Below are 72089 nucleotides of genomic sequence, written 5' to 3' on the forward strand. Positions count from 1 at the left end.
GACGAAAACAAACAAAAAGCTGGTTTATCTTGACTAGATTTGACTTTCCAACATGGCATTTGTTGTGTTTTTACAAAAACTGTTCAACACTTTTCTCATCTATTAGCATGAATTGTCACTCACACACAACAAAGAGGCTGGAGTTACCATATTTGGACTTTGCGGAGTGGTAGTGTCAGCTGTGAAAACCAGGGGCAGTGACGGAAACTGAGCCACCGAAAGCAACACTGTGAAGCATTAGGGATTAAAGTGCCCACCAACGGCGAGATGTTCAAATGTTAACCGTGATTGAAAATTAAACTGCTAACGCTTGCTACTGAGGCATCCACATGGATTAGCAATTTTCACACTGAGAGGCATAGCATTTTTAAGAGGTTTATCTGAGTTATGTAATGTGGATGAAAAATTATTGGCCATCAACGTGACAGGAGGAGATAGGGAGAGTGTCTGCATGTATATGGGCTTTGAAATGAAGAGCACAGAGGAATGGAGCAGTGTGGGCTGAGGCTTAAACCCTGTATGATATGTTGTACATTGCCAATATGGAAACAGGGGAGGGGATGGGATTGCAGAGGGCGGTGAGAGCGTATGGAGCTGGGAGTTTACTGAACATGAGTGGGTTAACGGGCCTTTTCATGAGGAGATGGTGGAAATGAAAATCCAAAGGGCAGAGTGAAGTTGGTTCTGTTCTTGAAACCAGTTCTGAGGACCATAAACGGAACCAGTCACGTTTATGGAACCAGTTATGGGAGGTCACTCGGGCATCTGAGGAATTTTGTCGCGACGTGCATTGTGGGAAACGGAGGCTCTGACAGTTGCAGCTGGAACAGACACGACGTGGAAACGGCAGGAACTCCCTTCCCTCTATGCATATTCCTCCAGCCGTTTCTGTGTTTCAGACGTTTCTGTGTTTCAGACGTTTCCGCATTCTGTTTGTTTCATCCATATAATATATGGTTGTGCTGCTGCTGTCAGGCGGCTGCGTGAACCTCCCTTTCCCATGATGCACGTCACAACAAAATTCCTCAGATGCTCGAGTTCCCTCCCAGCTCAGAATGTAAACACATGGTTTGTTTGTGGTGGATGGAACTAAGAAACTGTTCACCGTAATGTAAGAGATTCAACTGAGGAATGACAGACAGACGACAGATTCATGAAACTGAGGATATGACTGAGGATGGACAGATCTGAGGAAAAATTGGTCACGAAAGTCTCCAGCACCTTTAGGGACATTGTACACTTTTATATAATGGCTGAGTTAGAAAAGCCAGACGGGTTATTATATCAAACTGAGAGGTCAGAGCTGAACCAAAATGTCCTTCACACCTTCATGTCCTTCTCCCAGACCACATAAATAGTTTTGCTTCTACCTCCACCCGAGTGTAATAAATGAATAGTATGTTGTCTGTAGTGGTCATGACATGGGACGATGGTATTTAAGAAACTTCAATAAACTGTGAAACTACAGAACAACCTGTCACTGGTTTATATTTATCTAATTATTCAATCTCCAAACTTAATTTGGTTTTTCTTTCATTGTTTTAAACAGTGTGATAGTCCAAAGCAGCTGCACACTGATGTACAGTGATGTATTATTTGGACACCAAGCATTATTCTGCTCTAATTTGTGTTTGTGATATGCATTAAAAAATACCCCTGTTCCCATTGTTTTGATTTTCTTGTCATGTCTCATCTATCCTCTTTGTGTCCTCTGTAAATTTATCTTCTTTAGCGACCATCTGGTCCAATCACCTGCCCAGCCAAGTGCATCTCATCAGCATTATGTCCCATCACATCCTGTACCATATACACACTGTATGCAGATGCCAGTGTGCAGACAGTCCAGATCTGTTTCTATATGTTACTAAATAGCTGCAGCGCTCCAGTATTCCCTGAAAATGCCTGATTTAACCGAAAAAAACAAAAAAACAGATTGACCAGCGATTCTAAGCACCTGCTGATCTAAACTGTTTAATAACTGTTGATCCATGAGTCCTATCAATCCATGTAAATAATTAGTTTAAAATGCCCTTGGTCGTCTTTTCATGGTCATCAGATATGACCCATTTGGACATTCAGAGGCTCTGTAGTTACCATGGAGACACCATCATCTTCTAAAACCCATAGAGTTGGATCACTGACAGTGGACGGAGGTACGTATTTTTAAGTTCAGTTATTGACATTTTTGCTAAAAACGACACTTTCTTCAGTTTTCTCAGTTTTGAAATAATAACCATTGAATTTAATCTGATTTTTCATGAGCATCTAAATTAAATAATAAGAAATGAAATATAGGAAAATGCATGATTTACAGAGGAAAATGCAAAATACAGGGAATAATCACATCCATCGTCTCCAAATGGATCCTTTACCCTGATCATGTCTGTAAAACTAACTCTGTTGGATTCATAGGGACATGGTCGACTCAACTGGACACAAGTTCCATTAAAGACACTAATCCTTCTGATCAGAAGAACCACAAACAGGAGTAAATCAGACATGTTTAGGTGATCAGGTGGATGTTCACTTCACTTCTGCATGGAATGGATCTTTTTTAAACCTTCTTAGTCGTCCTTCAAATTGAACATCTGTCCCTCCTTGTAGATTCTACAGCTGATATATCTGATGTATAAATATAGTGTGTTTAACATATTTACACCAATAGAATTTACAAGGAGGACAAGAATGTTCTTTTAGATTTGAAAAGTCCAACCTAATGATTTTACTGTGTTTTTAACATGATATTCAAATGAGTTCAGGTCAAAGGTCATGTTTGGTCATTCTATGGAACTGGATACGTATTAAAGGCACTATTTCAGTATTACATGCATGAATGATATACTAGCGCGTTGACCCGTGGGGAACCAGAGGCCATATTAATATGATATCTAGGGACTGAAGTTAATAAATGGGTTGTTCCTGTTTTTAACTTCATTTCCTGTTATGCAGCATGGGACTGCGCTTCCCATCAACCGTCATGCACACAGCAACATGATTGTAAGGTTATTGTATTCCAAAATTACTAATATTTCCCAAAATATTGGTCCTGAGTTCAACTGCTGCTGTAGCAACATCTGAAGGTTTAGATGGTTGGAGAAGATCAATATATGGCATCAGAACATGGATCCTTCTAGGTAGTGTTGTAGTACCTGAGATCGGTCTTGGTCTCGAGACCGCTTCTTTAATGTCTCGGGTGCATTTTTACTCGGTCTCGCCACTGATTAGAGTGGAAGGGATCTATTTTAAAGCAACCAGTTATTGGTTGCTTGATTTGTTTCTCATGGTTCACCTGCAACGGCTGCATCCAGACACACCACATGAGTGATGACCCCCCACACACATACATGCGGTGAGAGTGAAGGATGACCAGGAGAAGGTGTTTACGTGTCCAGCAGCAGTGATATCTGCAAAACGTGCTAGTAATGAAGTTTGGTTTCCAAAACCACAAAGAATACATCTGTAAACTGACATGTAAAACCAAACTGAAGCAAAAACTGTGACAGAAAATATGGCATATATTCATGGGTTTGTTCAGGATGGTGAAGACATTTGGGTGTTTTGTCATTGGTATGTCATCATTTTAACACTGTAATTCTGTGAATGAAACTGCTGCAGTTTGGTTGACAGATGCTGATTGTGATTTTAAGGATACACTAGAATCTTTTAATCTCACACAGATTATACAAGCACCCACACACTCAGAAGGTCACACACTTGACCTTGTCATTCATCTCGGTCTCAATCCTGACAACCTCAAGTTTAAGGATATCTGTGTGTCGGACCATAAAGCAATTTTATTTAATGTCATCTTATGCAAACCACCTTTTAGCCACTATTTACCCCTTCGTCGTCGTGCTTTTAACTCTGTGTCCGCTAGTCAGTTTTCTGAACTTTTTAATACTGCTTTTTTAACTGCTTTTAATCCTAATTTTAACATTGAGGAGCTGGTATCCCATTTTAACCAAACCTGCCAAACTGTTCTGGACTCTGTCGCTCCATTCAAAGTTAAAAAATCCCAGAGTTCACCACAGCCCTGGCTAAATGAGACCACTGCTGAACTGAAAAGAGACTGTAGGAGAAACGAAAGGCAATGGAAGAAAACAGGCCTACATGTCTGTTTAGAAATTTGGAAAGTTGCAATAAAAAATTATCAAAAAGCAGTTAAGGAAGCAAGAGCGCGTTTTTACTCAAATTTAATTTTAGCAAATCGTTCTAACCCCAGAATTTTATTTACGGTTATAGATTCTATCATTACCCCTTCCCCCTGCCATTTTACTGACGCCTCACAAAACATGTGTGAGGAGTTTTTAAAATTCTTTTTTAACAAAATTAAAAACATACAGCAACAGATCACCCCCCAGATCATGTTTTAGATACAGGTAGGGAAATTTTTAGTTATTATAAAAATTTTGAACCAGTTTCACTGTCATTTTTAACTGAAATAATTTTACATATGAAATCAGCTACGTGCAGTCTTGATACCATTCCCACTAAATTTCTTAAAGAGGTTTTAGACACAGTTGGACCCAGTATTTTATCAATCATTAACAAGTCTTTATTACAAGGCACTGCCCCCCCTTCTTTTAAACATGCTGTGGTCCAACCCCTTTTAAAGAAACCAAACCTTGATCCTTCTGATCTTAATAATTTTAGACCAATTTCTAAACTCCCATTTTTATCTAAAGTTTTAGAGAAAGTGGTTTCAACCCAGCTTTTAGTTTTTATGTCCCATGACAATCTCTGGAAAATTTCAGTCTGGTTTTAGACCTTTTCACAGTACAGAAACTGCCCTCCTCAAGGTCACCAATGACCTTTTAGCAGCTGACAGAGGAGAGAGCGCTATTTTAATTCTTTTAGATCTCAGTGCCGCCTTCGACACTGTGGATCATAATATTTTAATTGAACGTCTTAGAACCTGGGTTGGCATCAGAGATAATGCATTTAGCTGGTTTTATTCTTATATTTTAGATAGAACCTTTGCGGTCACCATAGGCAACCACACATCCTCCAAAACCCAGATTGCTTGTGGTGTACTGCAGGGTTCAGTTTTAGGCCCGATTTTATTTTCTATTTATATGCTCCCACTTGGTGAGATTTTTAAATGCCACAACATTTCTTTCCATTGCTATGCGGACGACACACAGATATACCTGCCCCTGAGACCGGATGACCCAGAAGCCTAGCTGCTGTGTCTGACTGCCTCAATGATGTAAGCCGTTGGATGGCCCAAAACTTCCTTCAATTAAACAACTCCAAATCAGAAGTTATACTGTTCGGTCCACTAAATTCCACCATTGCAATAAAGAATAGCCTCAGTCCCCTCTCCTCAAACATTACTCCCACCGCAAGAAATCTTGAGGTAATATTTGACTCAGACCTCTCCTTCCAAGTACACATAAATAAAGTTATCCAGTCCTGTTTTTTCCAGCTATGAACTATTTCCAAAATCAAACCAACAGTCCCACACTCCGACCTAGAAACAGTCATCCATTCATTCATATTCACCCGACTCGACTACTGCAACTCACTTCTGTCCGGCATCAGCCAAAAATCATTGTCGCATCTCCAACTGGTCCAGAACGCAGCAGCTAGGCTTCTCACTGGTTTTAACAGACGACATCATATCACTCCTATCCTGGCATCACTTCATTGGCTCCTGTGTTTTAGAATTGATTTTAAGATTTTACTGATCACTTTTAAAGCCCGAATGGGTCTGGCCCCAAGTTATATAGCTGAGATGCTAGTTGACTACGAGCCAGCACGCAGCCTTAGATCCTCGGGGGGGCAGAGGGCTCCAGGCTGTTCCAAAGTCCAGGCTTAAATCTAAGGGTGACCGGGCCTTTTCCATCAGGACCCCTGGACTTTGGATCGACCTGCCCCAGGAGATAAGGTTGAGGAATCAGTGACATCTTTTAAATCACTTCTTAAAACACATTTTCATAGACTTGCTTTTATGTGCTGTCTGTCCCTTTTTAACTTTTAGTTTTTAATTTTAATTTTTAAATTTGATCCTGTTTGATTATTAATTTGTTCATACATCTCTCTAATTGCGTTGCTTCTGTTTTAGTGTTTTTACTTGCTTCGTGTATCCTCCTGTTGTGCCCTCTGTCAAAGCACTTTGTAAACTTTGCTTTTAAAGGTGCTATACAAATAAAGTTATTATTATTATTATTATTATTATTATTATTATTAGATGCTGGAGTTTTGACTGAAAAATAAACTATGAATTGAGATTTCCTGCATTGTGCTGTTTTGAAAAAAGTGCAGACAGTTTGTCACCGTTACTGTAAATTAATCTGAAGATAAAGAATCCTTACTTTGTTCACTTTTCATTTTTTCAGATGTCTGTTAATTTTAAATTTAGAACACTAAAAAACACAGAGGAAAAGAAAGAGAAAAAAGAGGGGGAAAAAAAACAAACAAGAAACCCCAAAACAAAAATAAATAAATAAAAACCCTGCCCCCCACCCATACCCTGACTCGATCATGTAAACGCATTATTCAACAAAATATTCGACAATCTTAACAAAAGCACTTAGTCGAGCAGGACTCTAAAATCAGCTAAAAAATCCAAAAATGAATGTCACTTATGAAAAAAAACTTGTCAGTACATCCCCTCATTGTTTATTAGATTTTTTCCAGTTTAAAAAAAATATATTGTATCCTAAATCCACTGAGATACTGAAAGAGGTTTAGAAGATTTGTACTGTTCACACTTCTAATAATTATGTTTTGTTTTCATCTGGATTTGTCTGTCTGTGTGCAAGATAACTCAAAAAAGTTATAAATGGATTTGGATGAAATTTTCAGGAAATGCTGATACTGGCACAAGGAACAAATGATTGCATTTTGGTGGTGATGGGGGGGGGTGATCTGCATTGGCGGAGGTCTGCGCTCTCCGAGTGCTTTTCTAGTTTTTCATTGTATGTACGGCCTTGGTCTTGTCTCGATCTGGACCTGACTTGGTCTTGACCCTTAAAAGTCTTGGTCTTGTCTTGGTTTTGTGCCATCAGCTAAAACTGCTCGAGAAAAATAAATAAATTTCATATCAACCTGACGTTGACAAAGACAAAAATGAAGGGAATTTTACCTGTAATTTTTATACGTTTTAGTTTTGTAAGCACACCATACAGTTTAGTTAATTGCCGTTTTTTCTTTTAATTGTAGTTTTTATTTATTTCAGTTAACAAAAATGTTTTCAATCCTAGTTTTCGTTAATGATAATAACCTTGCCATGTACATACCCCCTTCCTGGTCCGAAAGATTGAGAAGATAGTCAATTTCTGTAGGGTCCACAACGATTATGCTTTGATGGGGCCCATAATCGGTAATAGTACCTCTGCCCTCTGGTCTCGGAAATGTCTTGGTCTCAGATAGTGTGGTCTTGACAACACTACTACTAGGAATAAAAAATTTCATTCTTTGACAGTACGTCTATGAAAGTGGGACAGGTAGGGACAGAAAGCAGACAAACCCTTACAGAAATTACCAAAAATAGTCACTTGACCAATAAAGGATTAATGGCGCATGTAGAGGATAGTGAGGCTCAAATGTTAGCAGCTGTTTGTCCTTCCTCGTTTCTATTCAGGTACCACCCGCTGTACTTGGTCTTTAGGGCTGTTAGAAAATATTGGTTCTGCAATATATCATGATATTTCATTTCACAATACTGTATCAATATTTTTAGGTATTTATTCATATGCAGATATGGTGGATTTTCATTTTTGGTTTTCTTTATTGTTTATATCTTATTTATTATTATTTAACCCTGTTTTATTAAATAATTGTTATTTAAAGCATCCTAAAAGCATTTTTTTTTTTTTACTGTTTTTACTGAAAGTGGCAGATGTTAGTTCCTTTGGAAACTAGGAGAATTAGAAACATTTTGTGATATAGTAATAGATCCTGTTCAGATCAAATACAAATGTGTTTAGTATTTGTGCAGATTTCTGGTGCAATTCAATTCTTCCAGGAAATAATATTAAAAAAAAAAAAAAAAAAAAGAAAGAAAACAAAAAATTGCCTTTTTTAACAGTATCATGATACATGATGATATATTGTATTGTGATTTGTATCGTATCACCAGATTCTTGCCAATACACAGCCCTTCTCGTCTTTGGGCTTCAGATGGAGATCAAAGTGAGCAGTAAACCCAAACCCAGCGTTAAAAAGGCTTCCTGTGACACTGGGAGAAATGTGGCAGTATTTACTGGTGTTTCTTATTTAAACCACTGTCATGTGTGAAATGAATGTTCATGTATGGAGTGTATCTGGCTGAATGTTCTACTATATGTGGAGGCACTTCTTTCCTCCCTATAGGCTCTGCTGTGAACCCAACTCTTGGCCTGATCCTGAAGCGTTCGGCAGCTTAAGCTTTCCAACTAACGTGATGTCATGGACGCTCAGAAACACAGCTAGAAGAGAAATGTGGATTTACTTTGACTGGAGCTTCAACGGACGCTGTTTTTCCCACTCTCCCTTTAGCCTTCTCCTGCGCCCACACATAAATTAATTGACTTGACCAAATGAGGACAATTTGTCAGTATTTCTCAAAACAGCATCAAAAATGACCTTTGGTTTGATGATTCAGTGCAAATTTTAGCAGCTTTCTCAGAGGGTTTATCCTCTTCCTCACCCTAAAAACGATGAATCAACACAAATGGATCAAATGGAAATTGAATTAAAAGCACTAAAAACATGGTTTGATTCAAGTAAATTAACTTTAAATAAAACCAATGTAGATGACAAACAGGAAGAAAACTCCAAGGCACGCTCCTTAAGCATTAAAATGTCTTTATTCTCATGACAGGGTCATATATAGACCTTAACCCTATGACGCCAAATGTATCATATTTGATATTTGAGTTTTGAAGCTCTCTACATGATCAGTGTGATATTTTTTCTTGAAAAACCTGATGTATACAATTAAATACATGCAATTGTAGCATATATGATGGAGATGCTTATAGTAATAAATGTGTAATAGAGAGTAATAGGCTAGTGACAGAAGAACTATGATTCAACTCAGAGAGGGAAGTGGATGTGGATCTATACTATTAATTACTTTTACTTTTATTATACCATTATTTAGCCATATTATACTACATGTGAACTTTGGACACACTCATACTCTGTATAAAGTTCATACAAGCTGTGAGAAATAATCTTAGTGTGTCAAGGCCTTCTAGAATACAGTGGTGCCAAATGAGCCATGGACGTATCTACAATTTACGTAAACACATACGTGTAACAATTCCGAGGAAACCATAAAAACACCAGTCACTAGATGCAACTTGTATTCGGACGCCGACACACTGTCAGTACCCGTTTATCCTGTGTGCCAAATAAATCCTTCTTTTCTGAGACGACCCCATGTCTCTCGCTGTTTCTGTGAATGAACGACGACATGGATTGTTTGAGTCACCGGACAGAAACAGAAATATGATGCAAAATATAATTTGGATTGAAGATATATAGACAGAATTATACACAATATTTTCAATATGCACAAAAGATAAAGATAACAAAGAAATCCAAAGTTCAAGGTGAAGTCCAACAGGTCCAGGTCGTAGTAGCCACACAAAGAACAAAGTTCAAGGGTAAACAATCCCCCCAAGGTTGATTATTGTTCAGACAGGATATAGCAGTCTGTAGAGGGCAGTAATAGTATGGATGGGTCAGGTGAGTGTGTGTGGGGGGGCAGCAGGCTACAGCGCCTCTTACCGCACAGGAGGAACTGGGGGTAACACAGCAGCTCAGACTCTTGGCCTTGGACAGCTGGTCATCCAGTCAATCCACAGGAAGGACTGGACCATCCGATCACTCACAGTGGAGTCACAGATTGTGGAACCTCAAAGGGTGGACCCTGGCCTGTGTAGAACAGGGCCAACATTAAACCACATTGTTCCAACCATGGCTTAAGACAAAATCTCTTAAATCAAAATCAGTACATTTAATAACTAGAAGCACTCGGAGAGCGCAGACCTCCGCCAAGGCTGATCAGTGGCCCCCCCGTGGGGCCCCCCCACCCCCGATCACCACCTAAATTTAATCATTTCTTCCTTATCCCATTTCCAACAAACCCTGAAAATTTCATCCAAATCTGTCCATAACTTTTTGAGTTATGTTGCACACTAACAATCAGTGCCCCCCCCCCCATGGGCCCCCCCACCCCCGATCACCACCAAAATTTAATCATTTCTTCCTTATCCCATTTCCAACAAACCCTGAAAATTTCATCCATATCTGTCCATAACTTTTTGAGTTATGTTGCACACTAACGGACAGACAAAGAAACAAACAAACCCTGGCAAAAACATAACCTCCTTGGCGGAGGTAATTAATACTGCAGCAATGTCAGCTTAGTATAAATACATTTGAGTCAGAAATCTCAATTCCATGGTCACAGGTTCGCACACAAAACATTTTTTTGTTTTTACTTTTTTTATTTTATACACTGTATATATCTTTTTCAACATCTGTGATTGTACGTTGTCATTTTATGCAACCTTAAAAGTTTTTTTTTTTTTTTTTTTTAACTTCTCTCTCTTTCCTTCTTTCTTTTTCTCTGCTAAAATCCTGACTAGGGACTGGAGATAGAAACTAGCAACAGCTATAATCTCCTTATGTGAATCAGTTACTACAGCTTGTTTGTAACAGGTAAAAGTTTTACGATGTAATTTGCATTGTCTCCATAAAACAAAGTTAAATAAAATAAATAGCATTTAACTGTTTCAGAGCATGTTCAATACAAATGCTCAGTTAGCACAGTCCATGAGCCAGTAATCCAATAAATAAGGCTCACTTGGATTAAATGTCTTAGTATAAATGGATTCAAATCAAGGCAACCCAAATCATTCATTTACAGAAAAGCACTAAACCAATAAGATCGGTTTGCTGCAATATTAGGTACTTTAATTTGGATGGACAAGTGTAGTTAGCGCCAGCACCAACTAACATTGTCAAGGCCTACCACAATTAAACCAGAGGCTAACGCTAGCATGCAAGCTCCGGACAAACGACAATTGAAAATGACTCACCAGTTCCCTCTTTAAAACACTCATAGCACGTTCACACAATGTTCACAAAGCAAACGGTACAGGTGTCTAAAAGTTGAGAGGCACACCAGTCAGTTGAAACCTTTGATGCACAGTGGTCACTACAATGAACAGCTGTTCAAAACTCTTCTCTTATAAACTGGAAGTCCCGCTGCAAATGTCACAGAACGTTATGTAATCTCGCAGTATGCTACATAATCTCACGATACGTTAGACTTAAGGTATACAGTGCAAAAACAGAAAAAGGCACTTTTAATCAAAAAATGAGACTTTTGGCAAAATTGTCATTTTCAGTTCAGTAAATTTTTATGCACAAGTTATATTCACACAATTTGAGGGTCAATGGAAAAGTGACTAGTGTTTGGAGATGAGGTTCACATCAAGGTTCTAATAGTTTTAGATTTTTCATTCTAGTTTAGTTTTATTTAGTTTTGACTTTTTCTCTAATTCAGTTCGTTTTAATTCATTTTTAGAGCAGTTTTGCTAGTTTTTACTAGTTTTAATTTTTTTCTAAATGCTTAGTTGTAGTTCAGTTGTAGTTCAGTGGTCTCTTTTCTCTTCTTCTCTGTCGTCGTATTCAAATAAATCCCAGACAGGACTCTGCTGCTTTCTCCCAACTTTAGTCTCCATGTTTCCAGGCAGAGTGGGGACCAGAAGATGACTGGAAACCACAAGTGACGGACCGTTAAATACCATATGGTGCCAGCAGCTAAAATTGCTTGAGTGAAATAAATCGATTTCGTATCAATCCGACATTGACGAAGATGAAAACGAAGAGAATTTTATCCATAATTTTTATTGGTTTTAGTTAGTTTTATAAGGACACAATACAGTTTCAGTTAGCTATGTTTTTTTCTTTTAATTATAGTTTTTATTTATTTCAGTTAATGAAAATGTTTTTTCAATTCTAGTTTTGGTCATTTCGTTAGTTTTCGTTAACGATAATAACCTTGGTTCACATCCTCAGACGAGGCTGGTTTTAGACTCAGATACAGATTAAACTAAAATGTCACTTCAAAAACATCGTGTACATCTGACAAAAATGTCCATGTGACCTTGGAGCAGACCGAGGGGCCAGGTGACCTGTCGTCCACGAGTCAATAAACTGATATTACACTCTAAGATAGGGTGGGGGGGGGTGGGAGGGTGGAGTCATGGTTCAGTGATCTGATTGGTTCACAGACAGAGGCTGTCCACTCTCATCCAACAGCACCAGGGTTCACTGGTCTGTGAGCATTAACAGCCGATAAAGCTGGGGTCGCGCCCCCCCCCCCCCCAGGTTCTCTCCTGTTTTCCATTCTTTGTCCACGTTCATGCTCAGCCGAGCCGTTTGCCAGCTTGGCTTCGTCTGACGGGAAAATCGATGCTTATGTGGTCAGGGTGTGCCTACTATGATGACGGCCACAGTTCCATGAACACATTCGAATGGATCATTAGCTTTGAACAGTGAAACTGAACAGCACAGGATACAGACCATCAGAAAACAGCTGATGTCACATTCTGCACTGACATGAAAGTCAGGATGAGTTTATCACTACGCTATTGAAATGACAATAGGACATTAATAGTCACTCAATAACTATTGTATTTTTATGTAAAACAGTTTTTTTCCAGGAAGGTCCTTTTGAGCTACAAGAGTCCTGGTTAAACAAAGGAAATTAAAAAATACAAAAATACAACCTTTACTTGATAAGATGCACTAATTATTATGCTCAATTAAACTCATTTGAAGCATAATAAACGACTTATTCATTTACTACTTTGCCTCTTTTTTGTGCTAGTACTTTAATTCTGTGAAAATTACATTTATATTATGAAAGGGAAGTGGACTCTGTGTGTGTGTGTGTGTGTGTGTGTGTGTGTGCGTGCGTGCGTGCGTGCGTGCGTGCGTGTGTGTGTTCACACTAAATCTGTTCAGAGCCGACTGCTGTAGTTTGTTATACTTATGGATTTTTGGTCAATGGACAGACTAATGAAAACAGCAAGTTGATAGGATCAATATATATGTTCTGTATATATGTTCTGTATATGTTCTGTATATGTTCTGTATGCTCTGCCTCTGTTTTTTTCTCTCTCCACTGGTTAATGCTGTGGTTCTCCAGTCCAGCTCTGTGGGTTCATTCCCACTCTCTCCTCTGCAGATCCACACTCTTCACCCTCTCCTCCAAAGCCAGCAGATGTTTGCTGTTCATGAACCAGCTGATGTAGCAGATGTACAGGTCGAGAGCTCGGCAGCGTTGGCGTCTGCCACGTCACTGTTTACCAGGCCACAGGGTTCTGTGAGTGGACAGGGGTGGGTGGAGGGTCTGCCAGGGGGCCACAGGTAGAACATTACAGACAGTTAGAGGGTAAGAGGCACAGAAGTGTGTTCAGTGGGGTGAAGGTCTGTGGAAGAGCAGGAAACCACAGCACTATACAGAGTTACCACACACTTAGCATGGTAACACCGACGCTAAACTCATTAAAAACTCAACATGAGCAAACTCAAAACTCAACAGAATTCTTATAGGATGAGTCAGATCTTACAAATGCCAAGTTACAGAAGTTTTGCTTCCTTTAACTCATGAATAATAACTTGAATGAACTTTTATTGGCAGAGCTAAGCTCTACAGCAACTCTCCTCCTAATGATCACATTGCCTCAGCTGACAAACTGAACCAACCAACAGCAGGTTCAGCAAAACAACTAAAATCAAAGCCACTGGGAACAACATTTGTGCTAACGTTACCTTATCTTCAAAACTCCATAATCTGTAGTTATAGTGGTTCAGTCTCAACAGCTGGACAAGTCAAGCTAACCAACTATAGGACCAAGGTTATTATCGTTAACGAAAACTAACGAAACGACCAAAACTAGAATTGAAAAAACATTTTCATTAACTGAAATAAATAAAAACTATAATTAAAAGAAAAAAAACATAACTAACTGAAACTGTATTGTGTGTTTATAAAACTAACAAACGGATAAAAATTATGGATGAAATTCCCTTTGTTTTCGTCTTTGTCAATGTTGGATTGATACGAAAGCAATTTATTTCACTCTAGCAATTTTAGCCGTTGTCACCATACGACACTTTTTGCTCCGTCACTTGTGTTCACTTGTGGTTTCCAGTCGTCTTCTGGTCCCCACTCTACCTGGAAACATGGAGACTAAAGCAGCAGAGTCCTGTCTGGGATTGATTTGAATACGACCACAGAGAAGAAGAGAAAAGAGACCACTGAACTACAACTAAACTAAAATTAATACTAAAACTAAGCATTTAGAATAACGAAAACTGATAAAAACTAGCAAACCTGCTCTAAAAACTAATTAAAACGAACTGAATTAGAGAAAAAAAAAGTCCAAACTAAATAAAATTTAACTAGAATGAAAAATCTAAAACTATTAGATCCTTGTATAGGACTACAGCTGAAAATCCAACCGAACAGTTGTTTAAAATATAAATGTATACAAACCCTAACCAAAGAAAACAGAATTTACAACATAAATGTCGCTAATACACGAAATACACTTGATAATTTCAAAGATGACGATATTGTATTAACTTAGTGCTGGAATTGCTAGATCAACTGCAATAGAAATGAATGTGTTCCGACAGCGTTACATTCAACATAGGAACTATCAGCCCCTCAAAACCTGGAAGTAGGTCCATGTTTTGTCCGCCATTTTTTACAGCGGGAGTCTACAGAAGTGTCGCTACTCTGTATCGAAGACTCTGCAGGAAACAAATGAATAAGGGGATGGGAGGAGTCCAGGACAGAGGGCGGATCACAAATTCAACCACTTTCCCTCAGTTTAACCTTCAAAACCAAAATTAATGAGTTGTGAAAAACAACATGAATAGTACATGTTATTCTTCAGTATAGAAATAATATATGACCTTAGATTATCCTTGTGTTTAAGTCAATATTTGAACATTTTAATCCCTTATGTCAGCGATTTTCAAACACTCCCTGGTGTAAAAGAGGCTCACTGCAGAAACTCATACTGTTAAAATATACATCTTTGTTACAAAAAATATGTTTTTGTTTTAATTTTTATACTTTATTGTTATAGTTATAACAAGATAAAAATATTAAATTATTTGGAAGTTGTTTTAACTTAGGACAAGAAATTATTCAAAGAAACACAAAAATACTGGTTAAATGTTGATGCTTCTTTCAATAAAAGTCATAATTGAACCATTGTTAAAGTTTTGTAGAGGTCAGGGTAGAGGGGGGTTGGAGGACCACTGCCTTATGTGAAACTCCAGAGAGGCAAACAGGTCTTGTTCTCAAAATAAGACTAAGTTTACTTTATGTGAAATTGATTAAAACAAATTTAGGGGGTTTTTTTGTGCTGCTTTTACTGTTTACAACAGGTTGGTTGGATTTCAGGTCCACAGTGTCTTTAGATAGGACGCTTTATTTATCTAAATTTCTCTAATTTTTTTTTTTTTTAATTAAAGTTACAAAACAGGCCACAGTCCTTGTGAAATAGCATAAAGCACACATTGATATCAGGCTGTAAAGTGCTAGCGTCGTCCATGTTCTAGTCCATTACTGTTGGAGTGGAGCTGACAGTTCCACACTGATGTTCCACTGAACTCTAGGGCTCTCAACATGTTCCACCTCAGACAAAAACAAGGCCTGGTGTCCACAGACCTGAGGAGTCCTTCAGAAACCTGTTCACCCACTCAGACACAAGCACCTACACAGCAGCGGGAACACAACGGACTGCACACTTTTAAATATAGGCCCAACCCCACTTCACCCCTCGGCCCCTCCCCCTTACCCCTATCCCTCCATTTTGCGTGAAGGCGTAGTGTTGTCTCAATTCTCGATTAGATGGAGGGGAGGGGCTAAGGCGAAGGACTGTATAGTGCACAGGTGTCAAACATGCGTCCCGGGGCCCAAATCCAGCCCACCAAAGGGTCCAGTCCGGCCCTGGGGATGAATTTGTGAAATGCAAAAATTATGCTGAAGATATGAACAATCCTTTTAGTTCAGGTTCCACATTCAGACCAGTTCAATCTGCAGTGGACAGGACCAGTAAAACATGACAACTCCAAATTTTTCCCTTTGTAAATGTAAATATTTTCATGTATTTACACTAAAACAAAGTATAATTTCACAAAAAATGTGAATAACCTGAACAAATATGAACAACCTGAAATGTTTTCAGAGAAGTCAGTACAATTTTATCAATATTCTGTCTGTTATTAAGTGTTTTGTGTGTTTGTAGATCCACTGTGATCTGTACGTTATAATGAACATGTGGAACTGAGGCAGAATAGTGTTAAAATTACACTGATTTTTTCAGTTTGTTCATGTTATTCACATCTTTTGAAAGGATAGTTTGTAGATGTTAACCTTTTCAGAATGTAAATTTACTTTTTTTCGCTCTAAAACAGAGAAAAGTTGGAGTTGACATTATTTCTATATTATTCTGTTATTATTTGACTGGTTCGGCCCACTGCAGATCAGATTTAACTCAATGTGGAACTGAACTAACAGGAGTTTGACAGCCTTGGTACAGCCTTTGAAACAGATTTTTCAGGACCACACTACGAATGGAATTCTGTTTGAATCATAGGTAAGATGGAGGTAAACATGGCAAAAAAAAGTGCAGCAGTGATGAAAAAACACACAAATTTAAATGTATTAATGTATTTTCTATATAAACAACTTAATGATTGACCATTTAATGCCGTTTCAGTGTGTTATAGATCGCATTTCTGTGGTTTATAGTAGATAGACATAAAAAGATGATCAAAACCCATGGAACAGAGACAGTTACAGCTGCTGACGACATGGGGGATGTTTTAGGAAACAAAGTTGTCTCATCTGTTTATAGCGGCATCGAGTAGGTCAACGTCACCAATCTTCAATATTCTACTGTTCCATGCCAAGATGCACCCACAGTATAAATGTGGTGCAGATATCTAAATGCATTCTTCAAATAATGCGATTAGGTTGTTGAATGAACAGACAGATGGGACAGACAGACGACAAAACGATTACAATACCCCTTCAGAAGTTGGAGGGGTAAAAACCAAGAGCAATGCAAAAAAACAAAAACAAAACATAAGCAAAATGGTAAATATTCAGGGGTTTTATGTGATTTTATGTGATGAAATTGTGGGAATTTGTAAAACCTGTGAGTCATTGCAAAAATATGTGGGAATTGGAAAAGCATGTGTTTCAATCCAAAAAATGATACCCTGTCATGTTATGATGCGGAAAAAGGTGGGGATTATGAAATCATGCCAGCCCGCACATTTGGTGTATTTTGTGTGGAAATATGCTATTATTGTGGCTTTGACACCTCCGTTGTACGCCAGAGCTTTCACAAAATTTTCACAACTTCTAACCTATATCCAGCGGGCCCCCTCCACTGCTCTATGAGCCCCCCAGGAATGCCGGGCCCCATGAATTTGTCGTTTAAGGCGCCCCAGTGTTTCAACACAGACAGTGATTGAGTGCACCACACACAGGTGTCAAACATAGGCCTAGACCTCTACTGGATCTGTGGGGCGGCCACGGCTCAGGAGATAGAGCGGGTCGTCCAGTAACCGAAGGGTTGGTGGTTCGGTTTAGTCGGTCTGTTGTGTCCTTGGGCAAGACGCTTCACCTCCTTCCCTCCAGTGTCTGGTGTATGAATGCATAGGAATGGTGGTGGTGGAAATGGTAAATGGACTGAACTTCTGTAGCACATTTCAGACACCTTCATGGGACCCAAGGACGCTGCGACATGTGGACGTGTGGAGCCAGGACTCGAACCGCCAACCCTTTGGTCACTGGGGCCATTTCATTTCATTTCATTTATTAAAATCCCCATTAGCAACTGATGATTCAGTTGCTATTCTTCCTGGGGTCTCCTCCACATTACATCACAATTTTAATTATTTTACATTAATCTTACACCATTCACACACACACACACACACACACACACACACAAACAGGACATATACAATAGCCCAATGCAATAAAAATAAACAAACAAAATCAGTACTATACATTCATACTCCTTCACCAACCAACAGCTTTCTGATACAAATCATCAGACATCTTTCAATATTAGCAATACTCATTCCATTTCATGCCTGCTGTGTCAACAAAAAAAGTTTGAATTTCTTTTGAAAACATTTTCTATAATTTTCCATCAACACAAACCCTGGCGTCCATTCCATTCAACCATGGCCCCAGAAAAACAGTCCGCTGTAACTGGTTTGTTCTGTCTGAAGGCAGAGCACACCGTGGTTACTCGGTTTGTCTGGTACAATAATTATGTTGATCAGCAAGAAATGGCAATTTTCTGTGAATAATTTCTGAGTTTTTGTTGCGATAATGTTACGAATAAATGATAATAAAAAATATTCACACTGTTTGGTGCAAATTGTCAGCCATGCTTCCGTCAGTCTGCTCCAGGGCATCTGTGGATACAAACGTAGTTTACCACCACCAGAGGGAGAATGTGAGTGAATGAATAATGGATCAATAACACAAAGCGCTTTGGGTGCCTTGAAAAATGCTGCAGAAATCTAATCCATCAGTATTTATTACTAGTGGCATTGTACCTGTGGTTCCTCGTACGATAGCGGCCTCCCGTGGTGCCACAGTGGCATTGCACCCAAATCTACTGAGCCCGCTTCTCATTCTCATGTTAACAGGTGACAGCCTCCATCTACTGACCCCGCTTCTCATTCTCATGTTAACAGCCTCCGTCCCCCATCTACTGACCCCGCCTCTCATTCTCATGTTAACAGCCTCCGTCCTCCATCTACTGACCCTGCTTCTCATTCTCATGTTAACAGCCTCCGTCCTCCATCTACTGAGTCTGCTTCTCATTCTCATGTTAACAGCCTCCGTCCTCCATCTACTGACCCTGCTTCTCATTCTCATGTTAACAGCCTCCGTCCTCCATCTACTGACCCTGCGTCTCATTCTCATGTTAACAGGTGACAGCCTCCATCTACTGACCCCACTTCTCATTCTCATGTTAACAGCCTCCGTCCTCCATCTACTGACCCCGCTTCTCATTCTCATGTTAACAGCTAACAGCCTCCGTCCTCCATCTACTGACCCCGCTTCTCATTCTCATGTTAACAGCCTCCGTCCTCCATCTACTGACCCTGCTTCTCATTCTCATGTTAACAGCCTCCGTCCTCCATCTACTGACCCCGCTTCTCATTTTCATGTTAACAGCTAACAGCCTCCGTCCTCCATCTACTGACCCCGCTTCTCATTCTCATGTTAACAGCCTCCGTCCTCCATCTACTGACCCTGCTTCTCATTCTCATGTTAACAGCCTCCGTCCTCCATCTACTGACCCCGCTTCTCATTTTCATGTTAACAGCTAACAGCCTCCGTCCTCCATCTACTGACCCCGCTTCTCATTCTCATGTTAACAGCCTCCGTCCTCCATCTACTGACCCTGTTTCTCATTCTCATGTTAACAGCCTCCGTCCTCCATCTACTGACCTCGCTTCTCATTCCCATGTTAACAGCCTCCGTCCTCCATCTACTGACCCCGCTTCTCATTCTCATGTTAACAGCCTCCATCCTCCATCTACTGACCCTGCTTCTCATTCTCATGTTAACAGGTGACAGCCTCCATCTACTGATCCTGCTTCTCATTCTCATGTTAACAGGTGACAGCCTCCATCTACTGACCCCGCTTCTCATTCTCATGTTAACAGCCTCCGTCCCCCATCTACTGACCCCGCCTCTCATTCTCATGTTAACAGCCTCCGTCCTCCATCTACTGACCCTGCTTCTCATTCTCATGTTAACAGCCTCCGTCCTCCATCTACTGACCCTGCTTCTCATTCTCATGTTAACAGGTGACAGCCTCCATCTACTGACCCCGCTTCTCATTCTCATGTTAACAGCCTCCGTCCTCCATCTACTGACCCTGCGTCTCATTCTCATGTTAACAGCCTCCATCCTCCATCTACTGACCCTGCTTCTCATTCTCATGTTAACAGCCTCCGTCCTCCATCTACTGAGCCTGCTTCTCATTCTCATGTTAACAGGTGACAGCCTCCATCTACTGACCTTACTTCTCATTCTCATGTTAACAGGTGACAGCCTCCATCTACTGACCCTGCTTCTCATTCTTATGTTAACAGGTGACAGCCTCCATCTACTGACCCCGCTTCTCATTCTCATGTTAACAGCCTCCGTCCTCCATCTACTGACCCTGCTTCTCATTCTCATGTTAACAGCTAACAGCCTCCGTCCTCCATCTACTGACCCTGCTTCTCATTCTCATGTTAACAGCCTCTGTCTTCCATCTACTGACCCCGCTTGTCATTCTCGTGTTAACAGCCTCCGTCCTCCATCTACTGACTCTGCTTCTCATTCTCATGTTAACAGCCTACATCCTCCATCTACTGACCCTGCTTCTCATTCTCATGTTAAAAGCCTACATCCTCCATCTACTGACCCTGCTTCTCATTCTCATGTTAACAGGTGACAGCCTCCATCTACTGACCCCGCTTCTCATTCTCATGTTAACAGCCTCCGTCCCCCATCTACTGACCCCGCCTCTCATTCTCATGTTAACAGCCTCCGTCCTCCATCTACTGACCCTGCTTCTCATTCTCATGTTAACAGCCTCCGTCCTCCATCTACTGAGTCTGCTTCTCATTCTCATGTTAACAGCCTCCTTCCTCCATCTACTGACCCTGCTTCTCATTCTCATGTTAACAGCCTCCGTCCTCCATCTACTGACCCTGCGTCTCATTCTCATGTTAACAGGTGACAGCCTCCATCTACTGACCCTGCTTCTCATTCTCATGTTAACAGCCTCCATCCTCCATCTACTGACCCCGCTTCTCATTCTCATGTTAACAGCCTCCTTCCTCCATCTACTGACCCTGCTTCTCATTCTCATGTTAACAGCCTCCGTCCTCCATCTACTGACCCTGCGTCTCATTCTCATGTTAACAGGTGACAGCCTCCATCTACTGACCCTGCTTCTCATTCTCATGTTAACAGCCTCCATCCTCCATCTACTGACCCCACTTCTCATTCTCATGTTAACAGCCTCCGTCCTCCATCTACTGACCCCGCTTCTCATTTTCATGTTAACAGCTAACAGCCTCCGTCCTCCATCTACTGACCCCGCTTGTCATTCTCGTGTTAACAGCCTCCGTCCTCCATCTACTGACCCTGCGTCTCATTCTCATGTTAACAGGTGACAGCCTCCATCTACTGACCCTGCTTCTCATTCTCATGTTAACAGCCTCCTTCCTCCATCTACTGACCCTGCTTCTCATTCTCATGTTAACAGCCTCCGTCCTCCATCTACTGACCCTGCTTCTCATTCTCATGTTAACAGCCTCCGTCCTCCATCTACTGACCCTGCGTCTCATTCTCATGTTAACAGGTGACAGCCTCCATCTACTGACCCTGCTTCTCATTCTCATGTTAACAGCCTCCATCCTCCATCTACTGACCCCGCTTCTCATTCTCATGTTAACAGCCTCCTTCCTCCATCTACTGACCCTGCTTCTCATTCTCATGTTAACAGCCTCCGTCCTCCATCTACTGACCCTGCGTCTCATTCTCATGTTAACAGGTGACAGCCTCCATCTACTGACCCTGCTTCTCATTCTCATGTTAACAGCCTCCATCCTCCATCTACTGACCCCACTTCTCATTCTCATGTTAACAGCCTCCGTCCTCCATCTACTGACCCCGCTTCTCATTTTCATGTTAACAGCTAACAGCCTCCGTCCTCCATCTACTGACTCTGCTTCTCATTCTCATGTTAACAGCCTACATCCTCCATCTACTGACCCTGCTTCTCATTCTCATGTTAACAGCCTACATCCTCCATCTACTGACCCTGCTTCTCATTTCGCTCCGTGGGCTCAGCTCCTCGGATGCTTTTGTCTTTTCTAACTGGTTGATTGCAGTGCTGACCAACCCGCTGCTCCTCCTCCTCCTCCTCTCATTCCTCTGTCAAGCCATTTAGCCCCAGAATTACATTGTAGAAGGAATTACAAACTACGTGATGGGATTTACACAGTGATGACCTCTACATTCAATCACGCTGACGAGGACGCGCACGGTCACACACCAGCTCAGTCATTTCACTTGAGAGGCTGCGGCGTCGGCGCAGTAATAACAGGCTTCATTTTCAATCTGTCGTCACGTCTGCGTTGGGGTTGACGGCGCACAAACACTCAGCCTTGTACTCCACACTGTCACAGAGTATGTGCATGACATGAACCCTCTGACAGCCAACATTTGGATTAAATGAGTTTTTTTTCTGAGAATGCTGCAGCCAGGGTATTCTCTGAAACTGCTGACCATAAAGAAGCTGAAATACTGGACCTGTTTGGATCTGATGTGGCTGCACATACTGTATATGAGTAAAAAAAAAAAAAAAAAAAAAGAGTAAAAAATGGATTTGCATTACATGTTGTCAAACTAATGAGTTTATAACAAGTCAGTCAGTGGATCTGTTGGTGATTGGATTTTCTTTTCAGAAACAGAAGAAAAACTAGTGGTTAGTAGATTTTTGCTTTAAAATAGAAGAATTAAAATTGAATTTTAAGGCGTTTTTCTTTTTCAGTGTCAAAACAAATAAACCAAATTTAAAACAGATTAATTTTGTTTTCTCTTTCAAATCACAAAAAAAAAAGTTACTACCTGACAGAAGTGGAAAAACGGACCAAAAACAACCGTTTTTTTTTTTTTTTTTTTTTCTTTTTCCGAGACCGGATGTTGTCATTTTCAAGGAAAGTGTACTAATGCCATAGAGGTCACAAAGATTCTTATGAACAATGGGTTTGTACGAATCTGCCAGTTTGTATGAAATCTGGACATTGTAGATATGCTTCCTGCATGAATGTCTACGAACTCCAGATTTCGTACAAACTGGAAGATTCGTACAAACCCATTGTTTATAAGAATCTTTGTGACCGAGGCATTTGCACTCTTTCCTTGAAAATGACATCAGGTCTCAGAAAAAAAAAAAAAAAAAAAAAAAAAAAAGAGCGTTTTTGGTCCGTTTTTCCATTTCTGTCAGGTTGTAACTTTCTTTTTTATTATGTGGCTCTTCCTCCTTCCTCGTGTCTTTTTCTAGCTCTTCCTCTTTTCTCGTGTCTTTTTTCTGGCTCTTCCTCCTTCCTCGTGTCTTTTTCTGGTTCTTCCTCCTTTCTCGTGTCTTTCTGTGGCTCTTCCTATTTTCGTGTCTTTCTGGCTCTTCCTCCTTCCTCGTGTCTTTTTCTGGCTCTTCCTCTTTTCTCCTGTCTTTTTCTGGCTCTTCCTCTTTTCTCGTGTCTTTTTCTGGCTCTTCCTCTTTTCTCGTGTCTTTTTCTGGCTCTCGTGTCTTTTTCTGGCTCTTCCTCCTTCCTCGTGTCTTTTTCTGGCTCTTCCTCTTTTCTTGCGTCTTTTTCTGGCTCTTCCTCTTTTCTTGCGTCTTTTTCTGGCTCTTCCTCTTTTCTTGCGTCTTTTTCTGGCTCTTCCTCCTTTCTTGTGTCTTTTTGTGGTTCTTCCTCCTTTCTTTACCCTCGGTGAACTTTCATCGCGCACACACACACACAGAACATACATGTAACTGCGGTGCTGATTAATTGGTTTTCCGCAGCCGTCCACTTCAGCCTCTGTGGCCCAATTAGGTTTTTTTGATGGGAATGTGAATTAAATTGAGAGCGCTCTTATCTTGTTATTGCGCTGTAAATTCTATCATATGGTCACACATGGTTTGTGTTCAGTGGAATTCTGCCACGACTTAAAACCCTTTTTTTTTATATTCCTCCAAAGTATCTACAGAAAAACTAACCCCGTTGTTCCCTCTCCGTTGTCACTTTGATGTATGAACTCCTGATTGTAAAAAACTAATTAAATTTCTGATTCTATTCATGTTAGTAAACTGTGTGTCAGAGCAGAGTTTTTCTAAAGGGGGCAGTTTTGTGGTGATCATGTTATGTTTGAATCCACAGTTGGAGCTGAATAGTCACAGATGGTTGGATGGGAGCTGGCTCCGAAAATTAGCTTTCTTTATTTTAAATGGTTCTTTGGAGGGAAATGCTTTCCAGATATATATACGCACACTTAGCAATTCAGTCTAATTATGAGGCTCCAGTCTTCTGGGGGTGGTTTAAATCTGTGTGTCATTCGTTTCTTTTCATATTCAATTGAGAATCCACAATCGGAAAATGAAAAAATGACTCATTTCATTATTCTCTTAATATTTTGGCTTTATTCTCAAAATATTACCTCATAAAAGGCATTGATTCTATGTTAATCTGTGTATCATTCATTTTTTTCACATTCAACTGAGAATCGACAATTGGAAAATGAAAAAAATGACTTTCATTATTCATGTATAAATAAAAAAACATTTAAATAAAAGAGCTGTTTTTCATTCATTCGATTGCAAATTTATTTTCAAAATATTACCATTAGTCTCATAAAAGTATGACATTATTTTTTGTTAAATTATGTAGTTTTTTCTTTTAAACTGTGACTTTATTCTCATAATTATTTGGCTTCATTCTCAAAATATTACCTCATAAAAGTACGACATTGATTCTATGTTAATCTGTGTATCATTCGTTCTTTTCCTGTTCAATTAAGAATCCACAATCTGAAAATGAAAAAATGACTCGTTATTTCATTATTCATGTACAAATCAAAAATCAAAAAACAAGTTGTTTTTCATTCTTTCCATTGTACACACAAATTAAAAATTGGAAACAATCAAATGGGTCAAATGTGGGGTTTCATGTGGACATTTTGGATATCTGATTTGGTTTGACCCAGAAGTTATTGACTGTGTGTTGAGTTGGACAGTCGTCGGTTTGTTAGTATTCTGGGTCAGTGGATCTGTTGGTAATTGGATTTTCTTTTCAGGAAAAAGAAAAACTAGTGGGTAATTGATTTTTGTTTTAAAATTGATTAATTAAAATTAAATTTCAAGGCTTTTTTTTTTCGCAGTGTCAAAACCAATCAACCAAATTTAAAAAAAACAGATTGATTTTTGTTTTTTCTTTCTAATAACAAAAAAGAAAGTTGTTTTGCCAGTTTTTTTTTCCATTTTCTGACACCAGATGTTGTCATTTTCAAAGAAACAGAGCTAATGCCGAGGTCACAAAGATTCTTACACATGAGGGGTGTGTACGAATCTTCCAGTTCGTATAAAATCTGGACATTGTAGACGTGCTCCCTCCACAAATGTCTACAAACTCCAGATTTCGTACAAACTGGAAGATTCATACGAACCCATCGTACATAAGAATCTTTGTGACCTCGGCATTAGCGCTCTTTCCTTGAAAATGACATCTGGTCTCAGAAAATGAAAAAAAAAAAAAGAGCGTTTTTGGTCCGTTTTTCCATTTCTGTCAGGTTGTAACTCTCTGTTTTTTATTAGAGAAAATGAAAATCAATCCTTTTTTTTTTATTTGGTTTATCTGTTTTGACACTGAAAAAGAAAATCCAATTACCAACATATCCACTGACCTATTCTGTCTAATGCATTCTGTGATAATGGAGAATTCGTGTTATTCAGAGGCAGCAAACGTGTTACTGTGAAGGAGGACGACATGACAACTGAAAAAATGGTCCAGATCTTCCAGGTGTTGTTTTCTTGTCTAATACAGTGGGTCCATGGGAGACAATCTAAGCAGAAGACACTTCAACTAACACACCAACAAGTCAGTAACCTCTGGGTCAAACCAAATCAGATATGAAAAATGTTCACATGAAACCCCACATTTGGTCCATTTGATTATTTCCAATTTTTAATTTGTCCGTACAATGGTACAAACGAAAAACATCAATTTTTTTTTTTTTTTTTTTTTTTTGATTTATACATGAATAATGAAGAAACTAGTCATTTTTTCATTTTCCAATTGTGGATTCTCAATTGAATACGAAAAGAATGAATGATACATGTATTTAACCAGGCTGATTGAACTCAATGATGCAGTCAGCACGAAGTGGAGAGTGGAAATTATGTGTGTCAGATCAGCTGTTAGTGAAGCCATGTGACATTTAACATTTAATGGAGGAACTGTTGAATGAACGTCGGCTTGTTGAAGGAGCCAATTAGAAAGCACAGAAGCAGATGGCGGGTGGGCTTTACCGCAGCGACAGGTACGAAGATTTGAAAGTGTGGCCGCTGATGGACACTCAATCAGCCGTACAGTCTGTTCTCATGCACTTTTAATGAACGCCTGAAGACCTGCAGAAAGACCTGTTGTAGTTTGACTTTGAAAGCAAGTTAATTTAGACTGAAAAGTATCACAGCAGAAGCAGGAAAAGATGCTGATCTGCTTCTGCAGAGGTCTGCGCTCTCTTATTGCATTTCTAGTTTGTTGTTTTTCTGTCCACTATGTCTTGTTAACTGTTTCACTAACAAAAAAACAAAAAAAGAAAGAAACTTTGAATTTCACAGTATTTCTATGAGTGCTCTGTAAAGGGTTAAACACTTCATAAAATAGATAAAATCCTCCCCTTTTTGGGCTCTTTGTGCTTGGCTCCACCCCCCCCCCCCCATAGCCCTATTAATTTAAAGGTGCTGGAGACTTTGGTGACCAGTTTTTCCTCAGATCTGTCCATCCTCAGTCATATCCGCAGTTTCATTCGTCTGTTGGTCTGTGTCGTTCCTCAGCTGAATCTCTTCCTCACAGTGAACAGTTTCTTAGTTCCATCCACCACAAACAAACCATGTGTTTACATTCAGAGTCAGGAGGAACTGGACATCTGAGGAATTCTGTCGCAACATGCATTGTGGGAAATGGAGGCTCGCGCAACCGCCTGACAGCGGCAGCAGAACCATATGGTATTATATGGATGAAACACGACGCAAAAACGGCTGAAAAACGGAAACGGCTGGAGGAATATGCATAGAGGGAAGGGAGCTCCTGCTGTTTCCTTGTCGTGTCTGTTCCAGCCGCTGCTGTCAGGTGGCTGTGCGAGCCTCCATTTCCCACAACGTGCGATAAAATTCCTCAGATCCCCAATTCCTCCAGACTCAGTTTGTAAACACATGGTTTGTTTGTGGTGGATGGAACTAAGAAACTGTTCACCACAGTGCAAGAGATTCAGCTGAGGAATGACAGACAGACGAACAGATTCATGAAACTGAGGATAGGACTGAGGATGGACAGATCTGAGGAAAAACTGGTCACCAAAGTCTGCAGCACCTTTAACTGAATGAATATAAACTCAAACTGATGGTAACTGACATGAATTATTATAAATATTTAATTAGTTAACCCATTTTTGCATTGTGGCTGCCTCCACCGCTACCGCCGCCACAATACGAGCAGATTAGACTATTGGTATTATTCTCACATATTGTTGTGTTGTTGTTGTTGTTGTTGTTGTTATCATCTCACTTTTTCCCCCTTCCCCTATCGCCCCTAATCAATCTATATTGTTTAGTTGCTCTTTACGTTTCTAATCTTTTTTCATTGTAATATGATCTTTTCGTTGTTGTTTGTCATAATTTTGTTGTTGTTGGTTTATTTGCTTGATCTTTCTTTCGTGTATTTGTTGTTGTTTTTCTGTCCACTATGTCTTAATTGTATCACTAATAAAACAAAAAATTTGAATTTCACAGTATTTCTATGTGTACCCTGTAAAGGGTTAAACACCCATAAAATGGAAGGTTAATAGTAATAAAAAAAGTCCATGTTTACGCTCAGGCTGCTCTTCCTCTACTCCACAACCATCCATTTCTCAGTTCAAACATGAATCTTCCTGCTCTTTCAGCGGTGCTCTGACCAGACCGGCGTCCCCTCGTCCATCCGTCTCCAGCTGCTGTATTTGTATGTGTTAATATTCCGCTGTCGGACGTCAGATCTGCTCTGGTCCACAGTTTCCCTCTCGTTCTAGTCACAGAGAATATACCAGGCTCTCATTACAGGATGCTAAATTAGCTTGGACAGCCATGCTTGCAGTCCTGCTGTTTGTTTACATGTTGCCGTTGATTAGCGTAGTGTAGATGTCCCATGAGGAGCCCAGGTGAGTGCCAGACTTGGACCAGCCTCAGTTGTGCGATTTACTTTATGCAAATTCTCAGCTGGGCCAGTTCTGAAAGGCAGGATGCCTTGGCCGGGTGTTAAGTAGCTCTTTCCACAGAGTGTGTTTGTGCGTTGCTGTCCATGTAGAACAGGACTGGCTTCGCTGGCAGAATATTCAAGTGAATTTACTCAACTGACAGTCTTTTTGTGTCCTTGGCGGTTTGCCCTGTGCAGTTTTGGTTGGCTTTGGGTTTCAGTGTAGGAAAATTGATGCAGTGGAGCCTCCATCAGCTGTTCGCCACTTAACGTAAAATCCCTGTTTAAAGTCTCACCTGGCACTGGGACAACAACACTACAAAAGATGCTAACACTTCCATGAATGATGAAACTATGACTACATACTCCAGCAGTGTTAGTGCGTCACAGTTTCTTCAGACTGTGCAGATACATCAGCTGACACAAGACGTTTTCATTGTGTGGAAGCTTGAAAACATCCTCAGAGTCTGAAACAGCCTCCACTTTGCATTTTTATTCTGAATGCCAGCTGTGAACCCCCCGCATACAGCACTAGGTTCTTAGTTTGGTGATGTGACTACAGTTAGGGGGAAGATCACATGACACACAATAAGCCAAGGGTCTCAAACTCATATTCTTCCACGTTCCACATTCAGCCCAATTTAATCTGAAGTGGACCGAACCAGTACAATAATAGCATGATAGCCAATAAATAAGGACAACTCCAAATTTTTTTAGTGCAAAAAAATTGACATTCAATTATGCCAAAATTGATGTTTACAAACTATCCAAACAAAAAGGATGTGAATAACCTGAAAATAATTCAATTTGTTAAGAAATATAAGTACAATTTCATCAGTATTCTGCTTCAACTTATTTCTACATGTGCGTTACAGAGCAGATTTACAAAGGCACAAAACATTTAGTAACAGGCTGAATATTGTTAAAATTGTGCTTATTTTTCTTTAGACATTTCAGGTTGTTCATATTTGTTCCGATTGTTCCCATTTTATTGTGTTAATGTAAATATTTTCATAGTTTAATGTTTTTTTGCACTAAATCAAAGAGGAAGAAAATTGGGGTCGTCATTATTTACAGGTTATTATGATATTATTTCTGAGTTTGATGCCCTAACTTGCACTTTGCATACTCATCCCGCGGGGCAGATGGGAACCTTTGGCGGGCCGGTTTTGGCCCCCGTGCCGCATGTTTGACACCTGTGCAATAAGCCAATCACATCCTCACAGTCAGAATCCATAAAGACCCAAACAACCACTGTCGACACAAACCATCTACTGATCTAAACTGTTTAATTCCTGCTGATCCACTAATCCTATCAATATATGTCAATAACTGCTGTCAAATACAGTTCTTCATCTTTTCATGGCCATCAGATATGACCCATTTGGACGTTCAGAGGCTCCGTAGTTACCGTGGAAACACTCATCTTCTCCAACAGTGATTCTCCAATCAAACCCATGGAGTTGGATCAATGACAGTGGATGGACACACTGGGGTTATGGTTCAGAAAATGATAGATTTTGATTCAAAAAAAATTTCACTTCTCTTCATTTTTGTGTTTCTGATATAATAACCCTCAACTTTAATCTGAGCTTTAACCCTTTCATGCATGAATAATGAACAAAAGTATCTAGATTTTTTCTTAGATTGATTTTATTTCTCAAAATTAGGCTAAAGTTGAAATGCATTTTGATTTTTTTTTTTTTTTTTTTTTTTAATATGGTTTTCCTAAGAAGATATTTAACCTCCTGAAACCCATGAAAGAACAAGTTTGTGCTTTTTTTAATTAAATAATTGCCAATTTTGGAAACATCATGATGAAACATTTTTTTCAGATGCATTTTTTTTTTCTTTTGTGGAACATCCGTTGAGATGGAAAGTTGTTTTTTTTGTTTGTTTTTGAATAAAGCTGTAAAACTCTTGTTCACAAACATGGGCAGAAAACCCACAGCTGGGTCTTAGTTGTAAAATTTGGATTGCTCTATGATCTCATCAAGTTAACCTCCTAAGGTGATCCTTTTTTCATTGTATTGCTTATAGAGACTGCCCCCATGTGGTTTGGAGAATACTGCCTTTATAACCATTTGGAAACTGAGCTTAAACTGTATGTCCACAAATGTGAACGTCATGCATGAAAGGGTTGAACATCTGCATGATCAGCTAATTTTCAATGAAAAAACACAAAATACAGAGGTTAATATAGTAATAAATGGGGATAAATCACCTAAATGAGGTTAAATAGTGAGAAAAATTCATTTGGGAACTGACACAAAAGTAACACTGGGTCTCTATGGGTTAAGGAACATGACCTGGTCAGATGTGAGCAGAAAACTGAGGTGGATGTTCATTACACAAATCAACAATAGGCATGTGTGAATTAGGCTGAAACACCACCATTTTCTAATCTCAGCATTTTCCAAAAATTGCAGATTTCATCAGAAATCTTCACTTTGGAGAGACTTTCCCAAACTCTCGGTTTTTGTTTTTATATAATGCTGTTTGCCTGTGGATGAAAGGCCCAGACGTATGTCACGTATTCATGTAGCTGGTAGGTATTTGGGAAAACAAAGATTTTCTCATGTGTGCTGGCCCTTTAAATGCACAGGAGCCACTTCAGGCCCCGCCCCCTCCAGGTGATTGGCTGTGCTGCTCTGTCCCGTTCAACCGACAACTGAACATTTTCAGTAATGGGCTCCAAGTTTGGACCCATTTTCAGTCTGGACTCCAACCACTGATGACGACAAACAATTATGGAGAAAAACTGAAGAAATGTTGGACTGAAGTCTGGAGCTGATATGAACAAATGAGGAGTAGGAACCGGTTAAAAAACATAACTAACTAAGAAGGAATTCAAACAGGTTGTAGAAATCCACTGGATTTTTCTAAAATGAATCTACAGATAGTTTAGCAGCAGCTGGAGGGTTCAAATTCAAACAGTCTGAACTATTAGAGTCCAAATACACAAAGAAATGAACTGATAAAAGTGGGTTCAGATAAATATGAGCCCTTTAAAATAACAGTATGGTCAGTAAGGCCTTTAGAAACATGTTTTTAGGGGGTGGGGCAGTGCACTACAGGCCCCTCCCCTGTGGCGCCACTTAAGCTTTTGTCCTAATGGGATTTTTTCCCTTACATTTACTTTTATTCTTGAAGTAGTTCTGAAACCAGTACTTTCACACTTCTACTGGAGTAAAAAGTTTCAGTTGATACTCTATACTTCTAGCTGAGGAATGGATGTGAATACTTTGGACTCCTCTGCTGGTGTGTATGTTGTTATTAAGGTAAATAGACGTGTATAAATATCTGCTTCTATAGTTACCGGCTCCCTGTATACATGGCTGTACAAAAAAACGCTGACTTTGCTAAATCTCCGCATCGGTGTGGACGTAATCATCACTGATCCAAAGTTACTGCGATGTTACAAGGACACAAACAATGATAAACTGAAGAAGAAAACTGCAGCGTTTGGAGCCAAAAAGCACAGATGGGCAGCAGCTCAGTGCATGATGGGAAACGTCTGGCTGTTTGTTGCTCCACATGTTGTTTTGGGAATAAAACCTAATGTCTCCTTCTTTCCAGAAAAGGCCATGCCACATTGCCCCCCCACCACCACCACCACGCTCCACTCAGACCGTTGGCTTCAAAGACCATTTAGGATTGACTTGAAGATCCGCTTCATTACATCAGTCCCTGGTCACACATCAGACCCTCTGGTCCCCCTTTAACCTCCAGACCTCCATTCATCACATCTTGGACTCTTATCTGTTGGCTCTAATTGTCTAAGAAAAGGTGATCAGTGTTTAAGTGGAAAAACTGCCTGGTACAACTCTGCGTTTCAATAAACCAACAATAGAGGGTATGCACATACACCCCCCCCCCCCCCCCCAGGCCACGCCCCTCTCAGTCAGACTGAGGGCCGGATCTACTAAGATCCCAATTTGTGTGTAGTAATATGCTTGCACAATCTAGATTTTGTGCGTGGGGTGTGACCGCAGTTTGCGGGTGATTTACTAAGATTGCTCGTGCAAATTACAACAGGTGCAAAATCTTGGAGACCGCCATATTTAAATGAGGGTTTAGTGTGAGCTACTGGAGACGACACGCTGTAGAAACTGCTCTGGGATCCGCCAGCACTAATGATAAACCAGCACTAATGGGAACAGTGCGCTGAATGATCCAGAAGCACGGAAATGTGATGTCGGAGGAGTTTAGTCATAGAAGCTAATGCATGACTCATTCATTCATTCATTTATTTTTCATTTTAAAGGTAGGTGTGTGTGTGTGTGTGTGTGCCCGCACAGGATAGAATGACTGTTAGGCATAATTTTGTCACACTGTAGCCCAGGGGTCTCAAACTCGTGGCCTGTGGGCTGCATGTGAATTTGTGGCCCCCCACTTGATACCAAAGATTAAAGTTAGTGTGGCCCACAAGTTTTTCTCACAGGATCTATTTTTTGTGGGGGAATTTATTTAAAAAGTAATTATGTCTCCGGTATTTTTTCTTCGGTCACTCCAGAAATGTTTCACAGGAGGGTGAAAAGTACATTCTCTGCATCTCCTTTCATCATTTCTTTGTCTCCTATCCACTTCCATGTGTGCGCAATTACGCATCCAAACCCTTTGCACCTCCTTCTGAGATGTGTTAAATATAGACGCACTTTCTATCAGCAAAATTGCTTTTGGGTTTGATTAATCACTTTGCGTGTACTAAATTAATATATTTACATTTTCTCCTCCCACCACACGCACAACTGCCTGTAAACGCCCCAAACTGCATATTCATTGTGGCAGATGTACTAACTGGATGCAGACGCTATTTTGCACCTTTGAAAGACACAACCCTTATTGTGTACTGTTAGTAAATCAGTTTGGACATTTGTTTGCACACGTTTTAATACACGCAAACCTTTGATAGATCCGGCCCTGAGTGTCTTAAACCAACCTGTTCAACATGACTGAGTAGAGCAGTAAACACAGCCAGAGCAAAGGAGCATGGGAAATCTGAAATTAAATGAAGGACAGTTGGACTGGACATGGATCTGTACCAGCTACCAAAGAACAAGTGGTCCATGAACACTGACATGTGGACACACATGGAGGATCCAGACCTGATCCAGGGTGGAGGGGATCAGTGCTATTTGGACCTGAAACTAATATACATGGTTTCATCAGGACTGACAACCAGGCTCCAAAACTAGGGCCCAGAACCAGCTGATCCAAAGGCTCCAAAACTAGGGCCCAGAACCAGCTGATCCAAAGGCTCCAAAACTAGGGCCCAGAACCAGCTGATCCAAAGGGTCTAAAACTAGGGCCCAGAACCAGCTGATCCAAAGGCTCCAAAACTAGGACCAGAACCAGCTGATCCAAAGGGTCCAAAACTAGGGCCCAGAACCAGCTGATCCAAAGGCTCCAAAACTAGGGCCCAGAACCAGCTGATCCAAAGGCTCCAAAACTAGGGCCCAGAACCAGCTGATCCAAAGGCTCCAAAACTAGGGCCCAGAACCAGCTGATCCAAAGGGTCTAAAACTAGGGCCCAGAACCAGCTGATCCAAAGGGTCTAAAACTAGGACCCAGAACCAGCTGATCCAAAGGGTCTAAAACTAGGGCCCAGAACCAGCTGATCCAAAGGGTCCAAAACTAGGGCCCAGAACCAGCTGATCCAAAGGGTCCAGAACTAGGGCCCAGAACCAGCTGATCCAAAGGTCATTTCCAGTAGGTCGTGGACTGACCCCAGTGAATATATGCATGATCTACTGGGACTGAGCAGATTTACTGAGTCTAGTTCAGATCCAGTCCTTTATCCAACACAGATACTACTGCTGTGGACCAGCAGGGCACCACTGCATTCTGGGAAATTAGCAGATTTACACCACCTGGTTTAAATGAACACATTATTCTGATAATATTTTGGCTTTATTGTCAGAATATGACGACTTTAATCTCATAAACCAATGACATTTTTGTTAAATTATGACTATTTTATAACTACGACTTTATTCTCAGAACATTGTGATTCTTTTTGTATTCGACTTTATTCTCATAAAATTCCAGGTTTTATCTCCATCTTTTCTGACTTTATACTCGTAGTGCCCAGTGTTTTTCTTTTCTTCTGTGGTCCTAATACTCTGTCGTAGCTTTATTCTCCAGTTCCTCCGTATTTGTAAAACTAGGTTGGCCTCAGTTTCAGTTCGTTTACTAATCATGTAGGAGCACAAGGTTCACAATCACAAAATGAGACAAAAACCAGGAAAGATCTGATCATGAAACCAAGAGCTGCACTAAGAAGGAGCGTTAGCCAAAACAATAGGTCATTTCAGGTCTGATTGGACCCAAAAATACAGCATCAGTGAATGTTAGCTGACACCAAACAGGATCCACAGATCTAGGTTTGGTTTCCTGGATTTGTGGATCCATCTCCTTCTCTTCTCTTTGTCTTTGGGTGTCTGTAAACGATAGCTCCCACTGCTTTAAGAACCTGAAAATACAATCAACCAACAACAGCTCTGCCCCATTTTTATTCAATATTGTTCTTCAGTTTAGACAGGATTGAAGCCAACTCTGTCACTCATCTCCCTCTTTTTGCCACTCAGTGGGCGGAGCCACACTGATGTCACATCCAGACCCTCTGTTGTCTCCTCTAATATTGTTCACTTCTCTCACTCCGTTCTTCTGTTTCAGACTTTTGTGTAACATAGTGCTGTTAGGCCTCGTCACGCAACTTTTATGTAGCAGATTGAAAACAAACATGGAGCAAAGAATTCCTTTGAAATTCCTTGTTAAGTTCAGGGGGAGCCCAACAGAGTGTCTCAGAAATGAGTTTTACAGCATCACCAGCAAAACCTCCGATTTAACAAACAGATGTGTTCATTGTTAATCAGACATGTCAGATTATGAACAGTGAGTGGACTTTTGTTCATAGTAGTACAGCAGATTGCATAAAAATCATTCAAAATGTGAATAAAGCACAAAAATGGGCACACAGGTACATTTTCTTATGCCCTTTCATTTCAAAGCAGGATACAAAATTCAACACCTCTGATGGCAGCCATTTTGATTTTCAAGATGGCCACCATCAAAAAAATGAAATTATCAATATCTAAACTCCCACAAAGTATAAATACATGATCTAAATGTCTAAACCAGGGCTGTCAAACACACGTCCTGGGGCCCAAATGCGTCCCCCCCAAAGGTTCCAGTCCGACCCCTGGGATGAATTTACAAAGTGTCTAAATTCCACAGTCCAGGTGTTAGTGTGGGTTCCACATCCAGACCAATCTGATCTACAGTCCAATAATAACAGCAGAAGAACCCACAAAAAGAATGACTGCAGATTTACTACTGGGTTTGATGGAAAAAATAATATGACATTATGTCTGTAAATAATGACAACTACAAATGTTTGTCTTTGTTTTAGTGCAAAAAATCACATTAAATTCTGAAAATCTTTCCATTTCCAAACTCTCCTGTACCAATAAAATGTGACTAACCTGAACAAATGTGTCCAACCTGAAATGTCTGTATTAAATTCAGTCCAGTTTGAACTCTTTTCTTCCTGTTCCTCAGTGTTTAGTGTCTTTGTAGATCTGATCCAGAATGCACATGGACTAATGAGAAGTGGAGGAAGAAGACTGACAAAATTACACTGATTTTTATGAAGAAATGTCAGTTTTTTCAGGTTATTCACATCATTTTTGTTTGGATAGTTTATAAAAGTAAGTATTTTCATAATTGAATGGGGGGTTTTGCACTAAAATAAAGACATAAAAATTGTCAGTTGTCATTATTTATAGTTTATTCTGTTATTTTACTGGTCCGGCCCACTTCAGATCAAATTGGGCTGAATGTGGAACCTGAAAGAACATTACTTTTACACCATTGGTCTAAACCAATGTTTTCTATCCCCAGGAATTCAATAAATACAGGTCGCAAACCCAGTCCACTGTGTTTGTTTGGAGCTCCAGATGGTAAACTGAGGACTGGACAGATGGTGAAGGACAGTTTATCTTCAACCAGCCTAGTGGGACCACTCTGATCCCTCACAGACTTAACAAGAACACAAACTGTGAGCCCTTGAGTGTGGACATTTAGATGGAGCCCCTCGACACTAAAATTAACCCTTAAAGACCCAAACATTCACCAGTGACCAACATTATGCACTGATCTAACCTGTTTAATACCTGTTGATCCATTAATCCTATCATTATATGTCAATAATTGGTGTAAAATACAGCTCTTCATCTTTTCATGGTCATCAGATATGACCATTTGGACGCTCAGAGGCTCTGTAGTTACCATGGAAACACCGTCAGCTTCTACAACATTGATTCACCAATCAAACCCATGGAGTTGGATCAATGACAGTGGATGGACACACTGGGGTTATGTTCAGTTCATGAGAGATTTTAGTGAAAAAGTCACTTTTTCTTCAGTTTTCTCTGTTTTTGATATAATAACCCTCCACTTTGATCTGAGCTTTAATGAACATCAACATGATCAGTACATTAAATAAAAAAAAATACCTGATTTTCACTTAAAAATGCAAAATATAGAGGATAATATTGGAGTAAATGGTGATAAATTACCCAAGAAAGGTTAAAAATAGAGAAAACTGCCACAAAAGCAGCACTGGATCTTTAAGAGTTAAAGACGACGCAGAGTTCCATGAAATCCAGCAACGACACTTTAAATCAGCGACAGCCTGTACTCAGAATAAGCCACTATTTCCATCTGACGGCGGTGGGATTCTTCTTCCTTCTGTTCTTGATCTACGAAGCTAAAAATGACAGGTTTTGACACAGATGAGTCTTTTTATGTGGTGTTTTCTTTTGCTGGGATTTAGTCATTTTAATACTAGGAAGTGCTTCCTCGTGTTCACGTGTTCCAAAATAACTTGGACACTAATGCATTGTCACTGCGCCCAAGACGAGTGTGAGTCCTTTAAAGAACGAACATGACAAACCGGAGAACTTTGACTTCTGTTCCAGAAAGGCAGTGGACGTCAGACTGAGGCAACTATCTATTTAAACTGGATTTCCTATTTTCCAACAATGGTTAACGCAGCAGAAGAAACAGAACAAAAATTATAGGTTTGTGGCGCCAAAGTGGGGCTGTGGAAATGACTATTACTGTTCTCATGAGCATATTTTAAAGGTCATGGTCATGTTTTGATCTGAAAAAGCAGTCTAGCGTAGTGTGTGGATCAGTTTCAGTTTTTACCCTCAGCCTTCGACGCACTGTATTGTCATCAAAAATGTCCACGTGAAACCCCACTGTAGTGGCTTTACCTTCAGCTACTACAACGGTGCGGAAGGGTTCAACCTGATGGATTTTCGACGCGTGAATGAATGAATGTCGGGCTGTGTGTGTGTGCTGTTCGTAGACGTATGGCTTTGTTTCTGAATTGGTTCAGAGTGGATGGGCTGTTTGAGTTTAGGAGGTTCAATATTGGTAACAGTGGTTGCAAAACTTTCTCCTTTGAGTCTGGGTTTGAGTTGTGATTTCATCCGGTTTACAGTTTTGCTTCCTGTATTTGGTATATTCTGAATGTCACCAAAGACTGGATCTGAGAGGATTTTGACCTGACGCTCCATGAATGCAACAATACCGGTGAACTGGAGTCTGATTGTACTGTTCCATCATGTCACATGCAGAAGCTCTCCATTTCTCCCTTAGCTTATATGGAAGCTTTAGGATCACGGTCTTCATGTTGGCTGGCAGATTTAGTTCTCTCACATGTTGCACATTTTCCATTGCATTGCAACATTCACGAAGAAAAAGTGCATATGCTTGCAAAGATTTTCCATCTTCAGACTTCACAAGCGGCCAGCTGAGCACCTTTTCCATATATGCAGCAGCGATCTTCTACTCATCTCCAAAGTGTTGTTCTAACAGATACTTTGCCATATCATAACCTCGGTCTGGTGACATATGTTGACAACTGCGCACAAGTTCTTTGGGCTGACACCTAGTGTAATTTTCCAGAAAGTACAAACAATCACCCTTGTCCTTTGTGTTCTTCTCTACACAGTATGCAAAGGCTCTGACAGAGCTTCTGCACTGCAGAGGATCGCCGTCAAAACATGGAATCTCTCTCACTGGCAATAAATGAGAAGTTTGCTGTTCCACTGGCAATGCGGTTATCTCATTTTGTCTCTGCAGTAGGTCACATACAGCTGATGTTTCATAAGTGCTTTGAGGATAAACGTTGGTTTGATTGGTTGCTGTGCAGGAGGGTTCATTTCATGTTTGTTCAAGGGTTTTGTGTTTCCTTGTGCTTTTCTGAGTGTTGTCCTGTGTTGCATTCCCACTTACAGATTGCTGTAAAAATGGAAGCGGTTCTTGCCAATGTGGAGTTCGTTGAATGACTGTTTGTTGTCCAACCAGTTGCTGCAGAGGTGGTGGTTGTTGTTGGATGAGCGGCTGATATTCTGTAGCATGAGGACTGAGTAGAGCCGAGGGTTCCTTGAGACTTGTTCCTGTCCTGAAGTATGAATCCATTCCATCTGATTGTGTATCTGAAAGAGCTTGATGACTGGGGGATTTTAAAACTGCTATTTTTGCATCAGCAGCTGCCAGCTGTGCATCCAGCTCCAACATTTCCTTTTTCTTTCTGAGCAGTTGTTCCTGCTCCTCCAGCGCATGCTGTCTGCAGCTGATGAGGTGGAGGATCTGCTGGACCTGCTCGTTCCTGACCTTGTGTGTCTTTTGTGTGTGGATTTTTTGCTTTCAACATTGGAAATGCTGTCATTTGGATTTATTTCACTTTCCACATTGTCGTCATCCTCATTATTTGCACTTTTTGTCCAAGAATTCACTTCATCAAAAAATGCGCTGATATTGATCATTTTCGCTTTAAACTATATGTCATGTTTTTCCTTTTCCTCAGGAGGTAATAATGACAAAAGAGAACTGTGTGACGCTGCTGCTTCGTCACAAATGCGCATGTGTCATAAAAGAGCATTGTACCTCCCAGTTGGATCCTTTTTGGATCAACTCCCGAATACTTATTTGTAAATTACGTGCTTTATTAGGGACCGAGCCGAAAGGTAAGGCCCTCTCACACAGTGAGAGGCCTTGCCTGCAAGCAAGGCCCTATTGTTTTTCATTCATTAGGCCCGAGCCGAGTAAAGCCGGCGCAGGGCCTATTGAGTCTGCAGTGGGCGCATGGGGATGAAATCGCCAGTGACGCGGTCGCCTTTCGCCACTGTCGCCACTCTCACACATATTCACATTCACGGCACTGAGACCTTTCCGACGATGTATATGACATGTGCACAAATCGCATATTTACACCTGCTCAGAATGAATGGGAGTCAATGGGACACGTCCAGTCACGGTCAGTCACGTGGGTGTAAGTGCACGACACGTGACCTCTGACCCCACAGACATGTGGGGGACCTCGAGAGCTTTCACATAAGGCCAAATATGTGGTTGCCATAGAAACGGCTATATTGTTCTTGCTCAGATTATTATTATTATTATTTTTTTTTTTTTTTTTTTTTTTTTTTTTCTTTCTCCTGCGCTTTGAGCTCAATTTTGACCCCCTGAACATTTACGAAAAATCACCAAATTTTGCACAAAATTCAGAAATGTGCAAAATTGAATTTACATATAGGTTTCGTAGATGTCGGTAAAGAAATGTTGCGGCAGCGCCCCCTTGAAAAGTGGAAATGCATTGCGCCATGGGAGCACGTCCAACATAAAGTTTGTCGTAGAGCCACGAAAATCGGTAGACAGATTCACCATAAGGAGACAAAAAAATATATAATTATGGCCACGCCCCAAAACCAACCCTTAGTCGGCCATATTGGATTGAAATTTCCAAAATGCTGAGTCAGCGTTTTCACTGAAGTTGTATTTTAACTATCTCCTACTAAGCCGTTTGGCCGAATGAGCTCAAAATCGGTGTACAGTATCTAGACAAGTGTGGCATCAAAAGTTAGCCGAATTTTTTGAATCGGCATCACCGTTTTTCTGTGACAAGGTTGCAAACTTTGTGAAGTTTTTTTGAAAATTTACCATCATAAAAATTGCTTCAGCTCAGACATACGAACAGTGATTTGGCTGAAATTTGACTCAGACGTCCATCTCCCAGGCTTACACCCATTTATTAAAAGAAATTGAAATTTCGCACTATAGCGCCCCCTACAAATGTACATTTACAAAAATGACATCAGTTCGGACATACGAACACCGATTTGGCTCAAATTTGACTCAGACATCTGTCTCAAAGGCCTACACCTATTTATCAAAAGAAACTGAAATTTTGCACTACAGCGCCCCCTACAAAATTTTTAAATATTTTTTATTAAAATTGCTTCAGTTTGGACATACGAACACCAATTTGGTTCAAATTTGACTCAGACGTATATATCCCAGGCCTACACCCATTTATCAGAAAAATTTTAAATTCGGCGCCATAGCGCTCCCTACAATGTTACCTTTACGAAAATTACTTCACGTTAGACATGCGAACACCAATTTGGCTCAAATTTGAATCAGTTGTCAATCTCCCAGGCCTACACCCATTTATCAAAAGAAATTGCCACTTCGCTCAGTAGCGCCCCCTCCAAATTTACCTTCATGAAAATTGCATCAGTTCAGACATACGAACACCGATTTGGCTCAAATTTGACTCAGTGGTACATCTCACAGGCCTACACCCATTCAATGGAACAAATTGAATTTTTGCTCATAGCGCCCCCTACAGATTTATATATACAAAATTTTGTTCAGTTCGGACATACGAACACTGATTTGTCTCAAATCAATTGTCAATGTCCCAGGCCTAAACCCATTCATTAGAAGACACAAAATTTGGGGGTACAGCGCCACCTGCTGAACGATGAGCATACTTCCACTGGACGTGCCCTTGGCGAGGGCCTTTAGATGCCGCTTGCGGCTTTAATTAGGCCCGAGCTGAGTAAAGCCGGCGCAGGGCCTATTGAGTCTGCAGTGGGCGCATGGGGATGAAATCGCCAGTGACGCGGTCGCCTTTCGCCACTGTCGCCACTCTCACACATATTCACATTCACGGCACTGAGACCTTTCCGACGATGTATATGACATGTGCACAAATCGCATATTTACACCTGCTCAGAATGAATGGGAGTCAATGGGACACGTCCAGTCACGGTCAGTCACGTGGGTGTAAGTGCACAACACGTGACCTCTGACCCCACAGACATGTGGGGGACCTCGAGAACTTTCAAAAAAGGGCAAATACGTGGTTGCCATAGAAACGGCTATATTGTTCTTGCTCAGATTATTATTATTAGGCCCGAGCCGAGTAAAGCCGGCGCAGGGCCTATTGAGTCTGCAGTGGGCGCATGGGGACGAAATCGCCAGTGACGCGGTCGCCTTTCGCCACTGTCGCCACTCTCACACATATTCACATTCACGGCACTGAGACCTTTCCGACGATGTACATGACATGTGCACAAATCGCATATTTACACCTGCTCAGAATGAATGGGAGTCAATGGGACACGCCCAGTCACGGTCAGTCATGTGGGTGTAAGTGCACGACATGTGACATCTGACCCCACAGACATGTGGGGGACCTCGAGAACTTTCAAAAAAGGGCAAATACGTGGTTGCCATAGAAACGGCTATATTGTTCTTGCTCAGATTATTATTATTTTTATTATTAGGCCCGAGCCGAGTAAAGCCGGCGCAGGGCCTATTGAGTCTGCAGTGGGCGCATGGGGACGAAATCGCCAGTGACGCGCTCGCCTTTCGCCACTGTCGCCACTCTCACACATATTCACATTCACGGCACTGAGACCTTTCCGACGATGTACATGACGTGCACAAATCGCATATTTACACCTGCTCAGAATGAATGGGAGTCAATGGGACACGCCCACTCGAGGTCAGTCACATGTGTGTAAGTGCACGACAGGTGACATCTGACCCCACACACATGTGGGGGGCCTCGAGAACTTTCAAAAAAGGGCAAATACGTGGTTGCCATAGAAACGGCTATATTGTTCTTGCTCAGATTATTATTATTTTTATTTATTTTTTTTTTTGTCTTATTTTTTCTTTCTCCTGTGCTTTGAGCTCAATTTTGACCCTCTGAACATTTACGAAAACTCACCAAATTTTGCCTAAAATTCAGAAGTGTGAGAAATTGAATTTACATGTAGGTTTCGTAGATGTCGGTAAAGAAATGTTGCGGCAGCGCCCCCTTGAAAAGTGGAAATGCATTGCGCCAATGGGAGCGCGTCCAACATAAAGTTTGTCGTAGAGCCACGAAAATCGGTAGACAGATTCATCATGAGGAGACAAACAAAAAATATTATTATGGCCACGCCCCTAAAGCAACCCTTAGTCGGCCATATTGGATTGAAATTTCCAAAATGCTGAGTCAGCGTTTTCACTGAAGTTGTATTTTAACTATCTCCTACTAAGCCGTTTGGCCAAATGAGCTCAAAATCGGTGTACAGTATCTAGACAAGTGGGGCATCAAAAGTTAGCCGAATTTTTTGAATCGGCATCACCGTTTTTCTGTGACAAGGTTGCAAATTTTGTGAAGTTTTTTTGAAAATTTACCATCATAAAAATTGCTTCAGCTCAGACATACGAACAGTGATTTGGCTGAAATTTGACTCAGACGTCCATCTCCCAGGCCTACACCCATTTATTAAAAGAAATTGAAATTTCGCACTATAGCGCCCCCTACAAATGTACATTTACAAAAATGACATCAGTTCGGACATACGAACACCGATTTGGCTCAAATTTGACTCAGACATCTGTCTCAAAGGCCTACACCTATTTATCAAAAGAAACTGAAATTTTGCACTACAGCGCCCCCTACAAAATTTTTAAATATTTTTTATTAAAATTGCTTCAGTTTGGACATACGAACACCAATTTGGTTCAAATTTGACTCAGACGTATATATCCCAGGCCTACACCCATTTATCAGAAAAATTTTAAATTCGGCGCCATAGCGCTCCCTACAATGTTACCTTTACGAAAATTACTTCACGATAGACATGCGAACACCAATTTGGCTCAAATTTGAATCAGTTGTCAATCTCCCAGGCCTACACCCATTTATCAAAAGAAATTGCCACTTCGCTCAGTAGCGCCCCCTCCAAATTTACCTTCATGAAAATTGCATCAGTTCAGACATACGAACACCGATTTAGCTCAAATTTGACTCAGTGGTACATCTCACAGGCCTACACCCATTCAATGGAACAAATTGAATTTTTGCTCATAGCGCCCCCTACAGATTTATATATACAAAATTTTGTTCAGTTCGGACATACGAACACTGATTTGTCTCAAATCAATTGTCAATGTCCCAGGCCTAAACCCATTCATTAGAAGACACAAAATTTGGGGGTACAGCGCCACCTGCTGAACGATGAGCATACTTCCACTGGACGTGCCCTTGGCGAGGGCCTTTAGATGCCGCTTGCGGCTTTAATTAGGCCCGAGCTGAGTAAAGCCGGCGCAGGGCCTATTGAGTCTGCAGTGGGCGCATGGGGATGAAATCGCCAGTGACGCGGTCGCCTTTCGCCACTGTCGCCACTCTCACACATATTCACATTCACGGCACTGAGACCTTTCCGACGATGTATATGACATGTGCACAAATCGCATATTTACACCTGCTCAGAATGAATGGGAGTCAATGGGACATGCCCACTCGGGGTCAGTCACGTGTGTAAGTGCACGACAGGTGACATCTGACCCCACACACATGTGGGGGGCCTCGAGAACTTTCAAAAAAGGGCAAATACGTGGTTGCCATAGAAACGGCTATATTGTTCTTGCTCAGATTATTATATTATTTTTATTTTTTATTTTTTGTCTTATTTTTCTGTCTCCTGCGCTTTGAGCTCAATTTTGACCCTCTGAACATTTACGAAAACTCACCAAATTTTGCCTAAAATTCAGAAGTGTGAGAAATTGAATTTACATATAGGTTTCCTAGATGTCGGTGAAGAAATGTTGCGGCAGCGCCCCCTTGAAAAGTGGAAATGCATTGCGCCAATGGGAGCGCGTCCAACATAAAGTTTGTCATAGAGCCACGAAAATCGGTAGACAGATTCATCATGAGGAGACAAACAAAAAATATTATTATGGCCAAGCCCCTAAACCAACCCTTAGTCGGCCATATTGGATTGAAATTTCCAAAATGCTGAGTCAGCGTTTTCACTGAAGTTGTATTTTAACTATCGCCTACTAAGCCGTTTGGCCGAATGAGCTCAAAATCGGTGTACAGTATCTAGAGAAGTGGGGCATCAAAAGTTAGCCGAATTTTTTGGATAGGTGTCACCGTTTTTGTGTGACGACGTCGCAAACTTTGTGAAGTTTCTTCGTGAATTTACCATTACAAAAATTGCTTTAACTCAGACATACGAACACCGATTTGGCTGAAATTTGACTCAGACGTCTATCTCCAAGGCCTACACCCATTTATTAAAAGAAATTGAAATTTCGCACTACAGCGCCCCCTACAAATGTACATTTACAAAAATGAAATCAGTTCGGACATACGAGCACCAATTTGGCTCAAATTTGACTCAGACATCTGTCTCCCCGGCCTACACCTATTTGTCAAAAGAAACTGAAATTTTGCACCACAGCGCCCCCTACAAAAATTTTAAATATTTTTTTATTAAAATTTCTTCAGTTCGGACATACGAACACCGATTTGGCTCAAATTTGACTCAGACGTCTATCTCCCAGGCCTACACCCATTTATCAGAAATATTTGAAATTCGGTGCCATAGCGCCCCCTACAATTTTACCTTTACGAAAATTACTTCATGTTAGACATACGAATACCAATTTGGCTCAAAATTGAATCAGTGTTCAGTCTCCCAGGCCTACACCCATTTATCAAAAGAAAGTGCCACTTCGCTCATTAGCGCCCCCTAATAATTTACCTTCACGAAAATTGCATTACTTCGGACATATGAACACTGATTTAGCTCAAATTTGACTCAGTGGTACATCTCGCAAACCTACACCCATTCAATGGTAGAAATTTATTTTTAGCTGCATAGCGCCCCCTACAGATTTACTTATACAAAACTTTCTTTAGTTCGGACATACAAACAAAGATTTGCCTCAAATTTGAATCAGTTGTCGATCTCCCAAGCCTACACCCATTCATCAGAAGACATTGAAATTTGGTGCTAGAGCGCCACCTGCTGAACGATGGACATAGTTCTACTGGACGTGCCCGTGGCGAGGGCCTTTAGATGCCGCTTGCGGCTTTAATTTTTTATTAAAATTGCTTCAGTTCGGACATACGAACACCAATTTGGCTCAAATTTGACTCAGACATCTATATCCCAGGCCTACACCCATTTATCAGAAAAAAATTAAATTCGGCGCCATAGCGCCCCCTACAATGTTACCTTTTCGAAAATTACTTCATGTTAGACATGCGAACACCAATTTGGCTCAAATTTGAATCAGTTGTCAATCTCCCAAGCCTACACCCATTCATCAGAAGACATTGAAATTTGGTGCTAGAGCGCCACCTGCTGAACGATGGACATAGTTCTACTGGACGTGCCCGTGGCGAGGGCCTTTAGATGCCGCTTGCGGCTTTAATTTTTTATTAAAATTGCTTCAGTTCGGACATACGAACACCAATTTGGCTCAAATTTGACTCAGACATCTATATCCCAGGCCTACACCCATTTATCAGAAAAAAATTAAATTCGGCGCCATAGCGCCCCCTACAATGTTACCTTTTCGAAAATTACTTCATGTTAGACATGCGAACACCAATTTGGCTCAAATTTGAATCAGTTGTCAATCTCCCAGGCCTACACCCATTTATCAAAACAAATTGCCACTTCGCTCAGTAGCGCCCCCTACAAATTTACCTTCACGAAAATTGCATCAGTTCAGACATACGAACACCGATTTGTCTCAAATTTGACTCAGATGTCGATCTCTCAGGCCTACACCCATATATCAGAAAAAATTGTAATTTGGCGCTATAGCGCCCCCTACAATTTTACCTTTACGAAAATTACTTTACTTCAGACATACAAATACCAATTTGGCTCAAATTTGACTCAGTGGTACATCTCGCAGGCCTACACCCATTCAATGGAACAAATTGAATTTTGGCTCCATAACGCCGCCTACAGATTTATTTATACAAAAATTTGTTCAGTTCGGACATACGAACACTGATTTGTCTCAAATTTGAGTCAATTGTCAATCTCCCAGGACTACAGCCATTCATCAGAAGACATTGAAATTTGGTGCTAGAGCGCCACCTGCTGAACGATAGCCATAATTCTACTGGACGTGCCCTTGGCGAGGGCCGTTAGATGCCGCTTGCGGCTTTAATTTTTCTTTCTTTCTTTATTTTTCTTCTCCTGCTCTTTGAGCTCAAATTTGACCCCCTGAAAATTTACGAAAACTCACCAAATTTTGCACAAAATTCAGAAGTGCGAGAAATTTAATTTACATATAGGTTTTGTAGATGTCGGTAAAGAAATGTTGCCGCAGCGCCCCCTTGAAAAGTGGAAATGCATTACCCCAATGGGAGCACATCCAATGTAAAGTTTGTTGTAGAGCCACGAAAATCGGTGCACAGATTCATCATGAGGAGACAAACAAAAAATATTATTGTGGCCATGCCCCAAAACCAACCCTTAGTCGGCCATATTGGATTGAAATTTCCAAAATGCTGAGTCAGCGTTTTCGCTGATGTCGTATTTTATCTATCTCCTCCTTGGCCGTTTGGCCAAATGAGCTCAAAATCGGTGTACAGTATCTAGAGAAGTGGGGCATCGAAAGTTTGCCGAATTTTTTGGATAGCTGTCACTGTTTTTGTGTGACGACGTCGCAAACTTTGCAAAGTTTCTCTGTGAATTTACCATTACAAAAATTTCTTCAGTTCGGACATACGAACACCGATTTGGCTCAAATTTGACTCAGACATCTGTCTCCCAGGCCTTCACCTATTTGTCAAAAGAAATTGAAATTTTGCACTACAGTGCCCCCTACAAAAATTTTTAATATTTTTTTATTAAAATTTCTTCAGTTCGGACATACGAACAAAGATTTGGCTCAAATTTGACTCAGATGTCTATCTCCCAGGCCTACACCCATTTATTAAAAGAAATCTAAATTTCGCACTATAGCGCCCCCTACAAATGTACATTTACAAAAATGAAATCAGTTCGGACATACGAGCACCAATTTGGCTCAAATTTGACTCAGACATCTGTCTCCCCGGCCTACACCTATTTGTCAAAAGAAACTGAAATTTTGCACTACAGCGCCCCCTACAAAAATTTTTACTATTTTTTTATTAAATTTTCTTCAGTTCGGACATACGAACACCGATTTGGCTCAAATTTGACTCAGACATCTGTCTCCCAGGCCTTCACCTCTTTGTCAAAAGAAATTAAAATTTTGCACTACAGCGCCCCCTACAAAACTTTTTAATATTTTTTTATTAAAATTTCTTCAGTTCGGACATACAAAGATTTGGCTCAAATTTGACTCAGACGTCTATCTCCCAGGCCTACACCCATTTATCAGAAATATTTGAAATTCGGTGTCATAGCGCCCCCTACAATTTTACCTTTACGAAAATTACTTCACGTTAGACATACGAATACATATTTGCCTCAAATTTGAATCAGTTGTCAATCTCCCAGGCCTACACCCATTTATCAAAAGAAATTGCCACTTCGCTCAGTAGCGCCCCCTACAAATTTACCTTCACGAAAATTGCATCAATTCGGACATACGAACACCGATTTAGCTCAAATTTGACTCAGTGGTACATCTCGCAAACCTACACCCATTCAATGGTAGAAATTTATTTGTAGCTGCATAGCGCCCCCTACAGATTTACTTATACAAAACTTTCTTTAGTTCGAACATACAAACAAAGATTTGCCTCAAATTTGGATCAGTTGTCGATCTCCCAGGCCTACACCCATTCATCAGAAGACAGTGAAATGTGGTGCTAGAGTGCCACCTGCTGAACGATGGACATACTTCTACTGGACGTGCCTGTGGCGAGGGCCTTTAGATGCCGCTTGCGGCTTTAATTAGGCCCGAGCCGAGTAAAGCCGGCGCAGGGCCTATTGAGTCTGCAGTGGGCGCATGGGGACGAAATTGCCAGTGACGCGCTCGCCTTTCGCCACTGTCGCAACTCTCACACATATTCACATTCACAGCACTGAGACCTTTCCGACGATGTACATGACATGTGCACAAATCGCATATTTACACCTGCTCAGAATCAATGGGAGTCAATGGGACACACCCACTCGGGGTCAGTCATGTGGGTGTAAGTGCACGACACGTGACATCTGACCCCACACACATGTGGGGGACCTCAACAGCTTTCAAATGGCCAAATATGTGGTTGCCATAGAAACGGCTATATTGTTCTTGCTCAGATTATTATTATTTTTTATTTTTATTCATTTATTTATTTTTTTGTCTTATTTTTCCTTTCTCCTGCGCTTTGAGCTCAATTTTGACCCCCTTAACATTTAAGAAAACTCACCAAAACTTGCACAAAATTCAGAAATGTGAGAAATTGCATTTACATATAGGTTTCGTAGATGTCTGTAAAGAAATGTTGCTGCAGCGCCCCCTTGAAAAGTGGAAATGCATTACGCCAATGGGAGCACGTCCAACATAAAGTTTGTCATAGAGCCACGAAAATCGGTACACAGATTCATCATGAGGAGACAAACAAAAAATGTTATTATGGCCAAGCCCCTAAACCAACCCTTAGTCGGCCATATTGGATTGAAATTTCCAAAATGCTGAGTCAGCGTTTTCGCTGACGTATTTTAACTATCTCCTACTAAGCCGTTTGGCCAAATGAGCTCAAAATCGGTGTACAGTATCTACACAAGTGGGGCATCAAAAGTTAGCCGAGTTTTTTGAATCGGTGTCACCGTTTTTGTGCAACGAGGTTGCAAATTTGCGAAGTTTTTTCGAAAATTTACCATCACAAAAATTGCTTCAGCTCAGACATACAAACACCGATTTGGCTGAAATTTGACTCAGACGTCCATCTCCCAGGCCTACACCCATTTATTAAAAAATTGAAGTTTTGCACTATAGCGCCCCCTACAAATGTATATTTACAAAAATGACATCAGTTCGGACATACGGACACCGATTTGGCTCAAATTTGACTCAGACATCTGTCTCCCAGGCCTACACCTATTTATCAAAAGAAACTGAAATTTTGCACTACAGCGCCCCCTACAAAAATTTTTAATATTTTTTTATTAAAATTGCTTCAGTTCGGACATACGAACACCGATTTGGCTCAAATTTGACTCAGATGTCTATCTCCTAGGCCTACACCCATTTATCAGAAAAATTTGAAATTTGGTGCTATAGCGCCCCCTACAAATTTACCTTTACGAAAATAACTTCACTTCAGATATACGAACACCAATTTGGCTCAAATTTGAATCAGTTGTCAATCTCCCAGGCCTACACCCATTTATCAGAAGAAATTGCCATTTCGCTCAATAGCGCCCCCTACAAATGTACCTTCACGGAAATTGTATCAATTCGGACAGAAGAACACCGATTTGGCTCAAATTTGAATCAGTGGTACATCTCCCAGGCCTACACCCATTCAATTGAAGAAATTTAATTTTAGCTGCATAGTGCCCCCTACAGATTTACTTATACAAAAATGTCCTTACTTCAGACATACGAGCAATGATTTCCCTCAAATTTGAATCAGTTGTCAATCTGCCAGGCCTACACCCATTCATCAGAAGAAACTGAAATTTGGTGCTAGAGCGCCACCTGCTGAACGATGGGCATACTTTCACTGGACGTGCCCTTGGCGAGGGCCTTTAGATGCCGCTTGCGGCTTTAATTTTTCTTTGTTTTTCTTTATTTATTTTTCTTCTCCTGCTCTTTGAGCTCAAATTTGACCCCCTGAAAATTTACGAAAACTCACCAAATTTTGCACAAAATTCAGAAGTGCGAGAAATTTAATTTACATATAGGTTTCGTAGATGTCGGTGAAGAAATGTTGCCGCAGCGCCCCCTTGAAAAGTGGAAATGCATTATGCCAATGGGAGCATGTCCAACGTAAAGTTTGTTGTAGAGCCACGAAAATTGGTACACAGATTCATCAGGAGGAGACAAACAAAAAATATTATTATGGCCACGCCCCAAAACCAACCCTTAGTCGGCCATATTGGATTGAAATTTCCAAAATGCTGAGTCAGCGTTTTCGCTGACGTCGTATTTTAACTATCTCCTCCTTGGCCGTTTGGCCGAATGAGCTCAAAATCGGTGTACAGTATCTAGAGAAGTGGGGCATCAAATGTTTGCCGAGTTTTTTCGATAGGTGTCACCGTTTTTGTGTGACGACGTCGCAAACTTTGCAAAGTTTCTTCGTGAATTTACCATTACAAAAATTGCTTCAGCTCAGACATACGAACACTGATTTGGCTGAAATTTGACTCAGACGTCCATCTCCCAGGCCTACACCCATTTATTAAAAGAAATTGAAATTTTGCACTATAGCGCCCCCTACAAATCTACATTTACAAAAATGAAATCGGTTCGGACATACGAGCACCAATTTGGCTCAAATTTGACTCAGACATCTGTCTCCCCGGCCTAGACCTATTTGTCAAAAGAAACTGAAATTTTGTACTACAGCGCCCCCTACAAAAATTTTTTATATTTTTTAATTAAAATTTCTTCAGTTCAGACATACGAACACCGATTTGGCTCAAATTTGAATCAGTGTTCAGTCTCCCAGGCCTACACCCATTTCTCAAAAGAAATTGCCACTTCGCTCATTAGCGCCCCCTAATAATTTACCTTCACGAAAAATGCATTAATTCGGACATACGAACACTGATTTTGCTTAAATTTGACTCAGTGGTACATCTTGCAAACCTACACCCATTCAATGGTAGAAATTTATTTTTAGCTGCATAGCGCCCCCCCACAGATTTACTTATACAAAACTTTCTTTAGTTCAGACATACAAACAAAGATTTGCCTCAAATTTGAATCAGTTGTCAATCTCCCAGGCCTACACCCATTCATCAGAAGACATTGAAATTTGGTGCTAGAGCGCCACCTGCTGAACGATGGACATACTTCTACTGGACGTGCCCGTGGTGAGGGCCTTTAGATGCCGCTTGCGGCTTCAATTTTTTTAAAAGATTTATTTATTTTTCTTCTCCTGCTCTTTGAGCTCAAATTTGACCCCCTGAACATTTACGAAAACTCACCAAATTTTGCCCAAAATTCAGAAGTGCGAGAAATTTAATTTACATATAGGTTTTGTAGATGTCGCTAAAGAAATGTTGCCGCAGTGCCCCCTTGAAAAGTGGAAATGCATTACGCCAATGGGAGCACATCCAACATAAAGTTTGTTGTAGAGCCACGAAAGTCGGTACACAGATTCATCAGGAGGAGACAAACAAAAAATATTATTATGGCCACACCCCAAAACCAACCCTTAGTCGGCCATATTGGATTGAAATTTCCAAAATGCCGAGTCACCGTTTTCGCTGACGTCGTATTTTAACTATCTCCTCCTTGGCCGTTTTGCCGAATGAGCTCAAAATCGGTGTACAGTATCTAGAGAAGTGGGGTATCCAAAGTTAGCCAAATTCTTAGGATCGGTGTCACCGTTTTTTTTGTGACGACATCGCAAACTTTGTAAAGTTTCTTCGCGAATTTACCATTACAAAAATTGCTTCAGCTCAGACATACGAACACCAATTTTGCTCAAATTTGACTTAGACGTCTATCTCCCAGGCCTACACCGATTTATTAAAAGAAATGGAAATTTCGCACTATAGCGCCCCCTACAAATGTACATTTACAAAAATGACATCAGTTCGGACATACGACCACCGATTATGCTCAAGTTTGACTCAGACATCTGTCTCCCAGGCCTACACCTACTTGTCAAAAGAAACTGAAATTTCGCACTACAGCACCCCCTACAAGTTTTTTTTTAATTTTTTTATTCAAATTGCTTCAGTTCGGACATACGAACACCAATTTGGCTCAAATTTGACTCAGACGTCTATCTCTCAGGCCTACACCCATTTATCAGAAAAATTTGAAATTTGGACCTATAGCGCCCCCTACAATTTTACTTTTACAAAAATTACTTCACTTCAGACATATGAACACCGATTTGGCTCAAATTTGAATCAGTTGTCAATCTCCCAGGCCTACACCCACTTATCAAAAGAAACTGCCATTTCACACAATAGCGCCCCCTACAAATTTACCTTCACGATAATTGCATCAGTTCAGACATACGAACACCAATTTGGCTCAAATTTGACTCAGTGGTACATCTCGCTGGCCTACACCCATTCAATGGAACAAATTGAATTTTGGCTCATAGCGCCCCCTACAGATTTATTTATACAAAATTTTGTTCCATTCGGACATACAAACACTGATTTGTCTCAAATTTGAGTCAATTGTCAATGTCCCAGGCCTACACCCATTCATCACAAGACACAAAATTTGGTGCTAGAGCACCACCTGCTGAACGATGAACATACTTCCACTGGACGTGCCCTTGGCGAGGGCCTTTAGATGCCACTTGCGGCTTTAATTTTTATATTATTTTTTTCCCGACCCCTCTTTGACCTGGATTTTGACCCCCTAAACATGCTGAAAAACTCACCAAATTTGGCACACATGTCAGGTCTAGCAAAAAATTTGATAAAATGTAAAAAAATTAGAGGTGGGCAAGTTAACGCGTTATTACCGCATTAACACATTCATTAAATAACGCCGACAATTTTTTTATCTCACGTTAACACTGTTTTGTTATTGTTCTGCCTTTCAAGCAAGTCTTAGTTGATTTATACATATGGACTCTTATTTTGAAACTCATGCTTTTATTTTTCCGGTCCACACACCGGTGCTGTGTGTATGTGCAGCTGAGAGGAGAAAACCGGCGAACTTTACAAGTAATGCTGATGTTTAAGCTAATTCGTTTATGCTAGCAGTCGGAGATGGGTTGCTAATTCTTTATGCAGGCTCATGCTAAGTTTATATAAATTCATTGGTTGTGTTTAGGTCTAATATGTCAGCCTTTGAACTAACCTTTACTCATTTACGATGTGAATGTTGTATTAGCAGTCATTTTATCTCGATGCTAACTTGAATGGGAAAATCCATAGACACGCTAACGATTAGCATTTACAGGTTAATTAAAGATTTACAACATCTTTTTATTCAGCAACAAAGGCTCACATCAGAGATATTTGATACTATTCATTCTTACAACAACTGAACATAAAATACTCACAGGCAAACGTTTTTGGGGCCAAACAAACAAGAGTGAAAGAAACATGTCTGTTAGTTCTATGTCCGAACTAACCACGGTAACACGGAAAGGACAAAACATACGTTAGTGCCACTTATTCCCACCACTAGAGGGCCCCCTTTGTTTACTTTGAACAACTGAACATCACATATTATTGGGCTTATTAGTATTAGTACTGATTAGTGGGACTAAGACTCCTGTCAATCACTCACAATTGTAAATACACTGGTGAGGACATAAACATGTGTAAAAGTAGTGGTTTTTTACATGGACATTTTCATTTTAAATGTCTTCAGATGGTGGGGTTGAGAAGGACACAGTTGTTTGGAAGCACTGATGTGCAATTATTTTTATCACCGGAGTACTTCCAGTCTGGAATATCACTGAAAGGCAATACGTGCTGTTGATGCGTTACCCCCCCCCCAACAACTATGCGATTAATCGCAGAAAGCCATGGATTAATCGCGATTAAAAATTTTAATCGCTGCCCACCACTAGTAAAAATTAACCCCATAGGTGCCAAAATGAGCTCTCTAGCACCCCCTAGATACACCAAAACAGCCCTAGCGGCCAGTAGGAATGTCGTACAAACATGAAACAAACGCCAAAATTTTCATCTCATCAAGCCCGACAAATCACGCACTGACACTCATGACCTAACTCCAACAGGAAGTTCAGAATTTGCCTTTCAAAATAAAATGCTCAAATTGCTAACTTCTAGTAGGAATGTCGTAGACACACGAAACCAACGCCAAAACTTTTGTTTAATCGAGCCCAACAAATCACACACTGACACCTATGGGCTAGCTCCAACAGGAAGTTTGCAATATGCCTTTCAAAATAAAATTTCCAAAACTAATTCCGATGACACCATTTGTCGTATTGACTTCTAAATAGCACCAAAAGATAGAGTGAACCCTCCTCAAAAAAGTGATCTCGTACTTTTTCCATAACTGTCTTAGTTTTTTTTTTTTAGAAGCCTGCAAAGTTGCGAAGTTTGGAACTCATTTTTCACTTTGGAGTTTTTCCCCACATGTGACAAATCTACGCATTCACGGGACTCACCACAACGCTCACATACAAAAATTTTTGAGATACAATGTACAGTTATTGATTTATAACAATTTGTTTGTTTTCATACTTTTTCCACTTTAGACTGCCATTTGACCCCCTTAACATGCTCCAAAACTCACCAAATTTGCCATGTATGTCATGGCAGGTGAACACTTTCATAAAATATCAAAATTAACCCCTTGGATGCCAAAATGGACTCTTTAGCGCCACCTTTGTACTAAAAAAAAAACACAAAATCTGCCCTAGTGGCCAGGAGGAATGTCACAGAAACATGAAACAAATGCCAAAATGTTGGTCTGATTGAGCCGACAAATCATACACTGACACTCATGAGCTAACTCCAACAGGAAGTTGGCAATCTGCCTTTGAAAGTTACTCTACGTTTTTGCAATTACTGCTTATTCATTTCAGACTTTTGACACAAAAGTTATACCACATTAAATTCCCACAAGTCTGCAGAATCCAAAAGTGAAAGAATTTTTCAGATACGACCTACGGTTATGGAATAATGGCGATTTTTTCAAGACTATGTTTACTTTCACTTTTCACAATGACAAAGTCCCTATGTAAGGCAAAGTAGCGCAGGAATTTGTGTGTCTGAGAATGGCCCAGTGGCTGCAGCTGTGGTCTACTGTAGAGAAAGCATGGGTTCAAACCCTGGGCAGGTCAGTGACTTCCTTTTCTTTTTTTCCCCCCACCTCTCACATTTTAAAACAGGTTTTGTTGCATTATATTGTGGATATTGGACATTTTGCACACATTACAAAGTACACGGAGTACTTTTTTTCACAATAAAACCCCCATTAAAAATAATACATAATGTCTATTACATAACTTCTTTTCATTTTTATGACCAAACGCTCAACTGTTTACGGAAGCGTATTGCATCCACAAAAAAAAAAAAAAAAAAAAATTCGGCTCTGTTTTTCTGAATTAATGAGATAATTATCTCATAATTACGAGAAAAAATAAGTTAAAAAAAAAAAAAAAATCGGCGCTGTTTTTCTGAGTTTATGAGATACTGTTTCCTGAAAAAAAAGGAAAAAAAAAGCTCTGTTTTTCTGAGTTTATGAGATACTGTTTTCCGAAAAAAAAAAAAAAAAGCTCTGTTTTTCTGAGTTTATGAGGTAGTGTTTTCCGAAAAAAAAAAAAAAAAAAAAAAAAAAGCTCTGTTTTTCTGAGTTTATGAGATAGTGTTTTCCGAAAAAAAAAAAAAAAAAAAGCTCTGTTTTTCTGAGTTTACGAGATACTGTTTTCTGAAAAAAACTAAAATGTGTCTCTGTTTCTCTGTGTCAGTGGGACAGTGGTCCCTGGTCCAGGCTGGACCTCCTTCTATCTGTGCTGCTGAAAGCCTCTCGGGGGAGCGTGAAGTTGTTTCCGTTCTCGTAACCGGTTCCGATTACGGATCATGGAACTAGTTTCGTTCACAGAAATCAGAACCAAGCCCTGCTTTGTGCACGGATCAAGCCCTTCAAGCACACCGGCGCTCGGAGCCTGTAGCCCAGCTCCCTGACAGGGCACGACCGCGGTGATGGGAGTTGGCATTAATGAAGTCAAATAAAATGACATTCACCAGCATTAAAGAAAATATACACAGCAGAAGAGTGCACATGTGGATTCATTTATTTGTCGGACCTGATGGAAAGCATTAGTCAGAACTAGATCCATGGAGGAGCGGCTTGGTGAACCGGTTTCTCCCCCCCAAATAACTTTCCATCAGGTCCAGGCGGACAGCTATCCGCTCCCCGGTGTGTAAGCCGGACTGGAGCGGGTGGACGGAGCAGCTCAACTCCACAGAACAGCGGCGCTCGGAGCCTGTAGCCCGGCACCACGACGCGGTGATGGGAGTTGGCATTAATGACTACTACCACTACTAGGACTCCTGCATGGGGCGGGTGTCCCGTCCCGGTGCATTGGGCCGACCAGGTGAACCAGTGTTGTCCATCGCTGGTGGTCTTGCTCCAGCTGCTCTGCGTCCTCCATGGTAACTCCATGTTGTTGGAGGTCGCCCGCAATGACGTTGAACCATCGGGTGCGGGACTCGCCTTGTGGTCGTTTCCAGTCTGCGGCCTTTGGGTCAAACTGAAGGATGGCTCTTGTTGGATGGTCAGGAGGGAGGCGGAGGACATGACCGAACCAGCGGGGGCGACGTTGCGCGGCCAGGCTGGATGCTTTGGGCTGGCGTGTGCGGGCTCCAAGCACTTGATTTAAACCCGCCAGGTCCACCTGATGTTTTCGATGGTTCTGAGAGCCCTGCTATCAAAGCCATCTATTCTGGCAGCCAGAGTCTGGTTTAAGGGCCATGTTTCTGAGCTGTAGAGCAGGATGGAGAGGACGGCAGAGTTGTAGATCCGGAGCTTCATCCTGCGTGAGATGGTCTGGTGCCGCCACAGTGGTTTCCAGAGAGACTGCAGAGCTGATGCTGCCAGGGCCCTTCTGCGGGTAATCTCTGGTTTTAGGTCCCCGTTGTCTGTCACCACCCCAGATACACAAAGCTCTTGACAGGTTCTACAATGTCATTACCAAGCTGCAAGGGAGGTGGATCTGGCCCATCACCGACATGCATGAGCTTGGTTTTTGTCCAGTTCACTTGGAGGCCAAGCTTCTGTGCCTCTTCACTGTATCTGCCCAGAGCATCTGTCAGCTGACTGTAGGATGTGTTCAGCAGGATGTGTTCAGCAGGATGGTGTCAGCAGCGTACTCCAGGTCCTGGCATTAATGAAGTCAAATAAAATGACATTCACCAGCATTAAAGAAAATAGAAACAACAGAAGAGTGCAAATGTGTATTCATTTATTTGTCGGACCTGATGGAACGCATTAGTCAGAACTAGATCCGTGGAGGAGCGTCTTGGTGTCCCGGTTCACCCCCCACCCCCATAGCTTTCCACCTGGACCTGATGGAAAGCTGTCCGGGGGTGGGGGGTGAACCGGGACACCAAGACGCATATTTTCTTTAATCATGGTGAATGTCATTTTATTTGACTTCATTAATGCCAACTCCCATCACCGCGTCGTGGTGCCGGGCTACAGGCTCCGAGCGCCGCTGTTCTGTGGAGTCGAGCTGCTCCGTCCACCCGCTCCAGTCCGGCTTACACACCGGGGAGCGGATAGCTGTCCACCTGGACCTGATGGAAAGTTATTGGAGGGGGGACGAACCGGTTCACCAAGCCGCTCCTCCATGGATCTAGTTCTGACTAATGCTTTCCATCAGGTCAGACAAATAAATGAATCCACATGTGCACTCTTCTGCTGTGTATATTTTCTTTAATGCTGGTGAATGTCATTTTATTTGACTTCATTAATGCCAACTCCCATCACCGCGGTCGTGCCCTGTCAGGAAGCCGGGCTACAGGCTCCGAGCGCCGGTGTGCTTGAAGTGCTTGATCCGTGCACAAAGCGGGGCTTGGTTCTGATTTCTGTGAACGAAACTAGTTCCATGATCCGTAATCAGAACCGGTTACGAGAACGGAAACAACTTCACGCTCCCCCGAGAGGCTTTCAGCAGCACAGATAGAAGGAGCTCCTGCCTGGACCAGGGACCACTGTCCCACTGACACAGAGAAACAGAGACACATTTTAGTTTTTTTCAGAAAACAGTATCTCATAAACTCAGAAAAACAGAGGTTTTTTTTTTTTTTTCGGAAAACAGTATCTCGTAAACTCAGAAAAACAGAGCTTTTTTTTTTCCCGGAAAACAGTATCTCATAAACTCAGAAAAACAGAGCTTTTTTTTTTTTCCCCTCAGGAAACAGTATCTCATAAACTCAGAAAAACAGCGCCGATTTTTTTAAACTTATTTTTTCTCGTAATTATGAGATAATTATCTCATTAATTCAGAAAAACAGAGCCAAATTTTTTTTTTTGTGAATGCAATACGCTTCTGTAACTGTTTGTACAATGTTTCTTCATTCAAAAGTACTCTCTCACACAGACACACATGCTCACACAATAGGGTTTTTCCAAAATAAAAGCCTTAAATGTGAGAAATCATCACTCTTAGGCTCAATTATTCATACAATTTCAATTCATTTTTCAAACTGATTCTTTCTCTCACATACAAAACAAATGCACATACACACAGTAGGGTTTCCAAAATAAAAGTCTCATTTAAAGGTGATGGTGTTTCAGCAGAGGGTCGCTGGTGTTCTGTACAGATGTAAGGAGGACAGACACTAAAGGGTGGGAACTGGTATGGGGACGGAGGTGTGAGTGGAGCTGAGGTGTCCACGGTCACGGGAGGCAGATCGCCCGGTGCGACGTCCCGCCCAATGCTGCTTGCAGCTTTAATTTAATTTAGATTTTCTCTCCTTTTGTAGTGTTTCAAGTTTTTCCATGTAGGCTTTTTGTGTTAATTTAACCTTGTGTTTTGTGACAGCCTGTGTTTCCTGTTCAGCATGGTCATTATTTGACCTGAGTCCACTTTGGGCTGCCTTTCAGACAGACTGTCCAACTGAAGAGGGTTAGGGTTCTGATCTGTGTCACCTTTATCAGAATCCATAATTGTCAGTACTCAACAGATCACAAAAAACCCAATAGCTGAACTTTAACCTCATTAAACACAGTAAAGCACCATAAAAAAGTCAAAGTTTCATTTGAAAAGTTAAACCGGTACCGTCACAGAGAAAACCCATTCTAAATATGAACTAGTGCCACCAACACATTGGATCTGGCCTTTTTTTTCTGTTCACTCAAACTGTTCAGTATGTGGCCTAATATCATGTACACTGTTCATAGTGCTGCATACCTGTACTTTTTGTCCGTGAAGGATCCAGGGGGTCCAAAGGGGTCCTGTGCCGGTTCACAGTCCTGATCCGCTGTCCTCCCGGTCTAAACCAGGTGCAGGTCCGGCGTCATGTACCGACAGCAGCCTTATGATCCAGTGATCCTCAGTCCAGGCTCTGCATCCAGGAGAAGTTTCAGTTCCTCTTTAAAGGAAGAGCCCAGTTTCCAGACAGTTCTGTACCGGCTTCACCTTCAGCTTCTCCAGCGGTGTGGAAGGGTTCAACCTGTTGGAATGAATGAATGTCCGGCTGGGCTTCTTTGTGTTTGGATCTGCCAATCCATTTCTTTTCCAGTGTAAAGTCCAAGAGTTCATCACAGTTCACTAGTGTCTTTCTAAATACTCTCTACATATAAACAAAAAAGGCTTCTTAATACAAAGAAAACATTCCGAACGCCGACCAACTCAATCTCTGGCTTTCACGTTTCAGGATCTGAAACTGGTTTGGGGCTGTCCTCACACACCTGGCCCCCCTCACACAGCAGGTAAATGTAAGTGTGCCACACCCAAGATGAGCTGCACCTGTGGCAATCACAGCCACACCCACTAAACAATTAGTAAATTAAGGTCAAAACTAAAAAGAGGAATAAACAAACAAAACTGTATTTAGGCTCCAACACCCACATTTGGTCCATTTCCTTATTTCCAGTTTTTAAATTGTGCATACAATTGAAAGAATGAAAAACAATTAATTTTTTGATTTTTCATTTGTACATGAATAATGAAATAAAGAGTCATTTTTTCATTTTCCAATCGTGGATTCTCAATTGAATATGAAAAGAATGACTGATACAGGGGTTCCTCTCATCTTGGTCATGACTTGGTATTGGTTTCAGTGGTCATAAAACATTGTGCTTGATGATGCATATAAGCCAGGAGTCTTAAACACGTCCTGGGGGCCAAATGTGCCCCCCCCCAGAGGTTCCAGTCTGACCCCTGGGATGAATTTACACAGTGTATAAATTCCACAGTCCAGGCTGTGGAACTCATTTTAGTGTCGGTTCCACATCCAGACCAATCTGATCTACAGTCAAATAAGAACAGCAGAAAAAAGAATGACTCCAATGTCTTTGTTTTAGTGCAAAAAATCACATTAAATTGTGAAAATCTTTCCATTTCCAAACTCTCCTGTACCAATAAAATGTGACTAACCTGAACAAATGTGTCCAACCTGAAATGTCTGTATTAAATTCAGTCCAGTTTGAACTCTTTTCTTCCTGTTCCTCAGTGTTTAGTGTCTTTGGAGATCTGATCCAGAATGCACATGGACTAATGAGAAGTGGAGGAAGAAGACTGAGAAAATTACACTGATTTTTCTTACGAAGTTTTTTTTTCAGGTTAGTCATCTTTTTTGTTTGGATAGTTTATAAAAGTAAGTATTTTCATAATTTAATGGGGTTTTATTGCACTAAAATAAAGACAAAAATTGTCAGTCATTATTTCTAGGTTCTTCTGTTCTTATTTTACTGGTCTGACCCACTGGAGATCAAACCGGGCTGAATGTGGAACCTGAAAGAACAGGAGTTTGAGAGTCCTGATAGAAACAAATAAATCTGAGCTAATTAAGCGGACCATGCACAGGTAGAGGCGAGTCCTCAGGGAAACTGTAATGAAGGTGTTCAGTGTTCTCCTGAAGGGTTTCCAGGTGCTTCCAGGTAAAGGGTACATGAGGTCCACAGTGGGCCAGCAGAAGCAGGCCACTCTAGTCATGTTTCAGCCCTGGGGTTTGAATCTGTGTGTAGGAATGGAATTGTGAGCTCCCTCTACAGGTGTTACTTTAGTCAGGTTGTTAATCTGCACACATGTGGAGGATTTATTGGAAAAAAAAAAACAAAACAAAACTCTGGTGCTTTGTTCTTTAGCACCAAAAAATGAGCAGAAAATAGAGGTGGAATCCATTTGTACGGGGTTTTATGAGACGAGCAAAAGCTGTGTCAAATCTATTCCACTAATGACATTTCTTTGTGAGCTGGCAGCTCCTCAGTCTAAAGGGTTCGGGACCGAGCGACATCAGAGAAAAATAAGAAATGAAAGAGGCCGAGCGGCATCTGAGGGACGAGGGGAGATGCTTTCGGATCAGTCTGAGAGAAACTGAGGTGAACGGAGAGAGGAGTTAAAGAGGACGAGATGAAGGACGGCTGGAAGAGGACGGACTGAGCAGTGACATATGCCACGTCTGAAAAGAACTAACCCACTTTCAGGTAGTATATGAAAGAACAAAAGAAAAAAACAGAGGTCTTTGTGTTTCTTACATCAACAAAATATGTCTTTGTTTCTGTTTTTATATTTGAACTTGTTATTTTATTTAATGATAATGATAATAATGGATTGGATTTCTATAGCGCTTTTCTAGACTCCCAAAGCACTTTACATGATTGACCCATTATTCATTCGCTCTCACATTCACACTCTGGTGGTTATTTGATTTGATTTTAATGTTTTTAATACTTTTATTAATTTGTATTGTGCTTTTATTCTTCTGTACAGCACTTTGGTCCTTTGTGGCTGTTTTAAAGTGCTTAATTAATAAAGTTGGATTGGATTGGAACAAAAACAATCTAACAACCAACCAATGGAAACACCAGCAGGTTGTGTCAGTTTTCTTCCACCTATATCCTCCATCACTGACACTAACCTGAACCCAACTGTCGGCAGTCTCCGAATTCACAAATGTCCCCATGCACTGGGACACCGTAAAGGGGGGGGGGGGGGTTAATGCGACAAATTTCTGGGGCCCAGCACTTGTGCGTCCAGTGGATACAGGTTATTATCGTTAACGAAAACTAACGAAATGAACAAAACTAGAATTGAAAAAAAATAACATTTTCATTAACTGAAATAAATAAAAACTACAATTAAAAGAAAAAAACATAACTAACTGAAACTGTATTGTGTGTTTACTAAACTACCTAAAACCGATAAAAATTCTGGATCCAATTCCCTTCGTTTTGGTCTTTGTCAATGTCAGATTGATGTTAAATGGATTTCTTTGTCTCTCTCAGTTTTCTGTGCTGTCTCCATACGACACTTTTTGCTCCGTCACTTGTGTTCACTTGTGGTTTCCAGTCGTCTTCTGGTCCCCACTCTACCTGGAAACATGGAGACTAAAGCAGCAGAGTCCTGTCTGGGATTGATTTGAATAGGAGCACAGAGAAGAAGAGAAAAGAGACCACTGAACTACAACTGAACTACAACTGAACTACAACTGAACTACAACTAAACTACAACTGAACTACAACTGAACTACAACTAAACTAAACCAAAACTACAACTAAACTACAACTAAACAACAACTGAACTAAAGCTGAACTACAACTAAACTACAACTAAACGAAACCAAAACTACAACTAAACTACAACTGAACTAAAACTGAACTACAACTAAACCAAACCAAAACTACAACTAAACTACAACTAAACTAAACCAAAACTACAACTAAACTAAAACTAAACTACAACTAAACTAAAACTGAACTACAACTAAACTACAACTAAACTAAAACTAAACTTCAACTAAACTAAAACTAAACTACAACTAGACTACAACTAAACTAAAACTAAACTACAGCTAAAATAAAACTAAACTACAACTAAGCATTTAGAAAATAACAAAAACTAATAAAAACTATCAAACCTGCTCTAAAAACGAATTAAAACAAACTGAATTAGAGAAAAACAAGTCCAAACTAAATAAAAGTAAACTAGAATGAAAAATCCAAAACTATTCGAACCTTGTTCTGGACTACTGAACACTGACAACAGCGAGCTCTGGGTTTGGACAGATGTTCTGTCATTTTCTGGGTTTACGCCTCATGCAAGTGCAGACTGTGCGCTGAAGTCAGTTGGAAGTCATTTTGGTGTTCTTCACACTTTTTTGACCATGTTGGGGACACAGGAGTGTAGTTGTCCATCCATCATCTGCCTTTTATCCAGGGCCGGGTCACGGGGGCAACAGTCTAAGCAGGGATGCCCAGAGCTCCCTCTCCTCAGACTCCTCCCTCTCCTCAGACTCCTCCCTCTCCTCAGACCCCTCCCTCTCCTCAGACTCCTCCTTCAGCTCTTCCGGGGGGACCCCAGGCATTCCCAGTCCAGTCCACAGACATAGTCCATCCAACGTGTCCTAGGTCTTCCCCTCAGGTCTCCTCCTGGGGGGAGGAGTCCAGGAGGATCTGAACCAGATGTCTGATCCACCACAGCTGGTTCCTCTGCATGTGGAAGAGCAGCGGTTCTACTCTGAGCTCCGCCCTGGTGACTGAATTCCTCCCCCTATCCCTAAGGGTGGACCCACCCACCCTACAGCGGAAACTCATTTGGACCGCTTGTATCCTGGATCTGGTCCTTTGGGTCCTGACCCACAGCTCAGGACCACAGGTGAGGGTCTGAACGTAGACTGAGGGTAAATCCAGAGCTTCTCCTCTGGGCTCAGCTCCTTCTGAACCACAACAGACCCACACAAGCACTGCAGACGCTCCACCCACCCATCTGTCAATCTGAACCTCCACCCACTCACCTGTCAATCTGAACCTCCACCCACCCACCTGTCAATCTGAACCTCCATCCTTCCCTCACTCCTGAACAAGACCCCTCCCCCTTGAACTGCCACCTTATTGTGGTGGGGGAGTGTGCCCGAATGATCCCTGGAGCTCTGTTGTCGGGGCTTTATGCCCCTGGTGGGGTCTCTCAAGGCAAACAGGTCCTGGGTGTCGGGCCAGACTAAGAGCAGTTCAAAGCCCCTATGAAGAAGAAGCAACTAAGGACTGCGACGTCGCCCGGCACGGCGCAGCTGGGGCCCCACCCTGGAGCCGGGCCCCACCCTGGAGCCGGGCCCCACCCTGGAGCCAGGTGCTTGGTTGGGGCTTGAAAGTGGGCGCCTGGTGGTCGGGCCTTCGACCACGGGGCCCGGCCGGGCTCAGCCCGAAGGAGCGACGTGGACCCACCCTCCGGAGGATTCACCACCCACCGAGGGGGGCGTAGGGGCCGGGTGCAATGTGGACTGGGTGGCAGTGGACGGCAGGGGGCTGGACGACCTGATCCGTGGACGCAGAGTGTAGTTGTGAGAGCGTTTCTTTCTTGCTTTAAACCATGTGCAGTATTATCTGACAACTGCTGAAAACTAAAGTTCAACTTGAACTAATGTGAAGTGAAACTAGTCACAATTAGACAGATGGGCTCAGTGGCCTGGATTTTGTTGATTTGATCCTTTGCACCTGCACCTCATGGAGCTACACAAATCCCTCTCTCATTGTAATTTTTTTTTTTTTTATATTTTTTTTCTACACACTTTGTGCAGGCATCTATATTGATATGTAAGTCAAAGCATTTGCCGCTTTTGTTTGTTTGTTGAAAAACCAATAAAAGTTTACGTAAAAAAAAAAAAAAAATCCAAACTAGTCAAAAATTGTAAAATTTAACTAAGGCAACTTATGCACTTTTAAAACTACAATAAAACTGGACTGAAATTTAAAACAAAATTAACCAAGATATAAAATAAAAACTAATGAAAATGTCCAAATCATAATTTCTCTGGCTTTTGGTCCAGCTGAATATCTAATGTCTTTACTTTTACGGAGCTTTTCTTTGTGCACATCACCACAGTGTCATGTTTCTTAACATCGTGTGTGCAGATCAAAAGAACAAATTCAATGCTTTTGTAATAGATTACAGTAGGAGGAGACTCAAACTTATCTTCCATCTGTAAATGTGTTTATGAGTTTATTTCCCAGCATGTCAGACTAAGAGATAAACAGCAGAAAGTGTTTCTTATTACATGTGTGTGTGTGTGTGTGTGTGTGTGTGTGTGTGTGTGATAAACAACAGCAGCTGAGGACTCTGTTGGCCAAGAAGAAAAATGTAATAAACAAATGGACATCTGTTTTCAGCATCATAACGACTTTTATCTGAGGAGGAGGGAATGGAAGCACTCGACGACCAGTGTGATAGTTTAAGAGCAAACTCCCCCACGGACGCATTTTTATTCGTTCAGATGTGATTTCATGCTTTCTTCAAAGATAAATATTAAATGTGGTGCATGAATATGTGACTGGTGCATGTGTTTGTGTGAGTGGCAGTGAAGGACTTCTACAGAATGTGCAATAACAGGGGCAACAGTGACCCCTCCATTCTGCAACATTTCTTTTTTACCTTTACTAACTTATTTATTTATGTATTTATGTATTTATTTAATTATTTCAGTGCAGGTTTTTTTAGATCATATATATAGGTTGTTTTTAGTTGATGTTTTTAAGATTTTTTTTCTCCTGTGTTTTTATTTTGTGCTGTGCATTTTACTATTTCATTCTGTAACTGCATCTGGGATGTTTTTATTGAATGACAATTAATAAATCTGAATCTGAAGGAGGAGGAGGAAGAAGAGGAGGAGGAAGAGGAGGAGGAGGAGAAGGAGGAGGAGGAGGAAGAGAAGGAGGAGGAGGAGAAGGAGGACGAGGAGGAGGTGAAGGAGGAAGAGGAGGAGGAAGAGGAGGAGGAGGAGGAGGAGGAAGAGGAGGAGGAGCTCCCTGGCGTGTCTTTAAAGGTTCAGAACAGGCGCTGTGGTTCAGACGGTTCAGTCACACAGCTGACTCCCATAATGCACTTCAGCCTCAAGAACAACAAAGAAAAGTTACAACAATGGAAATACTTGGTAAAGCTGTGGACTGCAGCGACACATTCAAATAAAGGAGTTAAAAGCATTTGAAAACAGCCTTTATCTCTGTTTTGGCTCTACACTAAAAAAAATCTGTAATTTAACAGAATTTTCTCTATTTATTTGACAGATTTTTCCTGTATTTTTCAGATACAGGAAAATATCAATGAAATGACAAAAACAGACTGTGATTTTACATGTCAAATGTAAAATAACACAAAAAAACTAACTGTGAATAACCAAAAAATTTCCATTTTTTAAAAGAAATTTTTTCTTTTTTCACAGAAAAATACAGTTAAAATACATTTGCAAATGTATCATAATTTCACAAATATTTCTTTTCTATTTATGAGATTAAACTGTTAATTTAAAGTTTAATACTGTAAAAAAAAAAAAATAAAACCAGATAAAATTACTGACAGTTAACAGTAACAGAAGTATTAGTTCTGTCAGTTGAACCAGACTTGTTTGTTAATTGACAAATATCTTGTGTAATTACAGGAGGTTTCACAACAAAAATGTTGAATAAATGTATTTTTGTGAATGTATAACATGTATAAGCACTGATAAACTGTCCAAATACAGTTTTTATCAGTGGATTGGACAACTGAGTCTCACTGAAAATTATTTATATATATATTTATAGGGAATTGGATTGTTTTAATACATGTAAATATTCTTTATTAAACAAAAATTAAAAAAAAAAAAAAAAAAAAAAGATGCAAAATATCATGTAAAGTTGGGTAAAAAAACTGTATTTTAATTATGGAAGATTACCATATTTTTATGAGGTGGTTATTTTCTGATATATAACAGTATTTTCTTTGGCGCCCCTGCTGCCGGAATAATACTGTTTTTTTTATGGGTTTTATTTTTACAGTGTAGGAAAAGAAGGTCAATTTAAAAAAACTATAATTTTTTTTTTTTTCAGGGGCCAGATAAAAACCATTATGATCTCAACGTGATTGAAGCAGTAAAATAATAACAAAATAACCTATAAACAATGTCAACTTTGTTTTAATGTGAAAAAAGTCACATTATATTATGAAAATGTTTACATCTACAAACTATTCTTTAAAAAAAAACACAAACAACCTGGCATTTCTTAAGAAAAATAAGTACAATTTGAACAATATTCTACCTCAGTTTATCATTTACACGTGTGGGTTATAACCTACAGATCACAGTGGATCTACAAATACACAAAACATTTAATCCAGTGTTTTCAACCTTGGGGTCGGGACCCCACATGGGGTCGCCTGAAATTTCTAGTAATTTTTGAAAAAAAAAAAAAAAAATCTATGGTGAGTTGACAGAGACGATCCCAATCCATAACAAACTGCAGCACTGTGGTTCTGTTTGTGTCAGATGTTCACTGTGGTCAGTTTCAGATGCTGCAGCTCTTTCATAATTCATAGTTTCAGTTCTTGTTTGTTCAGTATTACTTTGCAGCAATTCTCCCTTTGTGCAGTAATCTACACCTGGATTTACTGCCTCTGTCCATAATAATAATAATAATAATAATAATAATAATAATAATAATAATAATAATAAGAATTTATTTGTAAAGCGCTTTCAATCAAAGTGCTGTACAGATATAAAATCAATCCCAATAAAACAATAAAACATAAAAGCTAAAAACATTAACAATAAAAGCACATCACGACTTATAACACAAAGTGAACAAGTGGGTCTTGAGCTTTGCTTTAAAAACCCCCTCAGAACATGCCTGCCTTCTGTCCAGAGGAAGACTGTTCCAGAGTGTTGGTGCACAGACAGAAAAGGCTGGCTCACCGACAGTCTTCTTCCTGACTTTAGCCACAGTCAGGAGGCCAGATCCTTGAGAGCGAAGGGCACGAGAAGGTGCATACAGTCTAACCAGCTCGGTCAAGTAAGAAGGTGCCGCTCCATTTAAAATTTTATAAGTCAATAAAAGCACCTTAAAATCAGCACGAACCTGACATGGAAGCCAGTGCAGAGAGGCCAACACTGGGGTCATGTGTTCAAATTTCCCAGCTCCAGTCAGGACCCGAGCTGCAGCATTTTGCACCATCTGCAGGACTCTGAAATTTTTTTGGGTAGTCCTGAAAGAAGAACGTTGCAATAGTCCAACCGAGATGTTACGCAGGCATGAATGAGGACTTCAGCATCTTTGTCACTTAGAATTGGCCTGATCTTAGCGATCCTTCGAAGATGAAAAAATGATAATCGAGTCACCTCCTTGATATGCTTATCAAAAGCAAGTGACTTGTCAAAAATGACACCAAGGTTTTTCATCTTGTCTCTGCCAAGAACAACACAGTCATCAAGAGATAAAGAAACATTATTGATTAAATTTTGCAATTTCTGTGGTCCAATGATCATCATTTCAGTCTTTGCAGAGTTCAGGAAAAGGAAATTTTCAGAGAGCCAATCCCTAACAGCTGAAAGACAACCCTCGATTTTTGACAGGTTAAACCTATTTTCACAGGTTAAAGGCATGTACAACTGCAAATCATCTGCATAACAGTGAAAATCAATTTCCAGGGAATGTAGCAATTTACCGAGTGGTGCAAGATACGGTGAGAAAAGCAGAGGGCCCAGAACAGAACCCTGAGGAACCCCATGGTTCACTATGCAAGGCTCAGACAGGACATTATTAAATAAAACACACTGAGATCTCTCTGACAGGTAAGACTTTAACCATGATAGCACCTTGCCAGAGATTCCAAAATGGTATTCAAGTCTTTCAATTAAAATACAGTGATCAACCGTATCGAAAGCAGCACTGAGGTCCAACAACAATAAGACTGAAGCACAATCAGAGTCAGCGTTCAACAACAGATCATTAACCACCTTTGTCAGTACAGTCTCAGTGGAGTGGTTTGCCCTAAAAGCAGACGGAAGAGGCTCAAAGACATTCTTTTCTGTCAGATAGTGGACCAGCTGCTTTCACACCACTTTCTCAAACACTTTTGATAAAAAAGCAAGGTTTGAGACGGGTCTGTAGTTAGATGGTGTTTCAGCATCTAGTCCAGGCTTCTTTAGCAACGGTATTACCACAGCTGATTTAAAACATGCTGGAAAAACCCCTGAAGACAGGGTAATAATAGACATTATATAGACTAAATGTCCACAATAATACACATTATACAGACTAAATGTCCACAATAATAGACATTATACAGACTAAATGTCCACAATAATAGACATTATACAGACTAAATGTCCACAATAATAGACATTATATAGACTAAATATCCACAATAATAGACATTATACAGACTAAATGTCCACAATAATAGACATTATACAGACTAAATGTCCACAATAATAGACATTATATAGACTAAATATCCACAATAATAGACATTATACAGACTAAATGTCCACAATAATAGACATTATATAGACTAAATATCCACAATAATAGACATTATATAGACTAAGTGTCCTCTAAAATTAACCTTTATTTGAAACAGTCTAGCAAACTATTACATGATCAAAAACAACAGGGCAGACAATGGTTACATTTCCACATATTTTTCCAAATAAATTTGATGTTGTTCGTATTTATGGAGGTTATTGACATATTTTTCATGTAATTCAACTTTTGTACAGACTGATCTCATGACATCACGTCGTATGTCACACCAGTTCTTATGGCATGTGGCGTCCTATACGTACACATTTTCATCCTTTCGCGTGTTATTCAACGCCGTTTGATGATGTGTCAATTTACACCAAGATCTCTGGTTTACATGTCCGTAACCGCTAACCCTAACCCAATCCTAACTGCTAATCGCACTAGCTGCTAATCGTGCTAATCGCTAACCACTAACTGTAAACCTAACCCTAACCCTAACCTGTAACTGCTAATCACGCTAGCTGCTGATTGCACCAAACCTAACCTTAACAGCTAATCGCTAACTGCACTAATCGTGTTTTATTTTATGTGGCGTGAACATACACGTGGAAAGCTTACAATGCGTACAGGTAACACACCAATTAAAAGTGGTGCTATTCAAGATATCACATTGTTTTTTTTTTTTTTAAAAAGAATACAAAGATAAAAAGTTGTAGTTGTTGTTATCACAATAGTATGTGATACCAAAATATGTCAAAATATCGTATGTGGTAAATAGAACGCAAAAAATGTGGTCTTAATATTGTATTTCGTAAAATGTTGCCATATTATAGTGTGTCGTTAGTATATTACGTTTCTGACCCACTTGGGATCATATCGGTCTGAATGTGGAACCTGAACTAGAACGATTTTTTATTACAACTTTTATTTATTTCTCATTTTTATCAGTATAATACAATCCAATCTTCTTAGGTTGAGAAGCAGGAAAAGAAACAAAAGAAGAGAAAACAAACAAATGAACAGAACAGCCTGTGTTTGTGTCAGAATATGTTTAGGTCCCAAATGATCCATCCTAGATCGTTAATATTTTCAATGTAATTTTTTAAATTGCACAAATGGGTCCGCAGCAAGGTTCTAATAGTTTAGGATTTTTCATTCTAGTTTTTTTATTTAGTTTGGACTTTTTTTTTCTCTAATTCAGTTTGTTTTAATTTGTTTAGAGCAGGTTTGATAGTTTGTATTAGTTTTCGTTATTTTCTAAATGCTTAGTTTTAGTTTAGTTGTAGTTTAGTTTCAGTTTAGTTGTAGTTTAGGTTTAGTTTAGTTGTAGTTTAGGTTTAGTTTAGTTGTAGTTTAGTTGTAGTTTAGTTTAGTTTAGTTGTACATTAGTTTTATTTTTAGTTGTATTTTATTTTTAGTTGTAGTTTAGTTTTAGTTTAGTTGTAGTTCAGTTGTAGTTTAGTTTTAGTTTAGTTTAGTTGTAGTTTAGTTGTACTTTAGTTTTATTTTTAGTTGTATTTTAGTTTTATTTGTAGTTTAGTTGTAGTTTAGCTTTAGTTGTAGTTTAGTTGTAGTTTAGTTGTAGTTTAGTTTTAGTTTAGTTGTAGTTCAGTTGTAGTTTAGTTGTAGTTCAGTTTTAGTTTAGTTTTAGTTTTAGTTGTAGTTTAGTTGTAGTTTAGTTGTAGTTCAGTTGTAGTTTAGTTGTAGTTCAGTTTTAGTTCAGTTGTAGTTTAGTTGTAGTTCAGTTGTAGTTCAGTTGTAGTTTAGTTGTAGTTCAGTTGTAGTTCAGTTGTAGTTCAGTTTTAGTTTAGTTGTAGTTTAGTTGTAGTTCAGTTGTAGTTCAGTTGTAGTTTAGTTGTAGTTCAGTTGTAGTTTAGTTTTAGTTGTAGTTTAGTTGTAGTTTAGTTGTAGTTCAGTTGTAGTTTAGTTGTAGTTCAGTTGTAGTTCAGTTTTAGTTGTAGTTCAGTTGTAGTTCAGTTGTAGTTTAGTTGTAGTTTAGTTGTAGTTTAGTTGTAGTTCAGTTGTAGTTGTAGTTTAGTTGTAGTTCAGTTGTAGTTCAGTTGTAGTTTAGTTGTAGTTCAGTTGTAGTTTAGTTGTAGTTCAGTTGTAGTTCAGTTTTAGTTGTAGTTCAGTTGTAGTTCAGTTGTAGTTCAGTTGTAGTTTAGTTGTAGTTCAGTTGTAGTTTAGTTTTAGTTGTAGTTTAGTTGTAGTTTAGTTGTAGTTCAGTTGTAGTTCAGTTGTAGTTCAGTTTTAGTTGTAGTTCAGTTGTAGTTCAGTTGTAGTTTAGTTGTAGTTTAGTTGTAGTTCAGTTGTAGTTTAGTTGTAGTTTAGTTGTAGTTCAGTTGTAGTTCAGTTTTAGTTGTAGTTTAGTTGTAGTTCAGTTGTAGTTTAGTTGTAGTTTAGTTGTAGTTCAGTTGTAGTTTAGTTGTAGTTTAGTTGTAGTTCAGTTGTAGTTTAGTTGTAGTTTAGTTGTAGTTCAGTTGTAGTTTAGTTGTAGTTCAGTTGTAGTTCAGTTGTAGTTTAGTTGTAGTTCAGTTGTAGTTCAGTTGTAGTTTAGTTGTAGTTCAGTTGTAGTTCAGTGGTCTCTTTTCTCTTCTTCTCTGTGCTCCTATTCAAATCAATCCCAGACAGGACTCTGCTGCTTTAGTCTCCATGTTTCCAGGTAGAGTGGGGACCAGAAGACGACTGGAAACCACAAGTGAACACAAGTGACGGAGCAAAAAGTGTCGTATGGAGACAGCACAGAAAACTGAGAGAGACAAAGAAATCCATTGAACATCAATCTGACATTGACAAAGACCAAAACCAAGGGAATTGGATCCAGAATTTGTATCTGTTTTAGGTAGTTTAGT

The sequence above is a fragment of the Sphaeramia orbicularis genome, chromosome 1, assembly GCF_902148855.1.
Source record: "Sphaeramia orbicularis chromosome 1, fSphaOr1.1, whole genome shotgun sequence".
In the NCBI taxonomy this organism is placed as follows: domain Eukaryota; kingdom Metazoa; phylum Chordata; class Actinopteri; order Kurtiformes; family Apogonidae; genus Sphaeramia; species Sphaeramia orbicularis.